The following is a 72089-nucleotide window of genomic DNA, read 5'->3' as shown; positions in this document are numbered from 1 at the left end:
TTTATTTTTGGCTGCATTGGGTCTTTGTTGCTGCGCGTGGGCTTTCTTTAGTTGCGGCAAGTGGGGGCTGCCCTTTGTTGTGGTGCGCAGGCTTCTCATTGCGGTGGCTTCTCTTGTTGTGGAGCACGGGTCTAGGCACACGGGCTCAGTAGTTGTGGTTCGTGGGCTCAGTAGTTGTGGCTCGCGGGCTCTAGAGCACAGGCTCAGTAGTTGTGGCTCATGGGCTTAGTTGCTCCGCGGCATGTGGGATCTTCCCAGACCAGTGCTCAAACCCGTGTCCCCTGCATGGGCAGGCGGATTCTTAACCACTGCGCCACCAGGGAAGTCCTGTTTTACCTGCTTTAAAACTTTGTTTAAATGGTATCCCACTGTAGGCATCCATCTGAGGCCTGCTTATTTTGTTAAATATGTTTTAAAGATTTTACTGCTTTGATAGAATTAGCTTAAATTCTTTCATTTTAACATTTAGATAGTATTTTATCATATGTTTATATTCTGACTAATTCATATTGATGGACATGTGAGCTGTTTCCAAATTGTGTTAATACAAATAATGCTGTGATGGATATTGTTATACTCCTGGGACACATATTGTGAGATTTCTCTATGGACTTGCTGGGCCAAAGAGTATATGCATCCTCAAAGTTATGAAATGTAACAAGTTGCTCTACAAAGTGGCAGGAGCAATTTATACAGTTCATATCATTATCAACATTTGGTATTGCCAGACTTAACATTTTTTCAATCTGATGGATATAAAATATCTCATACTTTAATATGCATTTCCCTAATTACTAATGGGATTGGACATTCCTTTATTTTTTATTTTTATATTAGTTTTTTCCTTCTGCTTTTTATATGCCTATTTTTCTACTGAGTTGTTATAAGAGGGAAACGACACACACTAAGTAAATAAGAAAGCAAAATACCTAGTATGTCAGATGGTCATATATGCTATGGGCAGACCAGAAGCAGAGAAGGGGTGGGAGTTCAATCTTAAATAGGGTCGTTACGGAAGACCTTACCAGGAAGGTGACATTTAGCAAAGTGCTAAAATCAGTGTGGGCACAAAATATGGGAAGCAAAATGGTAACGTTATAACATTTGATCAAGATATGTAGTGGTACACAGGGATTTGCTATAATTATATTCTATGCTAATTTGTATGCTTTGGATACAACCCTTTTTCAGTTATGTATATTGCAACTGCTTTTCCTAGTCCAAAGCTTATATTTTTATTTTGTTTATAGTGATACATAAAACTTTTTAAAATTTTAATATAATATATTAGTACTTCACTTTAAGGTAGGTGCTTTATTTTTTTGTTTTATTCAGTAAATCCTTTCCTACCTCTGGGTCATAAAGATAGTCTCCTGTAGTTCCTTTTAAAGTGATGCCTTCTGGGGGCTTCCCTGGTGGCGCAGTGGTTAGGAATCTGCCTGCCAATGCAGGGGACACGGGTTCGAGCCCTGGTCCGGGAAGATCCCCCATGCCGTGAAGCAACGAAGCCTGTGCGCCACAACTACAAAGCCTGCGCTCTAGAGCCCGCGAGCCACAACTACTGAGCCCACGCACTGCATCTACTGAAGCCCGCATGCTCTAGAGCCCGTGCTGTGCAACAAGAGAAGCCACCGCAATGAGAAGCCCACACACCACAACGAAGAGTAGCCCTCGCTCGCCACAACTAGAGAAAGCCCATGCACACCAGCAAAGACCCAACACAGCCAAAAATAATAAATAAATAAAAATAAAATAAATTAAAAAAAATAAAGTGATGCCTTTTGCATTTAATCCACTTGGAATTGATATTCTTTATATGATATCAGGTTAGAATTCAACAAATTTTCTGTATAGATATGCATTGTCCTTATACCACGTATATCTTAGTCTATGATTTCTGCGTTGACTCGTAATGATGTACCTATCATGTATTAAGTTTAAAATCAGTATAGTTTCTTTTCGGGCTCTAGATTTCATTTCATTTGTCTAGTTTTCTATTCCTGTGCAAATAAATACCCATACTCTCTTAATTACTCTAATTGTATCCTAAATTTTCAAAATTAGTAAGACATATCCTTTTGTTCACCTACCCATTCATCTGTCCATCCATACATACATATATCCATCTGTCCCTTATTATTATTCATAAATATTTGTTGAGAGCCCAACTGTGCCAAACACTAGTTTGGTCACTAGGGATTTAATAAGAAACTAAACAGATATTCCTGCCCTCATGGAGCTTACATTCCAGGGGATGGAGACAGACACTAAACAAATAAATGATAAATACTGAGCATGCCAGATGGGGATAAGTGCCATGGAGACAAATGAAGCAGGGAAAGAGGATCCAGCACATGTTAACACCTGATATAATACATACACCAAATAATCTAATGGGACAAAGATGAACTTTAAATACACACTAGACATTTAGAGTTTGCAATACAAACTTAAAATGCTCATGCTTGAAATCTAGCAGTAGTTTACAACTTTTGGTGAAGAACCTCTACCCTCAAGGGATGGTGCATGAAAATGCAACCTGTCCTTGCCAGGCTGTGACTACATAGGGAAGCTTATTCTAGTCACCTGGAAGGAGAGGTCTGGGCACATGTGCATTCTGTCTGGTGCTTTACTGCAGCCTGACTCAAAACACTGGTCTTGGACCAGAAAGACACTGCAGTTTGTCATCTGGACAGTGTGGAAGCCTGGAAAAGTTCCTGCTTCTGGAGAGCTGGGAATAAGCCCAGAGTTCTCAAACATGGCTCCCCCCGCCCCAATACCAATGTTTTACAAGCTGTCTGGAGGTGTTAAATGGTTAAAACTGAACAAGCACTATCTTCGCTACCTTACTCAATTCATAGAGTAAAAAAACCAATGGATAGTTGCATTTTAAAGTTTATGTGTTTCACCCCAGTTTTTACATCTCTGGCAGTTACCACCTTTACTCTGCATGAAATTTTGTATATTTTCTTTTTAACACAATGGGCTCTGTATAACTCTAGCCAAGTTATTTCACCTTTCTAAATTTCAGCGTACACACTTTAAAACAGGGTAATAATACCTAATTGCAGACTTGTTGTAACCATTAACTACTGTAATGAAAGACCTTAGCATAGTGAAGGTATGTGGTAGTCATGGAGTAAATGGCAGGCCTTATTATTAGCATTGTTATACAAATAGTTTGAGGTATTTGTCAAAGATCTCCAAGACATGTCCATGTCCTGGTATCTGCCTGGGTTTAGAGTCCCAGCCTGAGTCTAGAACTTCAGCCTCTCTGGGGCTGTTCCTGTCTGAGCCTATATGAATTCGGACCTCAAGTCCCAGTTCTAGCCCCAGCACTGTATTATCATCAACATGTGAGGGCTCCCTGTGTCCCAATGAGAGCTATGAGCTGTAAACAGCATCAAAGTGTTAGGGTTACATCATGTGCATATCCCCCCAAACTCTACAGCCTGTTGGATGGGCATTACAGAGCTGGCATATACACTAGTTATATCTAGGATCAACACACTAGGCTTTGCTAATTTGCATACATCCAATCACAGCAAAGGCCACACCTCTAGGGGAGCCAATCACAGTAAGGGAATTCCTACTACCGAGTGTGAGGATTCCAAGTTTGCACAGCTCCACTGCAGGGGCCCACTGGCTCTCCCTCTCCTCATTTTCCAGCCAGTCTCTGGCTAGAGGTCTGGAACTTGTTCTGACAAGAACCCTCAGGCTAGATCCAATCCACAGTGACAGTTTAGCAGCAGCCAGGACAGTGACAGCAACTAGTGGGCCTGCAGAGGCACCCTCTAAAGGTGAGAGTACTGTGACCTTTTACCTCTACCCCAAATGAATGCGTGTGTGTGTGTGTGTGTGTGTGTGTGTGTGTATGTGTTAATAAGTATTGATAAGAAGGAAAGTTTAGTCAAGAGAGGTTAAATACTTTTATGTTGGATACTTCTTTGTTACACTGTGTAATTCTATAACAGGTATCAGTCACTGAAAAAGGTTATCTCTGGTTGGGTTCTGCTTATTACATGAAAGACAGGAGACAAATATAGTATAGTTCATAGGTCTTGGACTTCCAGTAGCTTTGGCAGACTGATTCACCTATTCCTTTATCCATCTATCCATCCAGTCTTCCATTCAATAAATGTTTATTGAACCCTATTATAGCCCAGGCATAGTTCTAGGCCCTGGTGATACCATGGTGCTCACAGATGAATGGGGATAGACAAGTAAGCCATGACGACAGGCTAGGATTAATTCTAAGACAGAGATAAGCACTAGGTGTTAAGAGAGCACAGATGGGGTCCACCTTAGAGGGAAGTCCATGTACTTCACTTCAAAGCCAGTTTGAAAAAAAAAAAGAAACAAAAAAAACTTTGGCACTATTGCCCTGTTTGTTCCAATTACTCTGGGTCTTCTAGCATCTCTCCTACCCCTGCTTCTGCACCTTGCAGTGTTCCCGTGTCTGCTGTCTTTATGTCAATCTCCCTGTCCTGCTTCTTGCTTTGCTCTTGGTCTTGATGGACTATGGGCCTTCTCAGTTGTGACTTTCAACACTTGCATACACATAGCCTTCCCTCCTTCTCTGGAAATTCTCATTCTGGGTAATTTCCATTCAGGAAATTCTCATTCTGGGTATTTCAGATAATGAACCTGCCCTGTTCTGTTCTCTGGGAGCCCAATGCCCATCCTTTAAGGCAAACAAAGCAGTTTGTCCTTTGAGTGAATTCTGGGGAGGCTCCTGGGTGAAATTTCCTTTGCCCTATGACCTGACATCTCCAGATGCCCCCTGGAGGCACACATACCTAGCACAAGGCTGCCTACCATGTGTGTCTGATGGCTAAAATTAAGGGCAGCAGGGCAGAAAGTAGATCTGCTGACACCACAGTTAGACAATCTTGCACCGAGGCTGTAAAACACCCTTGGCGGAGCACACCAGTAAATTGTCCCACTAATTAGTTTATTATTTCATTTGAGAGATCAAATACACAAATAAAATTAATAAACCCTGCAAAATAAGTGCATCACTGGAAATAAAAGTATTTCTCAGGTCATTGCCTTAAACACAAACATTACATGCTAGAATAATGTTAACACAAGAAAGGCAGATCAGCAGCAGCTGGCGGTTAGGGGAGGGAGTGGGTGGCGAGCCCGGGGATGGTCTGAAAGCACGGATGGTGTTCTCTACTCTGTCTCCACTTACAGTGTGACCTTGAACAAGTCAATTTCCTCCCCCACCCCCACCGATGAGCTCATTTCCTTATGAGTAAAAAAAGGGGGTTGGACTACTCCAGCTGTGACATTTCACGATTATGGGAATCAAATGAAATCCAAACCTGGATTATTACGATCTTAGTAAACAATTCGTAATGAAAATGAAATGAAATCTGAGAATCCATTATAATATTCCAGTATGGATTTAAGAACTTGGAGAGATCGTAGACAATATCTAACCCTACATTCACCTAGCAAGGAAGGGAAAAGGGGACAGAGCTCGCATTCTTTGAGGGCCTATTATATACCAGAAACTATGCTGAGGACATTCACATATCAACCCTAAGAAACAAGCTCAGAGAACAAATAAAATGCGGCCAAATCCACACAGAGAACAACAAAATCAGGTTTCCTACTCCCTGCACAAAGGCTTTTCCAACAAACTGTGTTTGATCATCCAGTCTTTTACTGGGACCCCAGACCAGGTTGCTTATTGCCTAGCAGTTCGCCGGACTCTTGAGAGATACCATGGGTGGTGGGCCCTGTGTGGTGCTCCTTTGTAGATCAGTTATACAAGTACAGATGGCAAAAGGAATAGTGGAGTAGAGATGGACAGCCCAGCTCATGTGACTGCCCCCAGGCATCAAGGGACAAGATGTGTGTACAGATTCCCCTTTAGGACTAAAGCATTCACTCCCCAGAGAGTGGAAGTGTTGAGCTCTGAGCTCTGACTGCTTGTAGCTGAGTACCTGCTTCCCTATTTCCCTTGGCTGAAGACCATCTCCTCTCCCAGAAGCACTGCCCCATCCCAGGGACAGCCTGCATCTAATGGCCAGCAGTTGGGGGGAGGGGGGATATAAAAGCCTGGCCTCCTTGATTCAATTTGGCACCATTCTGCAGGGCCGTCCCAGCTTCAGAGCTTCCCACAGAATTGGCTGAGGCCTTTGCTGTGACGGCATCATTGTTTAAATCCCCCCACCCTTAAAACTTCAAAACGTACAATACAAACAAACAATTCAACCCAGGTAAAGAAGTAGTAAGAAATGACAGTGAATTTGTATAGAATAAGAACCTTGGAAACAAATCATTCCTCAGGATGAGACTTCTGGTCTTGGATAGTCTAGGTAAAATCAGGTATAGGAAAAAAAAAAAAAAGTCCTCTCACTCTGTCTAAAGGTGCCCCCTGTTAGGGGAGATTGAGTCCCAAGGGACCAGTGGAGGCAGGGAGGTGGGTTGCCACTAGAGCAGGTGGAGGGCAGTATGATATAATGGAAAGGACAGGAGCTCTGGAGCCAAAGGAGCTACGGCGAGATGTTGGCTCTCCATAGCCTTAGCCGTGGTACTAAAACTCAATGAGCCTCAGTTTCCTTAACTATAAAATGGAGATAATCCTTATCTTGTATGACTTTTCTGACCTTTCACAACCTGTATTGACACTGAATATATGGAAACTTTCTCTGGAATCATGCCCAGAGAGAAAATGCTGCAACTTTGCAGGATAATGATTCACCCAAGGTCTTAAAATCTCCCTTGTGCAGCCCTTGCTTTGTCTCTGACTCATTGGGACACAGTGCAGTGGGCTTCTGGTGGAGGGTAGTAACGAAAGAAAAGGTCCTGGTGAATTTTAGCCTCAGGAATGGCAGGAATGATGGGACTTAAGGATGATTGTAAACATGAAAATTCCAGAGGTTTGGATCTACTCTACCCTCTCAGCTGCCATAACCCGAGAGCTAAACTCCTGGAGGGAAATCAGAGAAATTTCTGGCATCTCATGGTTTTTGCTTTGCTTTCTTTAGTGCTCTCTGCTCCCCCACTTTTTTGAGTTAAAGCAAAAAAAGATCTATTGGCTAGAAAAAGCACTGTCTAGAAATGGTTACATCACTCATTAGTTAGGTATACAAATATGTAGGGCAATGAGACAAACACTCTTTAGAATCATGTACAAAGTATTATGGAAGCAGAATGGAAGGAACATTTAACCTCAGTGACAGACCTGGGGCAGAGAGACAGAAATGGCCTCCTAAGGCAGTGACTCTTGAGCTGAACTTTATAGGCTGTTAGATGGGAAAGAGACCAGTGCAGTCCAGATGGGAAAAGAAATAGTGCAGTCAAGATGGAGCTCAGGGTGACTGCACTCAGGGAGGATATGGTATGTGTACAAATAATCTACAGGAAATGCAAGGCTGGAGGGGAAATCATTTGATATTCATTCTTGACCATTATATTGACATTCCAAATTCAATTTTTTCTCTGCCAGTATTCAGCATCATTTTGCAATTTGACTACCATATTGAATTAAACCATTCTAAGCATTTGAAGAAAACATCATTATATCTTAAAGGCATATACATAGAAGCTCAGAGATTAAAAATAAAAGGGACTTGTTCAAAGTCACCTATTAGTAAGAGGTCAAGATGGGATACAAAAGACTTCTGACCTCAGATCATCAATTTTTTTCTACTAAACACTAATAATGTGAACATTTATGACTCTTTTTTTTTCTTGGTCTCACTATATTGTACAATACCCTTATTTGTTAATTACATATTTTAGAGTATCTATGGTAATGGGAGCTGAATATCTTTCTCTCCCAATGTTATCTACCAAATGGTTTAAAAAAAAACACAATCCATTGTTCAATATTGAATAAAAGGCATATTAAGACATATCTTAAGGTATATAAATCACAGCTTTAGGGTTAATTTATATTATTTTACAGTATGCCTATGATTAATCCTCATTAATATGGAATTATTCTTTGTTGGGGTGCTATATATAATTTTTAAGTGGCTAATTAAAATAAACAAGAGCAGAAAGAGATCAAAGGCTGTAACCAGAACTTGTGTTCAATTCTCAAAGGTCAGTTTTTAATATAAATGTAAATGCAAGTGTAAGTTGGTAGGATGGGGGGGTGGGTAGAAGTAAAATTCATGATGAAATCTTAAGAGTCCATGAGGAAACAACATGAATAGAGAGCAAATGTACTCTTTTGGAGTGAAAGAGATATCAGTTCTGCAGATTATTCTGTGTAAATTAGAACAAGCCTCTCAACCATTCTGAAGCTTGGTTTCCTCTTCTACAAAGTGAGGCTGTTCTGGGATTAAATAAAAGGATGGATGGGGAATTTCCTGGGGGTCGAGTAGTTAGGACTCCACGCTTCCACTGCAGGGGGCCCGGGTTCAATCCCTGGTTGGGAACTAGGATCCCACAAGCTGTGGGGTGTGGCCAAAAAAAAAAAAAAAATAGGATGTCGGCAAGTGCTTGGTACATGGAAGCATTTGGTAGAACTATTAATAGTCTTCTGAGCCACTGCCTCCACATCTTAAATTGATCTGGAAATATGGCTTTGTGGGAGCAAAGACAAGTTGATGTAGACAAAGCAAAGAGTTGATTTTTTTAAAGTAAATTTTCTCTAGTATACTTAGGAAAGAAGCCATACATATGAATTCAACTAAGACATAAATTGTGAGCTATTGTCTCTGGAAATGTGGGCTCCTGGCACACTGCAGATATATTTGTCTTTCGTTTTCAACACATACATAGCTAGGTAAATTGCTCCTTTTAAATTATTTCAAGTACTATGTAAACATTTACAACTTTAAACCAAAATAAATCCCATGCCATAAACTTAAGACACAGCTTTGAAGGGCAATTTGCCAATATATAACAGAAGCTTTAAAATTTGGTTAAACCTATGACCCACTTTTAGAAATTCATCCTAAATAAATAATTATGGATACCAAAGATTCAGCCATAAAACTGTCTATGCATCTTTATAACAGTGAAATATTAGAAATAAAGAGATTCAATTAAAAAACAAGAAATAAAGAGATTCAACAACAGGGGTCTAGATAAATAAATTGTGTCTTTCCATATTATGAGGCCATTAAAATGATAATAAAGAAGAATATTTAATGCCATTAAAATAAATTCTTAACATTCTAAGTGGAAAAAATATAGGGTAGCAGAATGTACATGAGACTACTTTTGTAAAAAATACTTAAGTATATAAGAAAAAGATGAAAGAAAATGCCCCAAATGTTATGAATAATTACCATAAGCATGTGGGAAAGCTTTATTTTCTTCTTGCTTATTTGTATTTCCTAAAAGTTCTACCATAAATATTTATTTTTATTTTAGAAGATACTGATCTTCTCAAACTTATATTAAAATCCATGCCATAAACAACTTGAAAACACAAACAATATTCTGGAAAAATACATCTGTATAAAAGTATTTGAAAAATACAGTATGTTATTCTATTAAATGTTAGGCAAATTCGGGACTTCCCTGCTGGCAAAGTGATTGAGAATCCACCTGCCAGTGCAGGGGACATGGGTTTGAGCCCTGGTCCGGGAAGATCCCACATGCTGCGGAGCAACTAAGCCCGTGCACCACAACTACTGAGCCTGTGCTCTAGAGCCTGCGAGCCACAACCACTGAGCCCGCGTGTCACAACACAATTACTGAAGCCCGCACGCCTAGAGCCCATGCTCCACAACAAGAGAAGCCACCGCACTGAGAAGCCCGCACACTGCAACGAAGAGTAGCCCCTGCTCGCTGCAACTAGAGAAAGCCTGCGTGCAGCAACAACGACCCAATGCAGCCAAAGGAAAAAAAAAAAGTTAAGAAAATTGATAAGAAGAATAATTGGATACCTTAATAGATAAATGAGGAAGGGACATGAATAAAATAATTAATACAATGAATAAACAGGTATGCAGAGATTTTCAACTTTAGAGGAAATCAAATGCATGCAAATTAATAAAATTTGGTGATTCTAAACCTATTAAATTAGCATAGTTTAAATAATAATCAGTGCTAGTAGGGAAATACATTTTTGCATTCATTATAGGTAGAAGTTTAAAATGATTCAATATTTTTGTAAAATACATAAGCAATGTGTATCAGTTGCCTTAAATATTGCTGATGTTTGAATGAATGATTCCACTTTTGGGAATTTGGGAATGATTCTACTTTAGGGAGTGGTTTAGAAATCACTGTAATTGTAGAATCTCTATTATGAACAAAAACGTTCAGTGTAGCATTATTTATGACAGGATAATTGGAAAGAAATGCCTATCAGTGGGAGAGAGAGTGACATTTTCATTACAGAAAAGTGTCTAGCTATTAAAGCAATAGTTAAGAATGCTACACAGTAAAATAAAATGTGTATTTTTTTAAGTGAAAAAGCATGACTCACAACAAATTTGTGTGTGCACACTCACACACACACATTCACTTACTCACTCAAGTACAGAGAGACAACCTGCAAGAAAATACACCAATAATTTTTAAAGGTGTTATCTCTGGATTGTAGAATTGAGGGTTTTTTTCCTTAACGTGTGTATGTGTGTGTGTGTGTATGTATGAGTGAGTGTCTGTCTGCGTCTCTTTGTGTGTTTCAAATTTCCTTTAATGGATATGGGTTAGTTTTATAATGTGGAAAAACCTCTCTATGAAATAAAAATTTAAAAAAAAAATTGATCTTGTGCCCTTAGGAAAGTCTAAGAGAGCTAGCCTTCAATGTAGAGAAAGCCAGCGGAATATTTGCCCATTAACTAAGGTAAGAAAGTTGCTAGAGAAAAACAAAGCAATAGAAGTTAAAGGTAGTCTGCATCAATTTAAAATCTGGTAGGTATCTTAAATCAATTTTATGGGGACCATATTCAGCTGTAGAAAACCATGCAAAGAAAAGGATAAATTATATTTCTTTACCTTTTAAATGTGTGTTTAGGGGCCAAAAAAGGAGGAGAGTGACCATAATGAACAGAAAGGGCATTAAAATCGAAAATCAAAGTGGGCAGGCATAATATCAACATTGTTATCCTTCCAAATATGTGTGTATGGGGCCAAAAAAGTTGGAACTGTCCACTGAGCATCCTAAGAAAAGGATTTTGGCTTGGATGCATGTCTGCTGGACAAAAGAAACTGGAGAGAGAGGCAAAGTGGTCAGTGATCCTTGGAAAATATTCGTGCAACCAGTACATCTGAGATCTAATCCCACTTGTCACTAATTGATCACCAACGTCCTTGTGACTCAGTCTTCTGATCTACACAGTAAGTGTTCATTTATTCGTTAAATATGCATTGAGTGCTCAGCACTGGGCGGGGCAGCAGGATGCAACTGTGAACAGATAGACCGTGGCCTCTTCTCTTAGATGCTAGTGGGGGAAACCCCACTGCAGAACAGTATGAAGCATAGGCGCTAGAATAAGATGATCCAGTTCTACCTTTAAAACTCCTACTTCGAACCCTTTCATCACTTGGCCCCTCTTGTTTTTCTGCGTCTCCTGTTCGTCCTTCTTCACGCTCCTTTGCTGGTCTTCCTTGGTGATCTGGACTTCTAAGCATCAGTGTTCCAGAGGCTCCATCCCCTGCCTCTTCTCACGTCTAATTACACCTGCCCTTTAGGTGATTGACACCAGTCTTGTGACTGTAAATACCACTTTATATACTGATAATTTCTGGGTTTATTATCTTTGGCCTCGATATAGCACTTTAACTTCAGATTCATCATTCCACTCGGTCACTGAATAGTCATTTCCAACTTTAAATGTCCAAGAAATGAGTCTTAATTTGGGCTCACCCCAAATAAAAACCCTGTTTTCCTAAACTCTCCCTGTCAGAAAATGGCTACTCTGTTCTACAGGTGACTCAGGCTAAAATATTTGGAGTTATCCTTTTTTTTTTTTTAATTTATTTATTATTATTTTTGGCTGCGTTGGTTCTTCGTTGCTGCGCGCGGGCTTTCTCTAGTTGTGGCGAACGGGGGCCACTCTCTGTTGCGGTGCGCGGGCTTCTCATTGCGGTGACTGCTCCTATTGTGGAGCACGGGCTCTAGGCAGGTGGGCTTCAGTAGTTGTGGCTCGCGGGCTCCAGAGCACAGGATCAGCAGCTGTGGCACACGGGCTTAGTTGCTCCGCGGCATGTGGAATCTTCCTGGACCAGGGCTCGAACCCGTGTCCCCTGCATTGGCAGGCGGACTCCCAACCACTGCGCCACCAGGGAAATCCTTGGAGTTATCTTTGACGCTTCTCTTTTTTAAAAAATCCTCACATCTCATCCATCAGTATATCCTATTGGCTCGACCTTCAAAATATATTCAGAAGCCAACTTTCACCATTTCTCCTGCTGTGACCCTATTCTGAACAACCATCATCTTTCACCTTGATTATTGCAATAGTATGCTCACTGGTTTCCTGCAACTCATCAGCCCCCTTCAGTGTAGTCTCAACAAAGCAGATAGGCTAATGCTTTATTTAAAAAATATGAGAGAGAAAGAGAGCGATTGATTGGTTCTTATGTTACTCAGTGTAAACGCCAAAGAACTCAGCTTGGCCAGCAAGTCCCTACTTGATCCAGCTTCTGGCTACTACCCTGACTTCACCTTCTGCTACATGTCCCCTTGCTCAATATGCTCCTCCTACACTGGCTCCCTTTGCTATTCCTCCAACATGCTAGGCACTCTTGCTGCCGCAGGGCTTTTGCACTGGCTATTCTCCCTGATTGAAAAGCACGTCTTCCAAATATTGCCTGGCTTGCTCTCTCACCACCTTTTACATCTTTGCTAAAATGATCTTCCATTATTGGAGAGCGTTCCCTGATCACTCTACATAAGTGGCATTCGCATCATAGTCCAAGTGAATTGTGACCCTTGGAGTTGTGCAGTGTACAGCTTGAAGAGCTACACACAGTAGCCCTGTCCATCACCCTGTCTCCTCCTGTTTTGCTTTTCTTCATAGTATTTGATGCTACTTGGAATCATTTTTCAGTTCATTGTTTATTGTCTCCCTTATCTCTACTGTAATGAAAGCTTCACCAGAGTAGTGATTTTGTCTGTTTTGTTTACTGCTGTGTCTCCAGAGATTAGAACAGCACCTGTCTTGTAATAAATACTTAGTAAATATTTACTAAGTAAATGTACGAATAACTTATGGCAGGTTACTTAGCATCTAGGCTTGTGCTATACAATATGGTAGCTACTAGCAAAATGAGATTATTGAGCATTTAGTTAGTTAAAACATAGCTAGTTAAAATATAGCTAGTATGATGAAGGAACTAAATTTTTTAATTCTTATTTTAATTAATTTAATTTAAAATTTAAAATGGAAGCAGTGTAAAATGTTTTTTCCATTAAACTCAACGTCATTGTTTTTAATAGGACTACATTTCACTTTAGCAATTGCATTATGTAAGATATTTAATTAAATTCTTTTTACTTTTTCAATGTGGATACTAGAAAATATTAAATTACACATGTGGCTTGCAAAATACTTCTATTGAACAGCACTGTTTTAGTTTCTTTATCTGTAAAAGGACAATACTTACCTCACAGGGGCGTTGTGAAGTTTGAATGAGGTAACACAGGTAAAACACCTGGCCTAGTGCCTGGTACATAATAACTGCTCATTAATGCTAGCCATTATTGTATCATTGTCATTATTATTAACATTATTATTATTATTGAATGTGGAGCATATACGTACATATAATAGGGACCAAATCTTATCTGTGAGGTGAGGAAAGGTTTCATTTTGAAATGTGTTTGAGCTCAGTTCTAAAGGAGACTTATGGCTAGGTTAAGCAAATCTTAAGAGTGAAAGTTGGCAGGAGATGCACTGGCCAAAGCATTCCCAAAACAAAGGACAGAGCCACAACTCAAATCTGAGTTTTTCTAACCCCAATACCTGTGCTCTGAAACATCATATGATATTGCCTCTTTATAAACTTGTATCAATTGAAATGAAATGTAAGACTTACAAGGAGAATCTCCAGATCCTAAAATGGGTCCATTTAATCTTGAGATAAGCAACTTTGAAATTTTATTTGATTTACTACTTTTCAAACTCCATGCCTGAAGATCCCTGGGGCATTCTTTGGACTTAATATTTAGTGCATGAGAACCCTACATGATAATTTTAAATTTTCTTTCCTTATTTTATTATAATCCTAAACATTGGTGTATGTATATTATAAATCATATGAACAGACACCTTATAAATAGGCTATGAGATTTCCATGCCAGCTTCTGTGATTGCGTTTATGATTACACTAGTTCCAGTGATTACCTAGTGTGATGGCAGTGCCAAACGTTTAATTCAATGCTCCTCAAACCCAGGGATCAAGGACCATAGGGACAAATCAAAGGTCCACAAGATTTTATTTTATATCTCTACATTTAAGAGTCAGTGCAGAAGACTTGACCTATCCTACCCTGTCTCAGTATAATTAGTACTAAGAGAAGGAGAAGAGGAAAGAGAAAGAAGTATTTTTGATTGGCAGTCCAGTTCAATATTAGTCAAATGCTTTGGATTACTCTAGAAAACACACACCATATTCTGTAAACTGATATATACTTAAGTATTATTATGATTTTCCCTCATTACTATTCATATATATGTGTGTGTGTATACACACACACACACATATATATATATATATATACACCAAGCTGTCATAAACATACTTTACATGATAACTTGCTGTAATATTTGGAAAATATTCATTACAGGACTTTGGGCATCATCAAATCATCTGGATCCCCCCTGATAAAAAGTGTTCTTAAGTCACTGCTGTACCTGGAGGGACCATTCTAATTGGCATCGCAATGTACCCGAGGATTAAATTAATTTATGTGAGTCTCACAGCTGGACAGCTGCCCAGCACTATATACTAGCAGCTGTTTGACACAATAAACCAAGAATAAGATTTTCTTGAAGCAAAAATAAATTTTTAACAATGTTGCCCATTTCCACAGAGGCAAAACACAAGATATGATTTCTGTATGAGATGATTGTGATAGAAGCCTCCTCGGAGGAAGGGTGTCATTTTCTAAGTCAAGGCTCTGTCCTGCCACATTATTTAAGCACAACATGACATGGAAATATATTTAATAGGATTTGGCTACGGGCAAAAAGTCTGAAAAAAAGTACAGGGATTCTAAGAATGTGCTGTTGAGTTATGCATGGAATTCAGAATTTACTAGAATCGAAATCCTTAAGACACTCTTTGGCTCATAACAAAACAAAACAAGACAAAACAAAAATTCCTCTCAAGTGTAGCTATACTGGTTTTCTCATTATAATAGCCGTCATATTCCCAGAGCCACCGAGAAGATCAAAAATGCATCTTTATATTTATTTCACAATTCAGCTCCACTGAGACTATTTTTATTCAGCACATACTAAATAACTGGCACTTCACCAGACCCTTTGCAACTTCCTATTTATTAGTAATAATAGATAGCTGTAGCACTTGCTTGGGTGCATTATGTTTCTATAATTTTGTACCAATACTGCAAGGTAGGTAATTATGTTCTTGCCATCTTTGATCCAAGTGTTTGGAACACAATGTGGTAGTGATTCACCTTGCACCATTCAGAGAAGAGCAACCTGTAGGGACAGAGGAGCAACAAGACAGGAAAAGCCTGGATCCCTGCAACACATTATGGAGCTGAGCCACCATTCCAGCTTTGACCAATCACCCAGGGCTATAATGTGAGGAGGAGAAACATCCTCTACTTTGTTTAAGCCACTGTTATTTTGGTATCTCTTTTGCATACGGGTCAACAATCTATAGTCCAGCTAATGTAGATCATGCACAAAATTGCAATCTAGGACACTTAGAAAAGAGGGAAATTCTTATTTTCAGGCAAAGAAAACAGATACCAGTAGAATTGTTGGGTAACTGCTGGGAAGGAAAAGAAAAAGTGGAAAAACACAAAATTCCCATTGTTTAATTGACAATTATCATATGATCTAAAAGAGAATAAAAAGTATATCCAAAAAGCCAAAGAATGCAGGAAAGAACAGAGCTAGGTAATGAATCCTGAATCTGTTACATAATGCAAAGTTAGGTTGGACAAAAAAGAATGTTTTCAGGGAGAAAGACAATTCTAGACACATGGTAGGCACAAAGCAAATATTTATAAATTTAATGAACATATTGGCCTTTTAAACAAAATATTATGAGTTTAACATTAATCATTTAGACCAGTGGCCAGCAAAATTTTCTTTAAGGGTCAAATAACAACAACAATGACAATAATAATAAACATTTTATGCTTCATGATCAAGGGGCAAAATCAAGCATACAATGTAGTTATTTGTATAACCACTTGAAATGTAACCATTTAAAAAATTTCTTAGCTTGAGCCTCAGACCAGATTTGGTCTGCAGGCTGTTTGTCCACCCCTAATTTAGACCAAGGGGGCAATATAGGACAGTTGTCCCTCAGTATCCATGAGGGATTGGTTCCAAGAACGTCTAGCCTCCCTTTCCCCTCAGATACCAAAATTTGAGGATGCTCAAGTCCCTTATATAAAATGGCATAGTATTTGCATATAATCTATGTACATCCTCCCTTATACTTTAAATCATCCCTAAATTACTTGTAATACTTAATACGATGTAAATGCTATGTAAGTAATTGCTGGCATGTGGAAAATTCAAGTCTTGCTTTTTGGAACTTTCCAGAATTTTTTTAAAAAAAAATTTTGATCCACCATTAGTTGAATCTGAGGATGTGAAACCCATGGATACAGAGGGCCAACTGTACTAAGCTGACTCAGTAAAAGATCTGCAGTCTAGGGCTTCCCTGGTGGTGCTGTGGTTAAGAATCCACCTGCCAATGCAGGGGACACCGGTTCGAGTCCTGGTCCGGGAAGATCCCACATGCCACGGAGCAACTAAGCCCACGTGCCACAACTACTGAGCCTGCGCTCTAGAGTCCACGAGCCACAACTACTGTGCCCATACACTGCATCTACTGAAGCCCGTGCGCCCTAGAGCCCATGCTCGGCAACAAGAGAAGCCACCACAATGAGAAGCCCACGCACCGCAATGAAGAGTAGCCCCCGCTCACCGCAACTAGAGAAAGCCTGTGTGCAGCAACGAAGACCCAACACAACCAAAAATAATAAATAAATAAAAATAAATAAATTTATTAAAAAAATACTATACTAATATCAATAAAAATAATAACATATTAAAAAAAAGATCTGAAGTCTAAAAAATTAAAAATAAATACACAGTAAATCAACCTTTGATGGGTCCCTATTTATTGGAAGCCCAAATTTTCTCATGTGACTTTTCACAAGGTGGCCCCAGGTTGCCTTCTTGGTCTCATCCATAGATCAATCAGACTGCTCATTATTTTCAAATCACATACACCATTAGGCCTATGCACCTTTGCTCATGCTCCTTCCTTTGCCCTTTCCTGCCTTGCTTGCCTAGATAATTCCCTTGTACATTAAATCCAGTTGACAATATTACCTCTTCTGTATAACTGTCTCTAGACCTTACCCCTACCTCATGCTCTAAGTCAATATCACTCCTCCTGTGCTCTGATACTACTTCATTCATGCCTCTACAATATACTTTTCATGTGTACAAAATATGATGATTTATATTTCTCTCTCTCCCAGATTATAAGTAGGAACTCGGTTTTATTTGGCACCTTGGGCAGTGTGCACCTCACAGAAGTATTCATTAAAAACAATATTGTTTATTGAGTCTCTTTTGTGTCCAGTACTGTGCTAAGCTCTTAACAATCGTTATTCTTATTTAATTCCCACAACATCCATTTGAGATAAGCTTTAACTTCCTTATTTTACAGATAAGAAGCCCAGAAAAGTTAAATACATTTCTCATGGCCTCAAAGCCAGTAAAATGACAAAGCTTGAACAAACCCAGTTCTGATGGACCCCAAAGTCCATGATCTTGACCTGTTATGTTGATGCATTGATTGCTGAACAAGCAAATGAAATATGTAACTTAAATTAGGCTAATATCATTTCCTGCTGAAGCATTTCTAGGATCTGTTTTAATTTTTTTTTTTTTTAATGAGAATGTTTCCTAGTTAATATTATAGGTATTCAGAGGTGGAGAGAACCTAAGAGATCAACTGGTCCAGCTCCCTTCTTTTTCAGGTAATTAAACAGTAGCTATGAGAAAGCACTTTTCTTTTTTTAAACATCTTTATTGGAGTATAATTGCTTTACCATGGTGTGTTAGTTTCTGCTTTATAACAAAGTGAATCAGTTACACATATACATATATCCCCATATCTCTTTCCTCGTGTGTCTCCCTCCCTTCCACCCTCCCTATCCCACCCCTCTAAGTGGTCACAAAGCACCAAGCTGATCTCCTTGTGCTATGTGGCTGCTTCCCACTAGCTATCTATTTTACATTTGGTAGGAGAAAGCACTTATTTTTAACCCAAGATCACACAACTTAAACCCTGGCCTCCTGCTGTGTAGTCTCGAACTTTCTGGGTCATCCCTTGCCATCTCCAGCATGTTCACAAGGCTGTCACCTACAGTCAACCTTGTTCCACATCACTGAATTGGTAGACTCAATGTTAATTTTTAAAATAAATGTTGAAAATGAAGTCTTTACAATAAGTTAAAATTGTTCTTCCAATTGCACACAAATAAAATAGACAAAATTGCCTTTGCCTTCAGTTTGGAATAATATCTGAGAGTGGGTTTGATGGTCCTCTCTAAGAGGACCCTTCTAACCCTCTGCCACGAGGCTTACTCTTAAAATCAGGCTTATCACAATGCATTGTCTTTGGTTGTTTATCTGTCTCTCTCACTAGATTCTGAGCTCCCCAAGAACATGGACCACATTTATATCCCTATTACCTAGCTCAGTTTTTGTCACAGAGTTGATGAAGATCTGTGAAGATGTACTGACTTAGTGACTTGAGGTTGGACCTAGGAGATATGGCCGAGGGAGACCCATAGGGTGGCTCTTCTGGGCTATGGGTGTTATTTGGAACTTACTGAAGTCATCATCATTGCATATTTCCCTGTTCCACAGAGTCTTTTCCTTAAAAAGTTGTTAGAAAATTCCTGTGAGTGAAACTTTGGCACTTTTTTCCCTAAGCCTGAAGATATTAGGAGAATCCAGGTGGTCAAATTCAGTGTAATCAGTGTTTCTCAGGGAACATTGTGAATGGATGAATGTAGACTGATTATACAGTAAACATTTAGATTCTGATTATTTCATATTGACATTTCAGAGCAGTAAATATTTTTATGCTGGATTCAGCCTACACCATGAAAATAACTCCCTCAATGGCAGAGTCTATACATATAATTGTATAATTTAATACTTTCACTTTAAACAGTTCTTTTAAAAATCTTCTAAAAAAAAATCTTCTAGATTTTAAAAGAGTAATTTCTTATCTGAGAAGACTCAACCTTAGACTTTCTGAGCCAGAGACTAATTAGTCTTTCACTAGGGAAATGGAAGGTTCATTTTTCTGAAATTGACTATTTTGATTTGGGTATTTTCCATTCTCTAGTGCCAATCAAACCCACATGGAAACAGTCAAAAAGAGTTAAAATAGAAACCTCCATGGAGGGACATCAAGTGGATAGCTTTTGCTTTTGCTGAAAAAAGGGTGGTTTCAGACATTTACTATTAATAACAGGAACAACCCTAAAGGGTTGTTGAGGAAATGCATGTTGAGTAATAAGCGGACAGGTTTTGGAAGAGAACCAGCTCAGAAGATTATTAAAGTTATGGGCATGCTGGGGGTGGGGGATGTTTTAAGCCATCTGGTCTCATAAACTCATAAGTAATTGTATCGCAAGTATTCATGAGCATTTTACAGAAGGCAATTGAAGAACTCTTTTGCATTAGGAGTCTAGCACATCTCCTAATTTCCAGCACTGGTAAAAGACCCAAGAAGAGAAACTGTGAGCTACGATGTCCATTTCATTAGTGAGCAAATTGACAGTCAGAGAGGCTGGATGACTGACCCAAATGACACAACTAATAAGAGTTCATGAAAAACGCTTTCCCTTATACTACTCTGAGAGGTGAGATGACCTAATTGGGAAGTAGGTGAAGAGTAAGTAGGCATGCTCTGTTCATCTCCACTTTTCCTCTTCCTTCTTTGGGAGCCACTAGTCTTGTAGAAGACGTGAGTTCTCCTCTGTTCCACTATGCCATCAGTCTCACCTGATCCAGGAGTCAGCCTAATTCTGGGATTCCACCAAAGGGACCACTTGGCTAATAGAATAAAGCCACATCCTATGACATGTCCTGCATCATTAAGAGAGATGATATTCTGGCCTCCATCTTTATTCTTTTACTTTATTGTTTAACATGCTCAGTACACAGCAGGGAAGAGGGATGCTATTTATTGTGCCCTCAGAGACTCCAAAAGTAACTTACAGAGAGTCAGGATTCAAATTCTTCAAAGCTCACTCTCTAAAGTCACCACTCTGGTGACAGCAACAGTAATAATCACCAAATAATCTATAGGCTCCCCTACATTTTCCTGCCTTTCCTATAATTAGTTTGGGGCCCTGTTACAAGTTCTGATTCATTAGCCTATAAGCAAAAACGATATGGGTCATTTGGGGGTAGCAACAGTCCACTGCACCATATGCTGAGATGGTGGCATCACCATCTCCCTATAAGAGGTAAAGAGCCCAGAGATCCTGGTTCCCTGAGTGACCACATGGAGCAGCCTGTGTTCTCTAGTCATATGGGGCTTCATATGAGTAAGAAAAACAAACTTTTCATATGTCAATCCCCCCATCCAGAGATTTGGGAGTTATTTTGTTTCAACAGCACGGCATAGTTATACCTTACAAGGAACTGACTAAGGAAATAAGGACCAATGTAGGTTCTGGATATGGACACACTGGTCACAAGGCTAACATAGAAATAGCACAGCAAATAAGGAAGCTCGGCAGAGTCATGATAAAACAACAGTGTCAGCCTAATCATCATTCCTTAATAAGGGTGTTCCTACTACCTTAGCTATTACCATGTATCTGTCTTACTCATGAATTAAAGTCTAACCTCTTTGAGGACAAGGATGATATCATAGCCATCTCCATGCCCTCTGTACCCAGCACAGTTCCTGGGCATGTCAAATTGTCAGTATATGGATGTGGAACAGAAGCGACATGAAGCATTGGTAATGAATACCAGAGCTGCAGTGGAGTTATTATGTCTTTGTATTATTTGTAATTATCATTAGCATAAATTATACATCTATTCAGCATAAATATATACATATATTTATGTTTAAGTTAACTATTTAGTAAACTGAATATAGTTCATTATATAATAATCAGGCTTTTATTTTAAACAGGCATTTGTGTTTCAGAGGTCACGCCCATCGATGCAATTGATTCAGATTGCCCAAGTGAAGGAGAGAAATAAAAGCTTTGTGTTTTGAAAATTATTAACAAAAGTATCTAAAGACTCAAGAGGAGATAGAAAGAAATTTGAAGCTGGAAGGGACAGACAGCCAAGCCAGTAGCAGAGCAGCACCTAGAGGTGGAGAACACGGCTTTAGAAAATAATAATTCTGTGCATCTGTAAGGACCAAGGGCTAAGGATTGGAGCCAAGGTTACCACTGAGGGTGGAACAGAGCATTTAAGGAGTGGAGTAGAGCTTTGCTGGGAGACAAGCCAGCAAACATAGCAATGTAAGCCAAGGAGACACAGCCATAGATGGAGAGGCAGTGTGCACAGATGAAGGAGAAGCAGATCTGTTCCCACGCTGACCACCACCCAGGAGAGTAAGGCTGTATTTCATGCCAACCCAGAGGAAGGAAATTCTAGCTGGCTTTAATTCAAATTGAACAAATGAAAAAGATATGATAGCTCTTATATGCCGAGGTTATGGAGCAATTCATTCCTGTTACATTCTTAAGGCAGTGTCTTAGGTTCAGGGATGGATTACAAAAGAACATTTGGCAAGATCCTTGCCCTCAAGAATTCAACTAGCTATCTGGGAAAAGAAAAGGTAAAAGGTAACTACTGGCACAGGAATCCTTTAATCCAAGGGAAAAACCCAGCAACCTCAGCTTGGTAGCCTTGCCTGTTAATGACATGCCTCCAAACTACATCTCTTGTATTTTCTACCATGAACCTTTCTCTTGCCAACTCCAAGTTCTGGTGAAAACTGGTGATGTTTTCACTAATTTCAAAACATGCTATGTCTTTTAAAAGACTTGAATTGCTGTTTCCTCTGCTTGGAATACCTTCGTTTGCCTAAGACATTCCTACTCAACCTACAAGATCTAGTTTTGATTTCTCTTCCCTGATGCTCTTTTGGTTCTCTCAAGAAAAATAAACAGATGCATAGATAAGATACATAGATAGCTCTTATATCTATACATTACCTATCTATCAACCTACCGACCTACCTAGAGAGGGGATATTAATATTATTGAGCTTATATTATGTGCTTGCTATTATGGCCTGAATTGTGTCCTTCCAAATTCATGTGTTGAAGCCCTGGCCCCCTGTGACTGTATTTGGAGACCGGTACTACAAGGAGATAGTTAAGGTTAAATGAGGTCATATGGGTGGGGCCCTGGTAGGATAGGATTAGTGATCTTATAAGAAGAAACACCAGAGAGCTTGTTCTTATTCTGTGAGGACACAGCAAAGGTGAGAACACAGCGAAGGTGGCCAACTATGTGGGCACCCTGATATTGTACCTCCCAATTCCAGAACTGTGAGAAAAAAATTTCTATAGTATTTTGTTACAACAGCCTAAGTTGACTAGGACAGTCAGTGTTTTCTTTCTTATGTTGTGCCTTCAATGACTCTAACCACCAGAGTAGTGGGTATCATTCCCCCTCTTTCACGAAATGGAGACCAGAGCTCTGAGGGTGAGATGATGTCCCTGTAGGCAAATAGTGGAGTGGAGATTTGAACCCTGGAAGGCCTGTGCTCTTTCTCCTCCATATCCCTGCATCCCAGGCCTTCCTCTGGACTGTCAGGCAGTACCTAGTACACCCCTGGGTGATAGCAGTCTTCACACCACATGACAAGAATCTATTTTCCATGTTAAAGAGTGTGATAAAATTACTCGTAAATGGTAGAATTATTTACCCCCGAGAATCTGAACAACCAAATTGATAGATCATCATAATTAATAAGAGGTATTCACATCAACTGTTACAGAAGTTCAGAGACATGGAGAAATCCTTTGGGCTGGGTAGGGTATACTTTCAGCCAAAACAAGAAATGTGTATTAAATGCTCATTCTTTGCCAGGTACTGTTATTCACTGGAAAAAGAAAAGAGATTGCACTGGACCTCCCCTCGTGCTTGAGTAGAAGTAAACATTAAATACTAATTTTCTGTTCTCATGTGTCATTTGATTGGGGTCTGGTCAGCCTGGGCTACACACTGGAATCATCTAGGAAACTCAAGAAAACATTGATGTCTGGGTCCCACTTCCAGAGGTCTTTATTTCATTGGTCTAGAATCTGGCCTAGCTATCAAGAAGCTTAAAAAGCTCCCCAAATGATTCTGATGTGCAGCCAAGGTTGAAAATCAGTGTACTAGCAACACAGAAGGAGGAGGAGGATTCCATGTTTAATAGAGAGAAGGAGACAGAGGGAGGAGGGAGAGAGAGAGAGAGGGAGGAGGGTGAGAGCAAAGCAGAGGTACATAGAAGCAACCTTCACTCCCATTCCCCATTTAGCGGCATTTAACAAGTGCCCATATTGTGAGAAGCACGGCAGAGGACCTATTAATACGATTCAGAGAGCGTGCATTAAGAACTAAAACAAACAACACAAAAATCAAACACCATTGTTTATTTAGTGAATGTCTTCCAAGGGGCTGTAAGCACTAGAAAGACATTATCTTAATAAGCTCCCATCATCTCTGCCAGGTAGGGGGCAGGTTAGGCTTTTATTACATGATGCCATATTGAAGTACATTCTTTGCTTAAATCAGAAACTAATGTATAATAATATAAACCATGGGGACCAGTTATACACTTAACATCGTAAGGATTCTAACTCAACTTAGCAGAGGAATGCCGCCAGAGATGGAGTCTCAGGGGATAGGCTGGGAAAAGAGACCTGTAGAGAGGCTGAAGGAATAAAGAAGCAGTAAAGTAGTGACGGCATTGTTATCACTATCACTATTATTCAGGCTCCCAGTGCCAGGTATCCTGCTCAGTGTCTCCCACGTATCAGCTCAAGTGTGCATTCTATTTTAAATGGTATTCCCATTTTATAGAAGAAGAACATGGTACAGAGAGACGCCAAACAACTTGCTCAAAGGCAAACAGCTCCCAAGTGGCCAAGTTAGGTTTTGAATCTAGGTCTGATGTGAATGAGACTCAACAGCCCATCCTCTTAATCTTAGGCATTCTTTTAAGGGAGGATGAGGTAGGGAGACAAGTCAGTGAGGATGAAGTAAAGAAATTAAAATTTCCCTCCAAGTCTTGAAATCAGAACAGGTTCTGTAGGTGAGGTGGTCGATGGGGACTGTTTAAAGAATGAGCAGGTAGCCGATAGCTAAAAGCATCTAGACTGTGGATCTCAGAACAAAGGCCTCAGAATGAAGACCTCAGAACGAAGGGATTGTAGGTGGAAAGGCAGAGGAGCACTTCAGCATCTTCAGCCATCCCAAGAGCACTGTTGACAGTCTTCACACCATGGGATGGGATGAGGGAGAAAGAGTGGTTACCATGCACTAACCACTGAATTAAAGTTTGTGTTTTGACTATATAAACTTCTTCATCTAATATTATGCTAAGAACACTTGTGAGCCATGTGTTGGGTTCAACACCCACACACACCTGTTTGGTATTCCAGGATACCATATATATTACCATATATACAAAACAAAGTGAGAGAGTCAGATAATTTTCAGTTGAAGCCCGTGGGAATAGCAACAGGAATCAGAGTTCCTGGTGTAAACCCAACATCAGCCCATTCCTTCACTTTTCAAGTTTAAGGTACTATTTATTGTGCACTACCCACGGACCAGGCATTGTGCTAAGTTCTTGAAATACATCATCTCATTTAGATACCACAAGAACCCCAGGAGCTGGTACTGTTACTAGCTTTGATTTCCTGATGAAGAAACTGAAGCTTCAAGAGTTAAATGGGCTCATTTGAGATCACACAGATAGTAAATAGTTGAATGGGGATTAGAACCCAGCTCTTCTTGACTCCAAGGTTGATGCCCTTAGCCAGTATGCTATAATGGAAATGGCAATATGGTAAATGTCACCTCTCCATGGGCATTATAGCCTATGGGCTTTCATTTTCTGCAAGTTTAGTATGAGAAAATAGCATCTGGTGACAGCTACAAAAGCAAACGTTAGCTTTATAGTTAGATTAAGAGAGAAGATAGGAAAGAGAAGAATTCCAAGGTACTCAGCAATGGCTAGTTCCCATCCGGGGTACTATGCTTTAGCTCTGAGCCTACATTTTTAGAGAGATGGTGTATTAGTTTCCTACAGCTGCTGTAACAAATGACCACGCATTTACTGGCCTAAAACAATACAAATTAATTATCTCAAAGTTCTGCAGTCAGAAGTCTGACACAGGTCTCAGGGGGTTAATATCACAGTATCAGGAGGGCCTCATACCTTTCTGAAGGCTCCAGGAAAGAATCAGTTCCTTGCCTTTTCAGTGTCTAGAGACCACCCACACTTCTTGGCTATGTCCTCCTTCCCACATCTTCAAAGTATTTAGCAACAATGGTTGAATCCTCACAGCACATCATTCCCTCACTCCAGGGACCTGCTTCTGACATCGTACCTCTTTCTCTGACTAGTCTTATGCCCCCTTCTTTCACTTTTAAGGGCTCTTGTGATTACATTGGGCTGAGAATTATCTCCTTATTTTAAGGTCAGCTTATTAGCAATGTTAACTCTATCTTGAACCTACATTCCCCCTTACCATATAAGGTGAATATATACAGGTTCCAGGGTTTAGGACATGGACAACTTTGGGCAGGGGGACTATTATTCTGCCTGCCACAGATGTTGACAAACTAGATCACAAGTCAGAATGATGTCTAGGGAAGCAAGAAGATGGCTGAAAACAATGCAATAGTACAGAAAGGATTATAATGAAAAGTGACAGTCCTTTGCCTACTTCCTAGCCCCAGTCTCACTTTCCAGAAGTAACTATTTTCAACCTTTTTTTCTTTTTTTTGGGGGGGGAGGTATTTCTGCAAGTTACCTCTATATTTCTAAATTGAATGCTTATCAAGCTCTTAATTGCTGTCTCTGTATTTGCATTAGTTTTCCAGGGTTGCCATAACAAAATTCTATAAACTGGATGGCTTAAGACAACAGAAACTTATTGTCTCTCATTCTGGAGTTCAGAAATCGAAAATCAAGATGTTGGCAGGACAAGGCTCCCTCTGAAACTTATAAAAGAGACTCCTTCCTTGACTTCTGCTGCTTCTTGTGGTTTTTCAGGCAATCTTTAGTATCCCTTGGCTTGCAGCTCTATAACCCCAATCTCTGACTTTGTCATCACACGACATTCTCCCTGTGTGTCTTTGTGTCTTTAGATGGCTGTCTTCTTATAAGGACACTAGTCATATTGGATTAAGGGACTACTCCACTCCAGTATGGCCTCATCTTAACTAATTACATATACATATGCAACAACCCTACTTCCAAATAGGTCACATTCTAAGGTATTGGGAGATAGGACTTCAACATGGCTTGTTCTGGGGGGGGGGACGCACTTCAATCCATAACACTACTGTCTATGTGTTTCTGCAGTGACCAATGAAGACATTAGGAAGAATATATGGAGAAACAGGGGCTCTTTATTTAAAATAATAACTAAAAGGAGAGGCAGCTGGTCCAAGATGCCAGGAGAAAAACATGGATTGGTACTACATTAAAAATATGGTAAAGAAATAAGAAGAGTATAAACCCAAAACTATGTCAAATACAGAAAGGGAATCATGAGTAGATGAGAGATTTCAAAAAGTTTCTGAAAAACAGAGGGTAGAGACTGATTACTGATGAATGAAGAGAACCCACCTGCACTACTGAATTCCCAAGAGTTTCCATACTTGGTAAAGTAAGTGTGATGGAAGATGTGGGGTGAGAGGTGAGGATGAAAACAGGGAGACTTAACTAGAAGCCTGGAGATGGAGCAATAGCTCTATACCCCCGATGCGCTAACTAGCCAGCCGACAGACATCTGACCAAGACCGGCCCCTGCTTGCTCATCTCAGCGACACCGGCCAGCCTACAAGCCCCACCTCCTCAGAGCCCTTATTCGGCTTCGTTGAGTCTCCTCCTGAAACAGGAGCAGACAACCAAAGACGCTCAGCTACCTGAGGAACACTGGCAACAGGAAGGGAAAGATCGTGATAGAAAGCCACAGAAATATGCAGGAAACAAGAAAATTGTAAAAACCTCACTAGTTTATTTTAAAACATTCATAAAGATATTGTAATCATTAAAAATGATGCATTTCTTTAAAGGTAAAAATAAGAACAAACTCTTGGAAATGAAAAATGTGATTGCCAATAAAACAATGAAAGAAAAAGAAAATCTGTAGCAGAGTAAGAAAATAAGAACAAAGAAATAAGGTTAAGAACAAATGTTCCGAGGGAAAATGAGTCCTAACTTTAAATTCTTTGCTAATTAAAAGTGAGGGTAGACTTAGAACTCAGGAAGGCAAGGACTCAGGAAGTTCACCTGCCTTTCTTAAGGAAGCTATCTTGTAAAACAAGGTAGTAAACCAAGAAAGAGAATGCCGTGAGACCCCTATGACAGAATATCCTACCCAAGAAGGTCGCAGGACAACAGCTGGAAGATTAGAAGCATCCAGCTTGGCTCAGGAGCCCAGGGCTAAGGAAGGAAGTCACCAGGTAAAATCAGGTGCAGGTAGAGGTGAAGGCAGTGATGGGATTTGAAGAATTAAATAGTATCACCTAGGGACTTCCCTGGTGGCGCAGTGGTTAAGAATCCGCCTGCCAATGCAGGGGACACGGGTTCGAGCCCCCGTCCAGGAAGATCCCACATGCTGCGGAGGAACTAATCCCGTGAGCCACAACTAATTAGCCTGCAACTCTAGAGACCACAACCCACAACTACTGAGCCCGCGTGCTACAATTGCTGAAGCCCACACACCTAGAGCTGTGCTCCGCAACATGAGAAGCCACCGCAACGAGAAGCCCACGCACCACAACGAAGAGCGGCCGCCGCTTGTTGCAACTAGAGAAAGCCCACGCATAGCAACAAAGACCCAATGTAACCAATAAATAAATAAATTTACTAAAAATGAATAAATAAATAGTATCGTCTAGAAGATGGGAAATGCTGGTACTTAAGAAAGGCAACAGGTTGAGTATGAAAAAGGAGATTCCATTTAACCTTGATGCTAAAGTCTTTCTCTTCTGAGTGATGCCAAGAATTGAGACACAGGATCTAGGAGAAGGAGACCTAATCTGGACACGATACTTGGCTCTGCTGTGAACACTATTACATAGTGATAATAATTCAAGTTCCATGATTCATTTTTTTAATAAATTTATTTATTTATTTTTGGCTATGATGGGTCTTTGTTGCTGCCCGCGGGCTTCCTCTAGTTGCGGCGAGCGGAGGCTACTCTTTGTTGCGGTGCGCGGGCTTTTCATCATGGTGGCTTCTCTTATTGCGGAGCACAGGCTCTAGGTTCATGGGCTTCAGTAGTTGTGGCACACGGGCTCAGTAGTTGTGGCACGTGGGCTCAGTAGTTGTGGCTCGCAGGCTCTAGAGTGCAGGCTTAGTAGTTGTGGTGCACAGGCATAGCTGCTCCACAGCATGTAGGAATCTTCCTGGACCAGGGCTTGAACCCGTGTCCCCTGCATTGGCAGGTGGATTCCTAACCACTGCACCACCAGGGAAGTCCCCCATGATTCATTTTTAAGTTCAGGAATAAAGCCGCCAAGAATTCACTGAAGACTTAGTCATGGTTGCAGGGTGGAAAGCAGATGCCATCAATTTGGGATGTAGCAGGGAAACATGGGTAGAAGGGTGAGGTCAGTAATGGCATCGTCTTACAAAACGGGGAGTAAAGAGAGACTGGCTGTGGGTGGTGGGACAAGAAATGGATGTGAAGTGCACTGGGAGGACAAAGGTGACCCAGAGAGGAACCGGAATACGGACTGGGAGGAGTGGGTTTGTGAAATGGACAAAATCCTCATCAGCCACTGCAGGGGTCTGCAGACAACATAGAGACAACAATTAAGAACTTGATAAGCAGTTAATTTAGACACATAGTCTGCAGAAAGATGCTCTCCCCGGCCCTGCTCCCCCCCACTCCCCCCACCAAATGTGAAAACGAGTTGGCTCTGGAGAGTGAGACTATGGGAAGGATGTAGGCAAGGACTGTTACTTTTCATTATAAGTCTTTCTGTCCTTAGGATGTGCATGCATTATTTTAGCAACATAAAAATACAATAAAATGTTTTTATTGTGGAAAATTTCAAGCATTTCTTTCTTAAGTTTCTAAGTTTTTTTAAATTGAAGTATAGTTGATGTACAATATTACATGTTACAGGTGTACAATATAGTGATGCACAATTTTAAAAGGTTATACTCCATTTATATTTATTATAAAAATCTGGCTATAGTCCTTGTGCTGTACAATATATCCTTATAGCTTATTACATACATAATAGTTTATACCTTTTAATCCCCTACCCCTATATTGCCCCTACCCACTGTTAACCACTAGTGTGTTCTCTATATCTGTGAGTCTGTTTCTTTTTTGTTATAGTCACTAGTTTGTTGTATTTTTTAGATTCTACATATAAGTGATACCACACAGTATTTGTCTTTCTCTGTCTGACTTACCTCACTTAGCATAATACCCTCCAAGTCCATCCATGTTGTTGAAAATGGCAACATTTCATTCTTTTTTATGGCTGAGTAGTATTCCATTGTGTGTGTGTGTGTGTGTGTGTGTGTGTGTGTGTGTGTGTGTGTACCAATATCTTCAAGCATTTCTATAAGTACGAGAAAAGGGTAGAACCCTTGTTATTCAGCTTCTCATTCTCATCAATGGACGACTAAACTGCCAATCTTGTTTCATCAGTATCCCCAACCATTTCCCCCCTCCAGATTATTTTGAAGAAACACCTACATAATATATATACATCCCTAATTATTTCAGTATATATGTCTAAAATATAAAAATTCTTTTTTAACTTAAGCATAAACTATTAGCATACCTTAAAAAAACTCCTTAATACTAACAAATATCTAATAAATGCTCAAATTTCCATTATCCCCTAAATTTTTTAAAAAAATTTTAATGTGTAAACCTTTTTTTTGTTTTCAAATAAATAAAAGATTTGCATTAAAAAAGGAGCCAATTCAGTCTGTATAACTACAGAGAACAGAAATAGAGAAGAAGTTTCAGTGAAATATCAGAACTTCTCAATCAGGAGAACTGTTGGAATGAGCTGCCTTGGGAGGTCACAAATTCATGTCCTTCTAAACAGGCAAATGGAGCCTGGAGGACCAGTTGTCTTAGGAGAGAGATTTTTTTCCCCTGGTCCCTAATAATACCCCATTCTTTAACTCTAAAGACATTATGAATTCGCAGAGAAACCTTACACCCAAAAGCTATTTGTCTATGAGCACAATTTTAGACAGTGTACTCAGAAGTCTTTTTTTCCTCTTCTGCTCTTTCTTCTTCCATTCATATATTTATCAGGTTTAACAGTTTTCCAAGCCTCTGCATTGCTTTCAGAAGTCTTAACTTCCCAAAAAACTGTAAATCATTCGAGGTTAGAGACCTTATCTGTTGCATTGCTGAATCGCCCAAATTGAACACATAGTAGATGCTTGTTTTAAACTTGGTTTCCGGGGAAGAGATCTGAGACCCAGAAGTCTGACGATGGGAGGTTTACGAAGGGCTGCTCTCTGAAACCACATCTGTAGCAGATGTGGTAAGTAGGACTGGGAGAGGGACAAGGTGTACTGTGACGCACTGGAACAGAAGCCTCAGCTGATCTTACGAGGAGCTGTGGGGCTGGGATGATTCTTCGTAACTGTCCCAAATGTAGGCAAGGGTAGGGTCATGGCACCCCATCCCATCAACTAATCATTGAATCCAAGCTGCTTCTTAAGGCAGAGGCTTACCCTCGGGCAAAACAACTCTTTTGTGCCAAGGGCAGTAGCTAGACAGGGACTCGGTGAGGAGCGACAGCTGCCAACACTCACAGCACCAGGGGAATATGAACACCCCAGCCCTAAAGGGGGGCTCTGGGCAGAGGACCTCTACAATGCTCAATTGGTGCGTGCCTATGTGAACTGCAGAGCCAGAGCTACTGCCTGCCACGGTCCTCCAGGCCCCCGCACTTCAGCATGATCTTGCATCCTTCTTGGAATATATGACTGATTCCTCTTCCTTTCCTTAGGTGTTTGTACATAATTCATGCCATTTGACTGGCATGCCTTGCCTTTCTTTTCAGCCTGGATTTTCCAGAATACAATTCCTGGTCTTGGTTCTTGAATTCTTTGGCTAATTTATCATTATGTCCTCTTCTCTTGAGACACTTTATAAAGTCTTGCAAATTCGGCAGGTATAGACAAATGGCAATAATAAAAATCAAAGAAGTTCCTGCTTGTGTTTTGAAGCTCCCATCACAAACCCTAACCCTAAATCTAACCCATCCCAAAGTCATCTTCTCTGTGAAATCTGATTGCACTCTCACAGGCAGAGCTAATGGCTGCCAACCGTAGGGTTTACATACTACAGGCAATTTAGCTTGTAATGAGTCTGTCTTTCTCACTATGCTGCAAATTCAACTCATAGCTTGTTCATTTGCTTCCCTTGGGCCTAGCATGGTTCTTGGCACATAACAGATGTCCAATAAAAGCTCCATCAGATGAATGAATGAATGAGTCAAAATTTGGGATTTTTCTTATGGCACAAATTCAGTTATTTCTACTGTTTTCCTGACATTTTATAATTGTTGCTAATGTGGTTCACAAGCAGAACTGGGAAATAAACACCCAGATAATAAGCCTACCTTGTGTAGTTCACAAAATCAGCATAATAAGCTCATGTTTTAAACGAAAAAGGGTGGGGGGGAGGGGAGTACAATTGCAGCTAAAGCTCTAGCACAATCAATTTTAATTAACATTGCTCATTGTGAGAAATGATAAGGTATCAGTCATTGTAATTGCCAGTGTTGACAATTAGTTAAAGTCATTAACATCTCAAGACCTAAGATAATACATACTTACTGAATTTTAAAGATGTGGAGGAAAGGTAGGGAAGAGTTGGCAGGAAATTCCTTCAGTTTTGCACAGGCTCAGTAAACAAACCCCGTGAACAATCACTTTCCAGTTTTCTTGGACAGCTGAAGAGAGATACCTAAGATACCACTAGCCTGGCCTCCTTCCTTATTATCCACAGTGCTACAGGGAGATTCTTCTAAACACGCAAGTTTCAGTGTGTTACTCGAACACCGCCAGGGTTCCCCCACTGCCCACAGGAAAGAGCCCAATCTCCTTTGCATTGGATTCAAAGCTCTTGACTTCCGCTCCATTTTTTCAGTGTTCCTCCATTCTCCTTGTGTTCTTCTCTCACACTAACTTACATCCAGGCAGTTCCTCTAGATGACTTTGCTTTTTAGTGCCTCTGACTTTGCATAGACAGGTCCCCTTGTTTTAAATACTTTATACCCCTTTTTTTGCTTGATAAACTTCTCCTCTTTTTAAGACCCAACTCAAATGACTTCTGTCCTCAGGAAAAACAACTTACTCCTTTGTGCTTCCTATGAATTTTTTTTGGGGGGGGACAGTCCATGTAGCACTTACCACGCGATATTATAATAACTTATTAATTCATCTCTGTTTCCAACAAGCCTATGTCTGCTGGGAGTTCTTAATGTCTAGCCCAGTGCCTGGCAAATAGTAGACCTGCAACAACTGTCAATTGAGTGAGCAAATCAATGGGTAGATGGAGAGATAATTGAAAAATGAACGAGGTAATGAATGAATGAATGAATGAATGAATATGTTCATCAGCACATGGCTCCCTCAGCAGAGATGTCTGCACAGGCTGAGCAGGAGCCATATTTCTTTGGCATTTAGAGTTTCTCTTTCTCCTTACTAAATTCAGAAGGGAATGAAGGGAATATGACTATCTTCAAAATTCTCATTTAGTGTCTATATTCGTTTATGATCTAAATTAGATTCACTAAATATAACATCATCAGCAAAGACTGACACTCGAGTCCTATGTTCTCCATAGTAAGTTCTTTACTTGTAATAACTCATTAAGGTTTCACAGTTTTTTGAAATAAGGGTTATTATTATGATCCTTACTTTACAATTAAGCAATTGAGACAAACAGAAGTTTAGAAACTTGCCCTCAATCACCTAACCAGAAAGTGGCTCGTTCTCCAGGATCACCTTTACAGGCCCCAGTAAAAAGAAGACACACCACACAGAGCTGGTGAACACCCATTTTGTGAGTAACCTTGATGTGCCCACACTAGGCTGCCCATACATGATCAAGAAGTCTTAGGGCGGAGCGCTGGGGTGATGAGGATACAAAACAAAATGGAGAGATGCTCTTTCATAGAAGTGATTTTAATTTTTTTAAAAAATCAAAGAGAAGGACTCATCAGTTAGAACTTAAAAGGAAACATTCTAGTGTAAAATTCAAAGATGGCATTTTAATAGTATTACTGTCCCTTCGCCACTGTTTTCCTGCTCTCCTCCCCTCCTGAATTTCTTCTACTTCCTTTTCTAACTTATTGGCAGCATCACCAGTCACTCAATTTCCTAGTTAATTTGACTTCTCCATCTCCTTGCCTCTTAGGTGTACCTAGATTCACTTAGGTGAAACAGTCTTCACTGTGTCCCATGGTCATTACCTGAGTTCAGATCTTCCTTATCTCTCAACTGGTTTCTCAACTCCAGCTTAATATCCTTAATGTACTCTTAGTTACCATGATGGTATTTCTTCAGATAAAATACTACTACTACTACTACTATGAAAAATAACAACCTTGGCTACAATCATTTTATGTGTCCCATTCTCCCAGGACAGAGAACAAACTCATTCCTTTGGAGTATAAGTCCATCCCCGATCTAACTACTACCTACCTCAATTTCCTTATCTCCAGCTACTCCACCATTCTTCTCTTCTTTGGCTGTACATGCCATGGATATTTATAACTCTATTCCTTTTATCATACAAAGGTAAGTATCCTTTAATCTTTTAAAACATAATTCAAAAGGTATAGCTTCTCCAGGAAGCCATTTCCTGGAGGAAAGTCTACCCTTCCCCCAACTTGGAAAAATAATTCAAATTCTCATGCTTTCCTCTAATACTTTACATCTATCTCTATGTTAGCACGCATAGAATGGCTTAACTTTCTCCATTACATGTCTTATTTAACAACAATCTGAGCTCCTTGAATACATGGACCATGTTTTAGTCATTTGTGTATGATCAGATTCAAGAGCAAGGTTTGGCATATGGAAGATATTTAATAAAATTTTTTAATTAAGTAAGTCAGATAATTCCTTATAAAATCTGTATTTCTGGCTTCTCCTGAAACATTGGAACATCTGTCAAGATAAGACCTGATTTCCTATGCTACAGAAGAGATTCCCTAAGGGCTAAGCACTCTCTAGTTTGCTGCAGTCCCCACCAACCTCTCTTGCTTTCTCCTAGCTAGCTTCACCCATTTAGGTTACCTCCCTGGCTCTGAGGGCCTTCTGTTTTGGGATATACATTGCAGCATCAACTGGAGATGGGAGATAAACTCAGCTTTAGTTGTGGTTTATTCCAACCTTGAGGTGCTATGATTCTGAGCACTGTTCTCAAGTAAAAACTAATTTAGATCAGCAAAGGAAACTGAACAACTCCAGTTTTGAGTTCCTTTCTAAACCAGCAGAATTCAAGACATTATTATCTATTTGGTCTTTTGAAAAATTCAGTTAAAATACAAGTTTATGAGAATTCATTATGGTGAAAGAGCCAAGAAAGTAATGCAGACTTTATTCCTGTGTTGATCAATATGTAATTTTGTATGTATCTGACGAAGCAGAATCTGAAAAGTAGGACAATTCTAATTGTCTCTAATTGCATTATGCAAATGTTTCCAATAGATCTATTAGTCTATTGAACTTACTATTTTTAAAAAAAACTTTATTTATTTATTTATTTATTTTTTTGGCTGTGTTGGGTCTTCGTTTCTGTGCGAGGGCTTTCTCTAGTTGTGGAGAGCGGTGGCCACTCTTCATCGCTGTGCTCAGGCCTCTCACTGTCACGGCCTCTCCCGTTGCGGAGCACAGGCTCCAGATGCGCAGGCTCAGTAGCTGTGGCTCACGGGCCTAGTTGCTCCGCGGCATGTGGGATCTTCCCAGACCAGGGCTTGAACCCATGTCCCCTGCATTGGCAGGCAGATTCTCAACCACTGCGCCACCAGGGAAGCCCCTGAACTTACTATTTTAGCAGTTGGTGTGACTCTGAAGTACTCTGAATCTTTGGAAAAGTCATTTTTGCTTCCTTCCTCCCTCTCTTCCTTCCTCTCTTCCCTTCCTTTCCTTTCCCTTCCTTTTTTTTTTTTTTAAATGTAAAAATTATCTAGAATTTCTAGAGCCTAGATTAAGGACCTGGGAACTAGCCCTGATTTGTTCAAAGCCCTGATTTGAACAATGGAGGCTGGACTTGGTGATCTGGCTATAACACTTGTCTTCCCACTGAATTCCAGAGAAGAACTGGCTGATCTGATTGGTTGGACCATATTTTTCGTCCCTTATTATTCCACGTATACACCTTCTGAAGAGGTATGTATGCTCAGTACAAAAAAGTGACTTTCCCTCTATAGCCAAAGGTATAGATGATTTGGGAAAGGGAAATCTGAGCTCTTTAGTGTGATGTTATGGAAATTGTACTAAATTATGGGAGGACAGTGGTCACAAGCAGCAGCCTATCATCTTTATATCACCCATAGTCCTTTGCATAGTGTTTTTCTCATAGTACTATTCAGTGAATCTATTGAATAAATGCCTGGTCTAAGAGCCAGGCAAACTAGTCTTCCATTCCAAGCAGTTAAGTGACTTGCCTTCTGGTCACATCTCAGATTATTTGATGGTAAAAATGTAAAAATAACTGCCTATATACTTCAAAATCATATTAAATAATGTTAGAGAAGGATGCTGTGATCTACAATACATAGAAAAGTTGAGGTTTCACGGTTGCCTTCCAACATCCTCACAATTGGAGTCTCCCTTTTCCTATGTTCTTGTAACTTGTGGTTTAACTTTTTCTTCTTCGCTTGGCACTGGAAATTTTTGTACACATATCTGTCTGCCCAAATAAGTTATGAACTCCTGGAAAGTAAAGGATACATTTGATTAAGTCCCTTGGCTCTATGTTTAACCTAGTGCTTTGCACATAGTGGAGGCTCAGTGGATATTTGATTAAATTATTTAAATCTATGCTCTAGAAAAGTAAAGTAAAATCATGCAGAAAGAATAATCTTGCATTCATCTCTAACCAAGATAGTGTATATGTGTGTATGTGTCTGTCTATCTATCTATCTATCTATCTACCTATCTATCTATCTATCTATTTCAGGATGAGTTCTTGAGTTCTGGGATGATGAAGAGGCAATCACATAATAGAGAGATCATCTGGGAGAAAAAAGGGTTGTTAATTTATAAAATCAGATAATAGAAAACCAGAAAGCTATCATATGCTCTCTCTACTTCACTGCCACAGTAAACACATTCCCATAAAGCTTCCCTCTCTCACAAAAGTATGAAACAACTTTACAATTGGTCATTTCTTAGAATTTCACCTGGAGATCACTTCTCTTGTTCATTTTGAATGTGTCTACTAGATCAAGCCTGCTGAGAGGGTACTAAAGTTTTCTGTATTCTTAGTATTTTTGTCTTACTGATTATATTATTCAGATTCCAGTCAAAAAAACAGCTATCATTCTAGGTATTTTGCTCAGGGAATTGGTTACCTAAGTTATGGAAGAGTACAACTATTTCTGAAGGAACAAGGAGAGGAGGTAACATTAGCAGAGCCCAGAAGCTTGAGGCCGTCTAGTGGGAGCTAGAACCGCAGAAGAAAATTCCAGTGGGAATGGGGACCAGAAAGAGAAGATTGTCTGGCTGGAGCTTTAGCCGAGGAGGAGACATCACACTAGAGTCATGTGGAGATATACTGGTGTTCTTTCCTCCTCCTAGTCTTTATTCTTTTTGTCAGCACTACTCTGGAAGACAACAGGCAAGAAAGCTTGGAAATAGAGTTTCCTCCAGTACAGAGCAGAGGAATACAAAATAGAGCAAGAAAAGGGCAAAGAATAAATCTGAAAATAAATAGGCAAATGATGAGCAAGTTGATTTATTAATTACTGAGAGATGTATGAGAATCTCTTGTCACAAACTTGAATTTTTTGTTTTTTCTGTTTGATGCTAATGGTATAAATAATAGGTACTGACAGCTTTAATATACATGTATGTATGTATACGTTCTTATAACAACCCTATGAGGTTGGTTCTAACACCATTATCTCACTCTACAGATGAGAAAACTATGAAATAAAAAGAAGTTACATAAGTCACATACCTGGTAAGTAGTGGAATTGTGATTTGAGCTCATGGTAATTTGTTTCCAGAGTCTGTGTGCTTAACTACCATACCATATTACGTCTCTACCAATTGCTGCTTTACTGATTTTAAGCAGATGTTATTAAGTGCATATATGTTTATAATCGGTATATCTTCTTGGGGAATTGTTTCTTATGCCATTATGTAGCAACTATCTTATTTCTTAATGTTTTTTCAGTAAAAATATGTATTTTTTCTGATATTTTTATAGGTCCAGAAGGTATATTTTAAATAGTATTCAGCAGTTTGTGTATTTTCTCCATTTTCAAAAAACTGTCAATCTTTCAGAATCCTCATGGTTTAGGTAAATTTCTTTAGGTAATATATAGTTGGATTTTTTAATCCAATGTGATCTGCATATTTTAACTGAGTTTAGTTTTATATATATATAGTGACTACTGATACCTAAAGATTTTTTACAATGGTTTGTGTTTTCTATCTGCTATGCATTAAAAAATAAGTCTCCTTCTTTTTTCTATTGGATTAAGTTTTCTTTACTCCCTATTTTTCTCTCCATCAGCTTAGAAGATATTCATTCATTTATAGACTTTAAATAAGTATATTTAACTTCAAATCTAAAGTTAATTAAGAAAAGCTCTCTCTACTCCAAAACAAAGGGAAAAGGATTTTAGACCAATTTTAATTCTAGTCACCTTTCATTTCTTACCTTTTATTTTTTGCCTAGTATTGTAGGTATATCTTATATTTAAATCCACAAATTAGTGATTATTTATCATATCTGTCTCGTACTAAAAATATAACAGTGATGCATACCCTTTTACAATAGTGCTTCTTAACACATAGTACTTAATACATATTTTTGGACTGAATAAATAAGTGAGCTTTATTCCCACATTTATCAATATCTTTTTTCCTCATTCCTTCTTGTATCTTCTTTCATGGTCTATGTTATTTTTTTCAGAAATATATCTTAAAATATAGCACTTAAATTTGTTAGTAAACATTCTTAGCTTTGTATGCAAATGTCTTTTTTTAACCATACCTTGAATGATAACTTAGCTGGGTATAGAATTCTAAATTGATAATTATTCCTTCTCAACATGCTGAAGATGTTATTTTACTGCTTTCTGATTTCTAATATTACTTTCAGTAAGTTTGCTGTTTGTCATTTTTTCATAGATAATTTGTCTTTTCTCTCAGGTCACTTTTTAAATCTTTTCTTAGTCGTCAATGTTTTTTCCTCCTATAATTTATTTTTAAATAATTATAGAGTCACAAAAAGTTGCAAAATATACAGAGGGGTCTTGTGTGCCCTTTATTGTTTCCCATAATAGTTACATCTTACATAAGTATGGTACATTACCAAAATCAGAAAAGTTCGGAATTCATGTGATAACCACCCCAACCAAGATACAGAACTACTCTATCACTACAAAATCTTCCTTATGCCTCCTCTACTTCCTCTGCACCACCGTCTTTAATCCCTGGCAACTACTAATCTGCTCTCATCTCTACTATTTTGTCATTTTGAGAATTTTATATAAATGAAATCATACAGTATGTGACCTTTGAAATTGGATTTTTTTCATTCAGAATAAAGCTGTTGAGATCCATTCAAATCCATTCAAATTACTGTATCTATCCGTAGTTCATACCTTTTTTATTGCTGAGTAGAATTCCATGGTATGAATGTACCACAGTTTAACTATTCAACTACTGAAGAACATTTTAGTTATTTCCAGGTTTTGGCTATCAAAGTGAAACTGTTATAAATATTCATGTACAGTTTGTGTGTAGATCAAAGTTTTCATTTCTCTTGGGATGAATGTCCAGGAGTATGTTTTATGAGTAAGTGTATGTTTAGTCTTATATGAAACTGCCCAACTACTTTACAGAATTGCTGTACCATTTTAAATTAACAAGACAACGTATCTAAGCATAGATTTATATGTTTTATATATTTACATGTGTTCTGATTCAATGGATTCATGTAGTTTCATTGATTCTGAAAAATTTTGAGCCATTAACTCTTGGAATATCTTTTATTCCTCATTTTTTTCTATTTAACCTCCTAGAAATCCAATTAAATATGTTGGAACTTTTTCTCCTATTCTCCATAACTATTTTTTACTCTTCCCTATGTTTTTTACCTCTTTATTTCTCTTTGTGCATTTCAAGTACTTCTGTACTCCAGTTAACTAGTTACGTTTTCAACTATGTCCACACTACTGTTTAACTGATTTATTGAGTTTGCTTATTTTAATGACCATATCTTTCATTTGTAGAAATTCTCTTAGATAATTCCAAAGATTTTATTTTCTTTTTTCTTGTGTCCTTACTAGATTTTTATTTTTCCAAGTCCCTTATATGATTTTATTAATTTAAACATCCCTCTTTTATAATCTCTATTCAACCTTTACATCACCTGAAGTTCTTGAGTGTTTAATCTTGTTGTTTGGTGCCTGCTGACTCTCATTCATAGTAATGTGTTTCCCTGTACATTTTGCATTTCTGGATTTTGATTTCTCTATGGGAATCTTAGGAAGCCTGTGTTGAAGGTGTATCCCTCCAGAAGTTTTCTATTTACTTCTGCCAGGTATCCCAGGGTCAGTTTTGCTCTTGGTTTAGAGTTTCATACTATGAGATAATATACATGTAAGGTCTCCAATCTAATTCCATGCAAATTAAAGCAAATTTTTTTCCACCATCCATAACCCAAAATGACGTACAAACCTCACTATTGTATTTCTAATCTGATGGGTTAATCAATTTTACTTAATTCATTCTTTTATATAAAGTCAGGCAGGCTTTACGAGGGTTTTCGCAGTTTAAACAGAGAAAATCTAAGGACTAGTATCTTTTCCCAATGTGGACTTAAAACTTACATCCCATGTTATTAGTATTGCCACTTTTTCTCTCCACTCCACAGCTGTCACTATTTCAACTTACTGGTTTTAATTTTGGGTTCATTCTTTGGCTCAGGATTCTTATAGTTTCCCTTTATTTCTTTTTTTTTTAACTTAAGTATAGTTGATTTATAATTTTGTGTTAATTTCTGCTGTACAGCAAAGTGATTCAGTTATACAAATGAATACTTTTTTTAATATTCTTTTCCATTATGGTTTATCATAGGATACTGAATATAGTTCTCTATGCTATACAGTAGGACTTTTTGTTTATCCATTCCATATATAATAGTTTCCATCTGCTAACCCCAACCTCCCACTCCATCCTTCCCACAACCCCCTCCCCCTTATTTCTTGTAATCTCAGTCTTGCATTTACAAAGTTTACTTTATCCAAGTATTTGATAGTGTAAAGCTCTTCAGGTTATCCAGACCACCATATTGTTAGAGATGAAAAATTGAATACATCATTTTTACACGTAAGTTTTATATTAAACTTCAATGGTCCTTTGGCAACTTTTATCTCAATCTCTTTCCTATATTACTCAAAATTTTAATAACCACCATACTACAAATTTTTGTGGGTTTTTTTCCCCTGCAGATAAATATTTCACAATGAGACACTCCAAAACACGACACACTGTTTTAGTCAAGTACTATATATTTTCAATTCTTAAAAAGGACTCCATCTTATTTTCATGTGATGATGGTATTACGTCATTTTAGAAACATAGCTTTGCTTAACATGCCAACATAACAATCAGGAAGTTACTATTGTCACAAGCAGTTCTCCAAGGGACAAGGAGAATACCCACCAAAGTGAGGACTACCTACAAAAATATATTATTCTTCGTTATTTTTATTGCAAATAGTTAAAGACTCAACTCCGTGGATTTTTCTCTACTGTCACCTTGATTATTAACTCACAGAAGTGTAGAATGATAGCGCCACAAGGGACTGTTAAAATCGAGTTTTGTGATATACCTTTTGGGAATTGTGTAGCAAATCACCTTTTAAAAATTAATAATGATGTACCCAAGCTTCCAAATTATTTGATTTTTAATTTTTAAAATAAATTAGACAGAACAGGATTCAAGGTCATCTTGAAATGCCAATCTTACTCAGGCACTTTCCGATATGCTTACTTGAGCAGGAGGAAAGGGAAGAGCTATAACCAGTACGTGGGTAATTGTGCACAACCATGGGGCTGCCCTTGGGAATGTGTGAATATCACTTGTCATTTGTTTTATGAAGAAAAAAACTATTGAAAACCATTAGTCTAGCTCAGCCCATTCATTTTACAGATGCAGAAACTAAGGCCCAGTGAGATTTCACAGCATAAGTTAATGGCTGAGATGAGATTTGAATTCAGATCCTCTAAGTTATAGTTAGGATACTTTCTACTATACCACAAATGAAAAGTGAGTATTTTAATAGCATCTAAATGGAAAACAGAGTGCCGCTGGGTTATTTTAGGAGTTCACATTTTTCTCACTGCATTGAAGCATGCTCTCTTTCGATCAGATTAAAGCTGACAGAGATGAAACAGTTTTGGGCAGATATCCTTGGGTTGGCTCCAGGGCCTCTAATCTGCATTTCATCATGATACAAGCACATGTTCCCATCATTGGTACACCCGTCTGCAACAGCCGGGATGTGAATAGCATGCTAACCCAATTTCCTCTATGAATTTATTACTTACTCTTCATTTAAGTTCATGAAACCTAACAGAGCCCCAAATAAACATAACAACCTTAACGAGAAGATCTTGGCTGAAGAACCATGCCCACTAGGCAACGTAAGCCTAAGATGAAGCCTCGGAGGCAATGGGGAAAAAAAATCAGTCTTGCAACAATACCTTGGGGAATCTCTTCCAAAGATGATCATAATGAAAAATTTTGTTAGATTACATGGTAGAAGTTGAAATATACGAGCAAGTCATGATTTGGCAATAAAATATAATTCTTGTTCTAACTTGGTACAGCTCAGTGGTACCAAATCGATCCACGATTTTCAAAATTAGAGGTGTGGCCTTTAGAACAGAGTGGAAGATGGCAGAGTGTGCGGAGAGCGAATGGAAGCTATAATGGGAAGGCATTTTGGAAGCTGAGTCCAAATGCAAATTGGTTGTTAGAGAAACTATTCAGATCCATCTGGTGGCTGCATGTGATGAATACTAGAAATCCCATCAATGGATATTCACTTTGGCAATGGCAAAGGAAAGTAAAAGAGAACAAGGGAGGACACCAGAGTGTGGATGTTGGACTCAAACCCTCTTGCAAACGTGCAGCAAACACTCATCCCGTGTTTGAGCAGGGAAACATGAAAGGAGAGGAGTTTTTTAGCTAAAAACAAAAAAAGTAAGAAGAAGTGTCAGGGACATCATAACTACATTATATAACCGAGGGAGGGAAATGGCTCTTTGCTTGCTGAATTTCCAGATTGTCTGTCTACATTGATTTATTCATTCATTCCACCTACATCTGTTCCTGAGCACCTGTTATATTCCAGGCACAGTACCAGGCACTCAAGACAAAAATATGAGAGAACTGCATTCCAGCCCTCAAGGAACTCTCACTCTAGTGGAGGAAGAAGACTCTAAAGAGATACAGTAAAGTTAAACAGATAAGAACCAAGCTATACGTATCAATAGTTATGCACATACTACCAGCCAGCTACTGTTTTAAGTCCTTTACATATATTGTCTCATTTCATTCTCGCTGTACCCTATCGGGTAAGCGTAACTATTTCTCACACTTTACAATGGGCAAATTGAGCACAGAGAGGTTACATAACTTACCCAATGTCACACAGCTAGTAAATGGCAGATCTGGGATGTGAATCCAGGGAATCTGGCTCTAGAACCCAAGCTTTTAACTACTATGATCTACTCCCTTCTGAACTAAAAAAGACAGTGTGAAACATCAGAGGAGAAAGTCACTCTGTCTACAGTGTGGGTGGAAGGATGTCAGGGTGATAATAGTGCCGGTGATAAAACAGGGAAGACTTTGCCAGGGAGAAGCCCCCTAAACTGGGTTTTGAAGAAGATGGTCTGGACAAGTATAGCATGGGGCAGCCAGGAAGAGGAGGTGGCTTGAATAAAGTCACTGAAGCTCGCAATGGAAAAACATATTTGTTCCTGGAACCCCAGGAAGCTCCATATGGCTGCAACATAGGAAAACTGATGATGACCGAGGATGACACAGGAAAATGAGCGGCAAAGGAGACCGGATGGTAAACGAAGGATTTTGTGTGTACATCTCAAGAATTCCAAGTTTATCTCCAGGGCGAGTGAGCGCCACTGTAGGGCATTAAGTAAGACAGTTCAGATTAAATGTACCTTTACGTAAAAGAACTCAACCACAACGGTGGACCTGAGATTGAGGAGGTGGTGGGGAGAAAGAGGTCAGTTAAAGGACCTTTAGAAATAGTCTAGGATGGAGGAGTGGGGGAGGAGGAGGTAAAGAGGGATGATGTAATACTAACTGGGAGGGAGTACACAGGGAAGAGGACGAAATTTTAGGATAACTATCAAATTTCCATTCCACTTTGCTTTGTTACTCTGTTGGAGTCCAGCAGAATTTTTTTGGTAGACCAGAAAAAAAAAAGCAATTTTGGAGAAACTGACAAAGTCTCCTGGGAATCTTTCTTTCTCTACTGGCCATCTTGAATGGATGCAGTAATCAGCTGTATTTGACTTGATTAATTTTACCTAAAAGATACTTTGTAATCAGTAGTTAAAATAAACAGTATCCAGGCTTAATGCAGTCGGGTTATTAAATTTATGGTTATTTCTTAGCAAAAAAAACTTCAAAATGTTCCATGCAGTTTTGAACAGGAAATGACTCAAATTTCCCAAGTTTTTTGTGATTGAAATATTCAATCAGATAACACCAGGGTGAAAATAATGAAGCCTTGAGAGGATGTGTTTCATCAAGTAGAAAATAATTTTAAAGGCGTTCTTAAGGATGCAAAAATGACTGTGAAAAAATACTGACTTCCTGCCAAAGAAAGGATTATTCCAGCTCACCAGAAAGAGAAGGGAAAAAAAAAAAGACACCTGTTGGCAGTTTAATGCTAATATCAATTGTGTTTTCAGGCTGGAAATTATGCATCAACAAAAATATAAATATAATTTTTTTCACAGCTGTGTAAGTGAAAAAACATATGTTGAGAAATCAGAGACGACTATTATCCATTATTCAAAATTTCCACGGCCACTGAGTGAATCCAGTGTCGGAATTAGAAATGTACAATGTTTTTTAACTAATTTAATTTACATTGTTGGCTGATGAAATTCCCCAAAGAACCACAATGTGGAAAACTCTTCCCTGTTCTCCATCAAAACTGCTCTGCTATTCACAGGGGCCAACACGGCTGCTAATTTCTTTTCTTACCCTGGAGAAAAGTGAAGCAGGGTTTGTGGAACTGGAAGAGAAGCCACAAGCCAGAAGCAGGTGGGCCAGGACCACCACAAACACTTCCCCTCCATTCAGATGAAGCCTCCTAACGAGATTCACAACCAGTTCATGAATGAGAAATACCATACAGGCTACTCTGAGCTTAAAGAAGACTAAGAAAGCAGAATTAGCTGAATAAGTATGTCTTAGAGACTATTTTCTACATGCCTAGAAGCCTGATAGGTGTTATGATGCCAGAGGTGTTACTTGTCATTCTCCACGACCTTGGACAAATGACTTCCCTTTTCTGAGATTAGTTTTTTCCCATCTGTAGAATGCGGGGTTAGAACTGAATGGCTTTTCTGTGGTTCTCTCTGGATCTCCAACCTCGATGAGTTTCCAGTTTGGGCTCCCAGTCCTCAATGAGCTCAGAGTTACACAAAATCCATATGCCTGGCACACCTGAGATGATGAACTAAATTAATGATCAAAAGAATAAACTGAAAATGCCAAGAGGAAGGATTTCTGTCTATGGAGCATTGTCAGAACACTGTCTGTTGTAATCCATTACTTTATTGCCTCTCACACTCTCAATCCATGATTCCATTCAATCCTCAAAGCAATCCTAGGGTGCAGATTCCCTCCCAAAGACAAAGGACTCTGCTCAGAGAATGTGGGACAGTGAAGATTAAGAGGTGGTGAACAGTCAAGGTAGGAACTAAAACTAGGTCTTGCTGATTTTGGCACTGTGGCTTTTAACCACTGCCCCATCCTGCCAATAACAACAACAGGGAAATGACCCTGAGGCTGGTTTTTAACCCATGAAGGCAGTGAGGTGTAAGAGGAAGATCACTAGGCTTGCAGTCAGATGGCCCTGGGGCTTTATCGTAACACTGCCCCATGGTACCTGTGTCGTGCTGGGCTCTCCAGGCTTGATTCCTCATCTGTGAATGGGGATATCAACGTTCACCTTGTAGGGTTATGTTGAGGCATAAAGAAGCTAATATTAAATGTTTGGCCAATAGTACATAAATATGAGCTATTTTCCTTGCTCTCACCTTCCTCTTTTCCTGTGTTCCCATTTTTTTTCAGGCCCTGACCAATTTCTTTCCAGTTTTCTGCTTGTCCTATTTGTGCACATGGTTTGTCTATAGAGACTGCAAACACTTAAAGGTCACCATTTGTTCAGTCGGGAGGGAGGTAACCATCCCATACTCCAGGTTCCCTCTCATATACAACACCGCTCGGCTCCTGGGCCAGGCTCACATGATCCTGATTAGCATATGCCATCTCCCTTGAAGGGAGAGAAAGCACCAGATACGCGTCTGCAAATTGCAGTCCTTCCTTAGCCTGTCTACTGATACTGACGTTACAATTTTCTAGTCAACTTTTCACCCACCCAGCCTTCCCTCAGCTCTTCACTCCTGACCTGCAGCCACGCTCTCCTCCCAGGCAACTTCCTTGAGGAACTCCACCTTGTCAAACGTGGCCAGTGGTGTTCTGTGATGCCACCAGCAAAGGATATGTCCACTGGAGGCAAGAAAATGGGTGCGCGATTAACCAGAATCCTGCTGGTCGGAGACCACATCCTATCATTCATGCAGTTGCCCGGAATTGAGAAATGGAACATCTCTGGATGTATACCTTTCTTCAAACCGAGAAGCAAATTATGAAAAACACTGTACTTAGACTCAGAAGGAAAGGCGGATCTAATATATAAGAATCCACTATGTGCCAGCCTCTTCACTGTCATAAAAAACGTAGTAGTTAACTCAGTAGTTAACACTTAATATGCACCAAGGACTGTTTGAAGTGCTTTTAAAATATTGGCTCATTTAATCCTTACACCCACACTCTGAGATAGATATGATTAACTTCTTCGTTTTACAAAGGAGGAAACTGAACACAGAGAGGTTAGACAATCTGCTCAAGGCCACACAACTGCTAAGTGACAGAGGCAGGATCTGAGCCCAGGCAGTCTGGGTTCTGAATCCAGGCTCTTAGCCATCACACTGTGGGGCCTCTTGGCATAGAGAAAGCAGGAACTTCTTAGGAAATGTGACAGGGACCGGTAGCTGGTCACTTGCCACAGAAATGAGTGGGTATACTAGGGAGCAGCCCTTAGTCATGAGCAGTCAGCATGCTGTGGGTGCCCATGCTGTGGGCGTCCGTGTGACGCATGGAAGGAAAGGAGAGTGTTGGTTAATCTGGCCAGTTGGTTAAGGAAGTAGACTGTTAAGATACGATCTTTTTTTTTTTTTAATAGCTACTTTATTTATTTATTTATTATTTATTTTTGGCTGTGTTGGGTCTTCAGTTCGTGCGAGGGCTTTCTCTAGTTGCGGCAAGTGGGGGCCACTCTTCATCGCGGTGCGGGGACCGCTCTTCATCGCGGTGCGCGGGCCTTTCACTATCGTGGCCCCTCCCGTTGCGGGGCAGAGGCTCCAGACGCGCAGGCTCAGTAGTTGTGGCCCACGGGCCCAGCTGCTCCGTGGCATGTGGGATCTTCCCAGCCCAGGGCTCGAACCCGTATTCCCTGCATTAGCAGGCAGATTCTCAACCACTGCGCCACCAGGGAAGCCACGATCTTTTTTTAAAAATTTATGTTATCAAAGTATAGTTGATTTACAGTGTTGTGTTAGTTTCTGGTGTACAGCAAAGTGATTCAGATATATATATGTGTATTATATATATATATGTGTATATATGATATATGTATTCTTTTTTCTATTTTTTTCATTATGGTTTATTACAAGATATTGAATATAGTTCCCCGTGCTACACAGTAGGATCCTGTTGTTTATCCATTCTATATATAATAGTTTGCAACTGCCAATCCCAAACTCCCGATTCTTTTTTTAATTTTTAAAATTTATTTTTATTTTTTATTGAATAAAAGATTCTTTAAATTCTATAGTGCTTTACAGTTTCCAAAAGTTTCACACACGTAATTTCGTATAATCCCATAATAACCCTTTTATCCCCACTCCTATATTGCCCTGCCCCACTTCCCTCTACCCACTGGTAACCATTCATTTGTTCTCTATATAAGATATGATCTGTATTATTATATTATTATAATTATTTTTCCCATTCCATAGAATACTTAACCAAACACAGAGTGGATATATAACTTGTCCAAGGAAGGATTTTAGGCCAGGGCTGTATGAATTCTCAGCTCACCCTCCGCTGAAGGTTCTCAGTGTCATGCAGTCTCCCTAAACTATAGATCAGTCTTTATACGCAGAATTTCTAGAACCAACTTTGCCTTCCTAAGACACAAGCACTGTCCCCATTTCTCATTAGTACTGTCTCAAAAGAATCAGTGTAACATCCAGAAGCAGGGAGTCATTCACAATTTTCCAGAAGCAGGGAGTAATTCACAATTTATGTGGAGCCCAGAGCCACAAGGATGCCGTACACAGAACAAGTGCTTCGAGCAGACATGCCGAGTTCTGGTGAACTGAGTTGATTGTACACTCCAGCTCCAAGATGAAGCCTGAAATGCTGCAGCCTTAGGGATGGGTAAGAACTCCAGAGAGGCAGAAGGCACACTTGGCTTATTCCAGTAGCCTAGTAGTGGCAAATACATGGCATAGGTGCTGTCAGTTCCCTCCCCTGTACCCTCTGAAGGCTTGCCCAGCCCACAGAGTGCTGCCAGCATGCCTTGAGCACAGCGCCCGCTCAGACTTCTCAGCGTGGTATTCCCCGCAGTGATACCCACTGATGAGACCAGGCATGTGGACATGGAACCTATTTTCCACCCCTGAAAAACCTGAGAAGTGGACCCAGTACGTTTATACCATCTCATGTCCAATGTGATACTGTCCATAATATATTGCATTCTTCCGCACTGACATTTCATATATGCCTTTCCAACGGAGGGAACTTGAGAGCTCATGTGTGACATGTGGGCAAGAAAGAGTCCTCTGGAAGGGAAAAGCCACAAGCCTGAAAGCTGGCCCATCACACATGACATTGATATATGGATGCAAAATGATGGGTTTGATGCTACTTTGAGTAGGAGTAGACTTAGGCCCATGGGACTCAGCCCACCTGAGTTATCCTTCCCAAACCACAAACCTCTCCACCTGAGAAGAGCACTGGTAACCTCTCCCACTCCAAAGCATGGAAGGCAGCCTTGTCAGAGGGATCGTTTAATGCACTCTTGTGACTGTCATGCCCATCCTCTGAAGCCTTCAGGGGCTCCCTATGGCCTGCTAGAGGAACACCAAGCTCCTTGATCTGCTAGGGCTATTACAATCTTGGTTCTCCTATTCTCAACTCACAGCCTTTACAGATTTAATCCAACCCATTTAAATTCCACAGCTAAAGTGGACACTTTGCAGATCCCCAAACGAGCTGGCTGACCACGGTCAAGTTCCTTAAACTCTCTGTGCTTCGCTCACTTCACTTAGAACAGTGCCTGGCACTGAGACAGCGCTCAGTAAATGCAAGTGATGATTAGTGTTCTGGGTTGTGTGTGTGTTTTCTTCCAGGTCCGCTGTATGTCTCTGAATGTATGCCTGTTTCACAGCATTCTGCTGTTTACCCCTCCTTGTCTGTGTCTGCCACTGGGTCTCCCTCTGAAGTTCTCAGACCCCATCCGCAAGCCCAGAAAGATTTTTTGCCCTTCTGACAGAAGTCTCTGGGTGTGCAGAGCAGAACCCTTTCCCAGGCTGGCTTGGTTAGCGCAAAGCCTTTCCTACACACACAGGGTATTTTCTGCATCCACAGAAGAATGACAGGAGTGGAACTGCTGTGCTCAGAAAAGCAGGGTTTTTATTTCCCGAGCCCTTGTTTCTGGTTTCTCTTATCGTAACCCATATTCCTACAAGCAGGTATAGGGTGGCCCCAGTTAGCTGACTGTGGCTGCATTTATCACGGGGGCAAATCCACTGGACCTTTCTGTTCCTACTGGTCTCACAGTTCCCTTAGGAAGGTTGCTGACTGGCCCTTTCTGATTTCTAGCCTGGGAGAGTTTATTAAATTGGCAGAGGACTGAAGCAAACACCAGTGTGGGCCGTATTCTCTTTCAGCCAGTAGCATTTCGTATTCAAGAAAAAAATTTGGAAGGAAAGAGTTCTGAAGACAGATGGTGTTGATGATTGTACAACAACGTGAATGTACTTAATATCCCAGAACTGTACACTTAAAACTGGTGAAAATGATAAATTTCATGTTACATATATTTCACCTTAATAAAAAAAAAGAATCAATGACTAGATGGATGAATATCGTAAGTGCACTTCTTACAGGTTTTTCTTCTATTCCTGTCCCTCTTGTTTACTGAGACGGGGATGTGTATATGTTTAAGAATTATCTTCGCTTCTTCATAATAATATGAGCCTGGGCAAGGAGCTGACTGCATTCCAGCACCTCACATCACGTGATATTAGGATAAGGGCATTAGTGGGGAAGTGCATTCTGGAATAAGAATCCTGTGGTCTCGTCCTTTCAGGGGAAGTAGGCAGAGTGTGCAGAAGAGATGCACAGGTAATAAACCAACCTTGGGAAGAACAGGGGTGTTGGTGTCAGAAGACCCGGTTGGAAATCCCAGTACCATAACTGTGGGGTATTGTGTGTACAAGTCATGTCACCTCTGGGACTTCAGTATCATGATCTGTGAGATGCGGGGTGGGCAAGGGTGGTGGAGGAAAAGGATAAACTGTAAAGTGCTGTGCTCCTATAAGGCCACTCCATCAGCGCCGGCAGCTCCATCTAGTGTGGGGCTCGGCACAGAAGGAGAAGATGGCTCAGTGTCAGGACGAGGCAGCAGTCAGAGCAGGTCGGAGGCTCATCAGCATTGAGACTAAGGCTACGATTTACCAGGTCATTGGCACCACTCACTGCAGAGGGTACTCTTGATCATCAGAAGGAAATAAATCCTTAAATCTTCTACCTACTTCTGTTCCCTCGCCATTAAATCTGGAGAATATAAACTCCCTGTGCAGGAAGGTTTACTGATTCCTAAGGACAGTGGCTGACCTTAAAAATCCATCAGTACCTGTGTGTCAGGTTAGCCTGTTTCAGGGTAGTAGAGGCCAGGGTCAGACTTTGGACAATGACGTGGAATGAGGCCGACTCCTGGTCCAGGACAGGGCGCAGGTCGAAAGGAGGTGGGAGGCTGGCATGGCCCATCGACCAGAGAAAGGAGAGACTGGGTGTAAGTCACTGCAATTTCAGTCATGAGCAGACAGACCTCTGGTGGCTGTAGTCACGGCTGTAGTCCATGACAGCCACTTCACGTATGTATGACTCGCACGGAGGGGTCCTGCGTTTTGCTTAATGCTCTGCTGATGCTATCTTGAAATCTGCAATTTTTTTTAACAAGGAGCCCTGATTTTCATTTTGCATTGGGCCCTGCAAATTATGTTGCCAGTTCTGCAGACAGGATGATACGACTAATTGCCTAGGTTCTCCAGTATGTTCTAATCTTGTCAGGGAGTCAAGAACTACATAGGAAGATCTTGGGTTGAGGAAGAAGAAGAGAGGGAGAGAGAGAGAGAGAGAGAGAGAAAAGATGAAGATAAGGAAATTAACTATTAAACTCAAATATTACTTCTTCCATGAGGCTGCCCAAGTCCATCCTATTTAAAATTACAGGGCTTCCCTGGTGGCACAGTGGTTGAGAATCTGCCTGCCAATGCAGGGGACACGGGTTTGAGCCCTGGTCTGGGAAGATCCCACATGCCGCGGAGCAACTGGGTCCGTGAGCCACAACTACTGAGCCTGCGCGTCTGCAGCCTGTGCTCCGCCAACAAGAGAGGCCGCGATAGTGAGAGGCCCACGCACCGCGATGAAGAGTGGCCCCCGCTCGCCGCACCTGGAGAAAGCCCTCGCACAGAAACGAAGACCCAACACAGCCAAAAATTAATTAATTAATTAATTAAAATTAAAAATAAATAAATAAATAAAATTGCAACCTCCTCCCCGTAACCCCTCTCCTGGTCCCCATTTCTCAGCTCTACTTCAAAAAAAATTTCAATAACATTTACTACCTGCTTTATTTATCTAGTGTGTTTATTTTGTTTGTCTCATCCTCCTAGAACGTATGTTCCAAGAGGCAGGAATCTGTAGCTGTTTAGTTCGTTTGTTGACTCCAATGTGCCTAAACCTCCCTGGCATTCTGTGAGCCCTAGATGGTTTTCCGTAGATGAAAGAATCTATCAAGCACCTCACAGGTGCTAAGACCCATGCTAGGTCAGTTCCATGGTTTATCTCATCTAATCCTTATCAGGACCTTACAAGACTTGGTCATTTATTTACTATGTATAGGAGCCAAGTTGGGTCCTAGGGGCACAAATATAAACAAGTCAGATGATCCACCCTCGATTTAGGTATTAGCAATTTAGAGATACCCATTTACAAAGAAGAACCTGAGGGTCAGAGACGTCGAGTCGACTGCCAGATGTTAATATAGAGAAAATCCATGCTTTTCCGGAAGTGGATGAACATCCTAAGGAGAAGAAAAGCAGAGAGAGTGAGGAAGAGGAAGTGGGGGGAGACGGCTGATGGTGGGGTTGGTGTGGGAGAGAAACCATACTCTGAGTTCCAAGTGGCTTGTTTGGGAAGATGAAGCTAGGGAAGGGAAGGGGAGGGGAGGGGAGGGGAGGGAAGGGGAAGGAAGGGAGGGGAGGGGAGGGGAGGGAGGGGAGGGGAGGAGAGGGGAGGAAGGGAAGGAAAGGGAAGGGGAGGGGAGGGGAGGAAGGGAAGGAAAGGGAAGGGGAGGGGAGGAAGGGAAGGAAAGGGAAGGGGAGGGGAGGGGAGGAAGGGAAGGAAAGGGAAGGGGAGGGGAGGGGAGGAAGGGAAGGAAAGGGAAGGGGAGGGGAGGGGAGGAAGGGAAGGGAAGGGGAGGGGAGGGGAGGAAGGGAAGGGAAGGGAAGGGGAGGGGAGGGGAGGGGAGGGAAGGGAAGGAAAGGGAAGGGGAGGGGAGGGGAGGGAGGGGAGGGGAGGGGAGGGAGGGGAGGGAGGGGAGGGGGAGGGGGAGGGGGAGGGGGAGGGGGAGGGGAGGGGGAAGGGAGGGGAGGGGAGGGGGGAAGGGAGGGGAGGGGAGGGGGGAAGGGAGGGGAGGGGAGGGGGGAAGGGAGGGGAGGGGAGGGGGGAAGGGAGGGGAGGGGGAGGGGGAGGAGAGGGGGGAAGGGAGGGGAGGGGGGAGGGGGAGGGGAGGGGGAGGGGAGGGGAGGGGAGGGGGCAGGGGAGGGCGGGGAGGGTAGGGAAGGGAAGAGGAGGGGAGGGGAGGGACAGGAGGGGAGGAGAGGGAAGGGAAGGGAAGGGAATGGCCCCAGAAATTATCTTAGGAATTCATTAAACAGAAGCATTTTCTTGAGACTTAGCGCCACATCTGAAGGGAATGACTTCCTGCTCACCCAGCCGTGACCTTCCCCCAGCCCCTTGATGACCCAGGACACATCACCTACGTGACCTCTAAACCAAAAAGCTGTGATTTAATGAAAAGAATCCTGAACTTGGATCCAGGAAACTGGATCGAAGTCCCATCCTTGCCTCTCTTGGTGTGGCCTTGGGTGAATCAGTCACCTCACTGCTCTGAACCGGAGCCATTCAAATGTGGGTGCACTTTTACAACATGTATCACACTGTGGTGTTGCTTGAGAAACACTGAACATCATAAGAGCAGCCCTTGGGGCAGGCTGGAGAAAGCATTGAACCCAGAGCCAGAAGTATCTCCTCCTTTTTCCCAACTCATTAAGAGCTGTATGGCCTTAGGCAATCCTCTCAACCTCTCGGAGCCTCAGTTTCTTTGCCTATAAGCCACAAAGCCTTAAGCAAAGATAAGAGAGAGCTAATAGGGTGAGGAAAATGGCTGGTAGGTGGATTGAGTTTATAACCTCAACCCCATTAGCACAAGGTCTTAGCCATCTCTGCAAATTTCACTCGTAATCAGCCTGGACCTGCACAGGATCAAATCTCACAACCAAAGCGTGTAATCAGTTCTGCACATTTTCATAAAAAGTTTTGCCTTTGAAAGTTGCAGAATGTGCCTGATCTGAAGTCCCAACTTTGCTTACCTCCTGCTGCCTCCTTTTGCCCGGTTGTATATAATATACAATATAATACTGAGGTAGGGTAGAAAGTGAGGGGTCCACAGGGAACCTGATACACTTTCCCAATTCAGTTGCAAGAGGCAGTTCAGTTCTCTGTATATGAAAAGTAGTCAAATTATTGCAAATGTCTGGTCAATTCCAAATGTCACCAGCTACCAGTAAACAACAAAAAGCTGGCGACATTCAGGACGGGATCATTTAAAACATAATTATAATAAGTGATTTAAAGGAGCTCTTTTAATTACCACTATGTATCAAAGCCTCAGGAAGGCATTCCAGAAGAATTGCTTTCTATTGTAACTGCATAAATTTAAATGCCATTAATTTCATATCTGTCATTCACTTCTCTTCTACTACATTGATCTCTGTATCGGGGAATTCAATGCCTTCCCTTTCATTTGGAGATTTCATGGTTTCAATTGGAAGAGCTTTGTTTTCAGTCTTTCAGCTCCCAAATGCCATTTCCATTCCACTCCATCTCCAGTTCCCAAATGCCATTTTCACTGTGTAATTTGGTGTACGAAATGAAGGCTAAAACAAACAAACAAAAAGTGAGACCAGGTCAAGGAATTGGAAGGACCACTAGCCTTGTCATTAAAAGACCAAGATTTTACTTCTGGCTCTGCCACTAATTTGCTGTGTGACCTTGGGCAAGGTCCATTACCTATCTGGGCCTCAGTTTCTGCATCTGTCAAATGGGAGTAAGAATAATCCCTCCCCCTGTTTATCTCACAAGAAAGGTCTATGTGAACCATTCATTCATTTAGCCAGTCAGTCAATCACTCAATTATTATTTAATAAGCACTTACTATAGGCTAGGCAGAATGCTAGCACCCAGGACAGAAAACAAGTGAAGATGCCTCTCTAGCAAGAAGCTGCTGTGGAGGGGAGAAGACAAGAGAGTGAGTGCACCTCTTTGGGTTACATGTGCTCTCTCTCCTGTTCTGTTGTTTCCCTTTTAGTTTGAAAATTCCTGATTTTAGAGTCTCAATAGATAATGAAACAACAGCTTGGTTTCGTCCATTCAATCTTGAACCTTTGTCCACACAAACAGATGCTTATATGGTTCATTTTTTGGGCCACTTTGTTTAGAATGTTAAATATTCACAGAAATAATAAAAAATTTTCCTCATATCAGAAAAAAAAAATGAGGTTTCTTGACAATGGGTATTTCCAGTCTACTTTCAAGGCACTGTCTGGGCCCAGGATTAATGTACTTCTAGGAGAATGAAATCAACGGGATGTGGAGAAGTGATGGCCTTTTTGATTCTCAAATAAACATTTCTCAGAGGGATCTTCCAGGTCCTCAGGGGATTTCACAGTGATACATTCAAATGTCACCCATCTGTACAAATATCAATATCTAACTTTTAAAAAAAGACCTACATTTTTCAAAGTGGGCTATCAGAAAAGTACATTAATGTCTCCCTACATCGATTGCTATATTCTGCTTATAAAAATGGTTCCTGGGCTAACCTTGGAAGTCTGAGAAGAAAGGAACCACATAGAACCAATATATTTTTCAGCATTTGAGATGTGTTTGTCCCCCTTTCAAAGATCAAGTTAAGACTGGCATTCAGGGGAACCAGAGAACAAGGTGCAAACACAAGGGGGCAGAACTCAGCGGTTGAAGCAAAGGAACCAAAATCAAATCCCCATCATGACCGAAGTCGTCGTGAAGAAAGAGACCTTCCTCCAAGGAGGTTTGGACTTCCTGAATATCTGATCATTGTCGGGAAGGAGACACCGAATGCTCAGAAATTGCAGCTTGGGAGAGGAAACTAGGTTGAATTTGAAATTAGAATTGCTTGAGTCAAAGCTTAGATCCTGCATCGATATGCAGACTTAGACAAATTATTTCACCTCTTTGAGGATCAGTTTTGTGGACTGTAAAGTGGGTGTGATACTATATATGCTAAAAATGAAATAACGTGATAAAGCTTTATGACCCAAGTGAAGAAAAGAAAGCGTCCCAGGTGAAGTGAGGTGGACCAGTATTCTAAATTGCTCTAAAGAGGACCTTTAATTCTCCTCTCCCTGTCTGCCCATCCTTCTTTCCCTCTTTCCCTTCCTCCCTCCCTTTCCCAGGGGAAAGAGCATTTTCTGAGGCCAGGAGAGAGCCGTAGGTGTAGCTGTAGCTATAGGAGAGGGCTCTCAACAGGAGCTGTGGCCTCAGGCAGAGGAACCCATGGCCTTGGCAGGGAAGGAGACTAACTGCCCTGACCCATCTTCTTCCACCTGATTTCTGCTGGTGCTTTCCATTGGCCAAACCCAACCAGAAGCCAGAAAACCAGGAGGCCAGCTGATACAGTCCACTGAGAGCCCTGTGGACATTGGTGAAGCTCGGATCTGAAGAGGCAAGCACAGACTCTTCGGCACCAGAATATATATAGCAGTTTAGAACATTCGAGAGCCACTGGGCTTGCGTTTGATTAAATCCTTGTTCCCCCCGCCCCCACTGTGGTACCTTGGATGGGGCACTTACTCTGTCCATGTCTCAATTTTCTTATCTGTTACCTGGTTATAATAAAAGTATCTACCTACAGGTTACTGGGAGGACTAAATGAATTCGTATTCATAGCCACTTAGAGCAGCGCCTGGCATATCCCAAGTGCTCTAATGAGCATCAGCTTGTGCTATTTCACATAGCGTACAATGGTGAACAAGAAGGAGGCGTGAGTGAAGGTCTCTCTGAGCATCCTGAACTGCAACTCACACTGGACCACCTCCTTGATGTCTTTTTTTCTTGCTCTCAGACATGGCTTGTGGTGTGACCATTTTGAGAAGATGAGGTAATAGAGAAAGACCAGCAAGGCAGTGGAGTATTGTCTTTCCATTGTATTTTCCCCTCACATAGTCCCGCCACAATTTTGGTCTTCATGAAATCAGGACCCATGAGCCAGATTCCTGTCAATTACAAACCTCTGTCCCCACCTGCCTCCATCCCTGATGATCTGGCACCGGGGAAGAGAAGCAGGTCATCCCAAGGAAGCAGCTGAAAGTCCCCCTCAGTCCCAAGTCCTGCCTTCTGCTTTGGAACATCAAGAGTCCTCAGCCAGGGATTCTGTTCACCCTGATCACCTCACCTCCTTGCCTCTGGAAGAGACGCGCAAACGGCTGAGAAGTATAAGAAAGGAGCCCTGGACCAGGAGTCCAGAGAACTGTGATCAAATCCTAGCTCTATCCTGCCTGAGCTCTGTGACCTTGACCACATGACAGTTCCCTTCTTTTTTTTTTTTTTTTTTTTGATGCTGAAGCTGAGACTCAGAGCGTTTTTTTTTTTGTTTTCTGTTTTTTTTTCATTTCTTTTATTTTATTTTTTGGCTGCGTTGGGTCTTTGTTGCTGCGCACAGGCTTTCTCTAGTTGCAGTGAGCGGGGGCTACTCTTCGTTGCGGTGCGTGGGCTTCTCATTGCGGTGGCTTCTCTTGTTGCGGAGCACGGGCTCTAGGCGTGCGGGCTTCAGTAGGTGTGGCTCACGGGCTCTAGAGCGCAGGCTCAGTAGTTATTGGCGCACGGGCTTAGTTGCTCCGGGCATGTGGGATCGCTCCGGGCATGTGGGATCTTCCCGGACCAGGGCTCGAACCGGTGTCCCCTGCATTGGCAGGTGGATTCTTAACCACTGCGCCACCAGGGAAGCCCCCTTCTTAACTATAGGTTTCTTAGACAGAAATCATACTTGAGTACTGAAGGTGAAGGTTCTTTTGAATGTAGAAGGGAATCCGATGCCAAAGCTAGCAGTCATCGTAAACTGACCAACGGACAAGGAGTTAAAAAACCTGTGCTAGAGTTTCCATTCTTATGTTGATTAGCACTGTGACTGTGGACAAGTCAGGTCACGTGCTAGCCCTTAGTTTTCCCATTTGCAAAATATCTACCTGGCTTATAGCTAGATGTGAAAGTGCTTTGCAAATTACTATGTATATTTGAGGAAGGTATAAGGAACATATTATTACAGCTCTGTTCTGACCTCAAATGCTAACCACACTAATTGGGAGCCAGCGTTGCTATACACACCCCACCCCAAACAGCCAAGTGCCTATTTACTGACTGCTCACAGCCAGGAGTAGTGGGATGAATGCCAGGAATTGGCATCTTTGCTGTCTGTAACTTTAGCCCACACCCTGGCAGCACTTGAGTGCATTGCTTTCATTATTTATACTTAAGAAACTCCACATAATCGTTCAAGTTCAAAATTTGAATAGATTGCCAGGCAGCTTGTTGAATTATTTATTTTAACTGGCTTATTTCTGTATTGGGTAATTTTTTCCATGTGCTTCCACTCTATCAGTAACAGGATGTGATTATTGATTTTTCTAAAGCCATTAGGTTCAATGAATTGTTCAATTAGTTTTATGATTTCAAATGGATAAAGAGGCAAGATTACCACTCTTGGCAGTTAGAAACAACTTTTGAAAAGGAGGATAATGCCCTAATATGTAAAATGCACACGTGGATGGCAGAGGCAGGCTCTGCATGGCACATGCACATCGAAGCGTGCATCATTGCATCCTAGGTCTTATAGCAACCACCTCCTAAGCACCAAGCTTAGGGGCTGTCAGGTAACGCGTATTTGTGATAATGTTTACCCATCGATATTGTCAAGCTATTATAAATCTAGGTGGATAGTAAACCCACAATGACTGTAAAAGATAAATATTAACAGACAACGTCATGTCTAGTTCTGGTTCTAAATCTTTGAAGGCTACTCATTTTCTGTAGAAGAAAGTTCAAAGTTCCAGACAGACAAATCCAGACAATACCCTGTGTGAAACGGACAAACATTTTCTTGACTTCATCCTTGTGCTTGCACTATTTTCACAACCTGAAGGCTCTCACATCTCTTTCTATTACTGTCCTTTTCACAGGTTGGGGAGGCAGGGGAGTACAATACGGAGCTTCCCAAACTTCAGTCATCAATGCATCAAGTCTCATACCCCTAACATTATTGGTATTATACTGCACTTAAACAGTTTTTCAAATGACACACTCTAACTCTTAAACACGTACACCAGCCTCATTCTACGCATTTACACCTATATAATCATGGGTTTAAGACTGTAGCCCTATTATTCGTGGTACACATTAAACCACATACATAACTATTAAACCATGAATGACATAAAAATCACCTCACATACTGCTGGGGATTCCCATATCACATTATAGGAAATTTGGGGATAGTAGATTAGATTTCAGACTCTGGAAACAGGCTTGGATTTAAACTCCAGCCACTTACTAGCCTTACTCCCTTGGGCAAGGTACCTACACATGCTAGGCCTCAGTTTACACTATCATAACATGAATATCAGAACAGGACTCACATCAGACCACTGTTGTGAAAATTGTATAAGGTAATATGTGTAAATTGCCTAGAACTTGATGACCATCATTATGTGCAGTTCTGCAAATACCTATGGAGAGTTATTACATCAGGGTTAGGAGCAAGGGTCCTGGGGCCAGACCGCCTGGGTCCAAATCCTGGTATTGCACAGTCCTGGGCAAATCTCTAAACTGCTCAGAGCCTCAGCACCCTCACAAAGTTGCCAGGAGATTAAGTAAATTGATGTAAATATAGTACTTAGAGGACCGTCTATAAACAGTAAGCCCATCATAGATGTCAGCAATTGTGATTATCTTTGCTGTGTTCCAGACACCAGGCTGTGTGCTAGTGATACAGAAAACTGACAGAGAAGTTAAAAATCTCCACTTTTTTGTGCATTTTATATGCAAGTGTGTCAGTATAGACAAAGTACAGACATGGAAAAGAGGAGAAAGTGGTTCCATATTGGGCGGGGGGGGGAGAATAAAGGAGGGCTTCACAGTGGAGGTGACATTAAGCTTGGTTTGAAAGATTGAGGTGGGGTGTTGAAGGATGAAATTGATTCCTCTAGACCAGTTTAGTGGGCATTTCCTCTGGGAAGCCTTCCCTGGTCCCCCAGGCACAGTTAAAGGCTACTTATTGTTTGAGGGGCAGAGAATGGTGTTGGACATTGATTTTTTTTTAATATTGAGGGACTGACCCATGGTAAGTACTTGATAAAGGTTTATGGAGGGTGTGAAGTCACCTCTCCTCACCTAGCTTCATTTCCTTATTCATAAAATAAACATTCTTTCTATTGCCTCTCTGTTATTCTGTTATCCCACAGAAAGAGACTAATTAATATTAACAATAATGAAAACTAACATATATTGAATGCTTCCAATATGCTATACAATTTATATATTTCACTTTATCCTCATAACAATCCTATCAGATGGGCATTGTTATTATTCCCATTTTATAGACAAGTAAGCTGAGGCTTAGAAAGTTCAGGTAGCTCTTCCAAAATCAACCACTAGCCTAAAACATAGCCCACTTGTCCCAAGAATATGTCCACAACCACTATGCCACTGTGCCTCAAAATGTCTGAATTAAATTCTACTTCATGAGGAAGTGATGTCAACTTCCCGGATGGGACCATTTACTGAATGATGCACAGCCATTTCTCAGATGAATGAGGAAAGGGGGTGAAAGCAAACTGCTTCTGGGCCCTGGCATAGGCTAGGTCTGAGCAAATCCGCATGGTATGCAAATAGTTTATAGCATCAGAAACAAGCTTCCCAGAATGAATCATTTTGCTTCCATTGCTGACTGAGAAATACTCTACTGATGGTTCAGTCGAGCACAAGCTCAGCTGGACAAGGCTAATTAGGACTGAAGAGACCCAGGACCTCAGTTGAACTCCTTGGTAATCAGAGAATTACGAAGTTAATATACAAGTATAATCTGTAATAAGATGAAGTGAAGGCAAATAGATTCTAATCACTGTTAACTTTCCCCATGTACGGCTTTCATCAAGTAATGTGTATCGGATCTCTACAGGAGAAGTAATCTTCTAGCAGGCCCACAGGGGTGGAGGTTCAAGCACCTGGAGAAGGTTGGAAGGGGAAAGAATAAGCAGGGCAATGGAATCTTTGGTGTACAGTAAAGTGTTCATTTAAGCGGCTTATACAGCCCTTATATGATAACCACTTAACACAGGGGGAAATTTCTTTGGGCTCTTCAACCCACTAAGGGGACATTTCACAGATTCAGAACACTAGCCTTGGAAGGACCTTAGAGATTTATTTTCTCCAACTTTCTTATTGTACAGATGGGGAAACCACGGCCTGGGGAGAAGTAGGTGGTGGGATGTAAAATAAAAATAGAAAAATAGACAGCATGGTATTTCAGAAACAAGATTAACAGTGAATCCAGGGAAAATAGTTTTCTGTCAGCATGTGGCATCGACAGGATAGGGCATAGTGAAAAAGCAGACAAGTCACCCTAACCTCGGCTGGCGACAGCGAGATATAGTGGGAGAGGACCACACAGCTGGAATCCTCCGTGTGGTAATGACATGATAAGGACAGTCCATGTCTGATGTGGTCCTGGGGCTGGTGGCCTGCGGGACTGCCCTGAGCACAGGACCTGATTCTGTGAAAAATATCAATATAGGCCTATGTACTTGAGAAACTCTTGTGCTCTCCCCAGGTCCGTTGCTCCTCCTCCAGCACAGACAATGACAGTATTGACCCACGCGATCCGTCACACATCCCAAAAGGAGAAGGATGGGCTCTCTGGGAGTATGTGGGGAACAACCGAATCTAGAGGTGGGAGGGCCCGGAAGGCCTCCCTGAGGAAAGCTCTGGATACTGACATCTGAGAAGTGGTAGGGTTTAGGCTAGGAGGGCGGGATAGGAAGCCGAGGCGACCCAGGATGGTACTTGTGCAAAGACAGCCACAGTAAGAAGGTGTGGGAGAGAGGGGAGCCTGAGGGTCAGGCAGATATGCCGAGCGGAGAGGGGCTCCCCAAAGCATGCCACAGCTATGCCCTGGAGTGTGCGCCCCTGGGTTCATGAGGATGTGAGGGCCCTTGTGGGTGTACACGATCAGTTATGGGTGACTCATACAAAATTCACTCCATGCTGTGGCCACATTTGTTCACAACTACTCCTTTAGTTGTTCCTGTGCTGTCCTGAATTAAGAGAGCCTCTTCGGGTATTATTAAGAACGGGTACCTTGACGGACGTCCTGTGGTGGCCACCACTGCATACTGCCCAGGTGTCATCCCTGGAGAGAGTGGTTTGAGAAGGATCCGCAGGTGTCAGGCTGAGCCATGCCTGACTCAGAGAACAGGCAAAACCACCGGGCGGCTTTGGAAGACTGTTGTCCGATCACTAGTGTGATAATTGGCGGATAGTCTGTCAAGGCTCATGTGTACCCTTCAGTCTAAAAATACCTCTGATGAGAGCCACTTACTAGAGTGTTCTGCAACCTCTCCGAGTCTCCTCTGTAAGATGGAAGTTTTAGGAATTTTCCTTTGTACATTACAGGACTGCCTTGAGGATCAGGAGAGACCATTTGAAAATCTTCAACAGTGAGTTTGGTATCCAGCATATCCTGTTCATTTAGCCCCCTAAACAAACTGGTGATCTCAGAACTGGCACCATTTTTAATACATGAGACTTAAGGATCAGAAAGGTCATTCTGGCTAAAGCCACAAAGGAAGCTGAAGGAAACTGTGACATCGGGAGTCTGGATTCTCTGTCCTAGGTCCCTCAGCATCTCGCTCCTTGGACTCCCTGCATGGGGTAGGGGGTGTCCTCTGAAGGAAGAAGAGCCAATCAGGTGCGCACAGACCTCCCCCCATGACAGTTCATCACTGGTAGGTGCAAGGTGTGCCCTGAGGGCACCCTCCATCTGGGCATTCTCGCCCTCAGCACAGAGCAAACCACGGCAATGACACGGTTCCTGCCCAGGGGGAACGAAAACTAAATGGTAGGCAGGCCTGCCATCCAAAGACTATTAGTTCCACTGACAATTTTATTTCTCAGTTTCAAGGACAAAAGCAAAGGTTGGAAAGTTTTGCTTTGAACAGAACACTGTACCATCTCTAAAGAGCATTAATCTCTCTTCTTTTCAAATATCCAATGTCTGCTCTAGCAACGTGGAATCTCACGTCAGAAATCCGAGTCTGAGAATAAATGTTGCCGTTTACTAATTGGCAATGACCTTGGGCTGGCTTACTCTCAATATAGTAATTTGCAGGTTGGGGATAGTAACATCCAATTCTCAGAATTGTTGTAGGGAATGCTTACAAAAGTGGACCTAGGGGGAAAATTTGGAGGTAAGAGTACGTACTCAGTAAAACGCAGCTTTGGTGCTTTACTCCCAAGGAAGCGGCTTATCTATATGGCCTTTCCACCTAACACAGTGCCTACCACAGGGGACGGTACTCACCAATGTCTGCTGAAAGTGTAATTAAATGAATATGAATACTCAAACGTGTATGTAATTGAAGTATAGTTGTTTTACAATGTTGTGTTAGACTTTTGGTGTACAGCAAAATGATTCATTTATACATATATATATATATATATTCTTATATTCTTTTTGATATTATTTCCATTATAGGTTTTTACAAGATATTGAATATAGTTCCCTGTGCCATATGGTAGGCCCATTTTGGTTATCTATTTTATATATAGTAGTGTGTATCTGTAACCAAACCAAATTTTATATATAGTAGTGTAATCTGTAACCAAATTCCCAACTTATCCACCCCCTTTCCGCTTTGGTAACCGTTAAGTGTGTTTTCTACGTCTGTGAGTCTATTTCTGTTTTGTAAATAAGTTCATTTGTATCATTTTTTAGATTCCATATATAAGTGATATCATATAATATTTGTCTTTCTCTGTCTGACTTACTTCAATTAGTATGATAATCTCTAGGTCCATCTATGTTGCTGCAATTGGCATCATTTCATTCTTTTTTATGACTGAGTAATATTCCAGATAAATGCCATTTATTCAACAAAAACCCACTGCATGTCTACTACTTGTCAGGTACTGCTGTATGATTTACAGAGATTTGACTCCCAAGACACCTGAGACGTGGCATACCCCTTATTTAAAGGTCAGGAAAATGAAGTAGGTTGGCCAAGTTTGCTCTAAGAGGAAGTGGCAGAGTCAGGACGTAATCTGACTCTGGATGACATCAAAGCACTTGGTTCTGTGCACTAAACCTTGGTGCAGGTCCTCCACCAGGGAGAGGCAGGAGGATGTTGTCCCTAGGCACATGGACTCTGAGGGCAGACAGCCTGGGCTGCCTTCCTGCCTCTCCCACTTATGAGCCATGAGACCACCGGGCCTCAAGTTTCCTCATCCTTAAAATGAGAGTGCTTTATTATTACGTGCTTTATAGAGTTTTTATGAATGTTAAGGAAGTAAACATATGTGAAACACTGAGAACAGTCCTGATGTGTGACTCGCATTCTCACTGTTATGGCTATTTAATGGGATACCAGGTTGTACTGTGATTAAACTTCCTCTCAGTATTGCTGGAGGTTAGATCTGAACCAATGGGCACAAGTTAACCGAAATTCAGATTAAAATTGGAGACAAGGAAGATATTTCAAATAACTAGAATGGCCAGGGCAGCTTCCCAGAAAAATGAGCCCTCACCACCTTAGGAGATGTTTCAGCTGCATTTAAAGGACCATTGTGTAGAAGGCTGGACTAGATGACTTCCTCTGAGAATTCTTGGAGTGCCAGGATGCTATGAGTCTATGGCCGTATTCACCCGTGAAGTTCCAGGCCAGTGACATCATTTGGCATGCTAATGAATGGAAATATTTTCATGCAGGCTGGCTGATTCAAGCCATGCGTACGATGAAAAGGGCAAATCTTTTCATGTGAAATTGTGCATGAATAGAGACTCATTGCCCACGTAAAAGGCATTTTGGGGAAATGGCTTTCAACAAAGCAGGGTAAGAATACACTGTGAGCTCTTGTGATATGATCATTTGCAGGAGGAACTCAGGCTGATGTTGCAGAAGCCACTGGTCTTGTAATAGACTGAATATTCCTCTTTGGAATCCGAAGCATACCTGATTAAAACACCATCATCGTGGGATGGAGTGGAAGGGAGGGGAGGGAGTTATTATCTATGGTGTATCTACTCTGAGTGAGACAGTGAGCTTGGTACTATATATGCCATCTTCTAATACTATTTGATAGTCATGAAAGGAAGGCACAGAGAGGTTAAGAGACATGCTCAGAGTCACACAGCTAGAAGCAGTGAAGTTAGGATTTCAACTATATTTCTAACTGTAGACCAGTGATCAGAAGCTGGTGGCCCATGGGTGAGTACCAGCCTGAAAGAATTTGGAAGACAACTGAATTAATTGATCACACTAAAAAATCAGAGTATTTTGTAAAAGGTACATCTACATTTCCAGGTTCTTTTCAAAAGTTGGAAGAGTTGGCAGCAGTTGGTCCATAGTTGGGCACGGCAACAATTAGGTGGAGTTGAGCGGCCACTGCCTCTTACGACTTAGGCATGCCCTTTCCAGTTGCGTAGTCTTCTCCATTCCATATCATATTACATCCTAACTGTAGTGGCCCGTTGACTCGCAACAGTTTGTGTCGTGATCCTTACTTTATATACCATGTTATCAAAATCAAGGGCAAGAAAGGATGGATGGGAGAAAATAGGACAGGGAAAGGGGGTGCACAGGGGATGGGATGGGGAGGCGGGAGATGAAGAAATCCTAGACCAACACGAGAACTTGAAGCACCACAACCAGAGACGTCACCCTGCCTCTGTGCTCTGCTCAACTGACCAGTAGAGCCTTCCTATTTTGCAGAAGCTAGTAGCTCAGTCCTCATTTTGGTCTAAATGCTCTTATTTCAGAAAAGATTGCAAACCCAGCCTGGGGAAAAAAATCAATATGCATGACATTTCAAATAGCTCTTTGGTCAGCAGAGGTCTTTCAGGTTAAGGAAAATCAGGACAGATGTGTCATTAGTGCACCGAGCAGGCCTCGTCTCACTGCCCTACCTGATTCTCTTCCTCTCCTCTCTGTTGCTAAGTCATCCTATCCATCCGTAAAATGGATCTTTTCCCGGGATTTTCAGAAGTCCTCAATGAAAACGTCATCCGTATTGATCATCTTGAGACGTCTACCCCATCTCCCTTTTTGAGTTTCTATTGTATTCCTTTCTTAGCCAGTCTCTCAAAAATGTCCCTCCTGCTGCTCTTTTTCTATTTACTCAACACCTGCTCTCCCAAGGAGCAGGAAAGAATCACACTGGTGAGCACTGGATGATTTTTTTGAAGATATTTCAACGCCACACTTAGAATTTCTAGAACTGCCTTTGTTTGCAACACTGACACCACAGGAGACCTTCTTTCGTGTCTCTCCTATCTACCTATGTGTCCTACCTTTGAGTGAGTTAATGCACCTTTCTGAAATTCAAGTCTCTCCTCTGGATAAAGCCTACCTCACACCACTGCGATAAGCGTTAAATGAAATAATAACATGAAAGGGTCTCCCAATCGCCAACAGATTATCTATATTTAACACATGGTAACTGAAATAAAATCTCTACCTGAAACTGGCTGTGTGACCCTAGGCAAGTCTGTTAACCATTCTGGGCTTCCATTTCTTGACCTGGGAAACAGAGGGAGTTGGACTAGATCTCCAAGATATCTTGTAACCTAATGTTCTATGTTTGCTGAGCTGCAGGGATCCTCAATTTGCCTCCCCTACTCCCTGTGAGTCTTGGATGCGAAGGTCATGTCCTTTCACCTTTGCATCCACAGTGCCTAGCAAGACCCTGCAACTCAAAAAAATATCTGATGAACTTGCCAGCTCTAGCCACACAAACGCCTCTCATTTACTGTTGTTTGGACTGTAGGGTTGCTCTTAACAATTTGTCATGGCAATAGTCCCACCCCAGGTCCTCCTAAAGGAAACTGCCCCCCTCAAGCTGCTGCTTAAGGGACAACCATAGGTGGCTGACTGATGTGTCCCCTGAGCTTACTGCTCAGCCTCAGGTGACTGGATAGAGGTGAACATACGGTCTTACGGTAGCCAATCCAAAGGCAGACCAGACCAATGCCTGGGAGGAGCCAAGTGGGAGGGGTGAGAGGGAGGAAGCAGAGAGAGCCCCAGGGCCCTGAGGCAATGTGATGGTTAATTTATGTATCAACTTGAGTAAAGCAGATTGCTCTCCTAATGCCGGTGGGCCTCATCCAATCAGTTGAAGGCCTGAATAGAACAAAGAGACTGACAAAGAGGGAATTCCTTCTGTCTGACTGCCTAGATCTGGGACATTGATTTTTTTTTCCTGTTTTTAGACTCAAACTAAAACATCAGCTGCTCTCAGATCTCCAGCTTACCAACTGCAGATCTTGAGGCTTAGCATCTGTAATCATGGGAGTCAGTTCCTTATTGTAAATTTCCATATGTGTGTGTGTGTGTGTGTCTGTCTGTCTGTCTATCCCATCTATCCTATCTCTCTATATACCTACGCATCCTATTGGTTCTGTTTCTCTAGAGAATCCTAATATAGGCAATCAGATTCCTTTTTGGGATTCTGAACTAGGAACTATGTAGGGCATGATTTTGGGCTCCTGTTAGAAGCAGGAGCCAAAAGTGAGAAGAAGTCGAGAGAAAAGTGAGGAAGAGCCAGGGCCGTGAAGAAGAATCACACACTTGAGGGGCTGCAGTTAAGTCCAAGTTCAAGGAAGCAGCAGGTACTGAGACATCAATGTGTCTGGAAGGGGAGAACAGAGGGGTCCTGAGTGGCAGATGGAGGAGATGCCTGTTCTCAGGCACACACCCACAGCCCTGATTGCTCCCTGGTCCTAGTCCTTATGACACAGTGCTTTTCCTTGCAGCACTTTGAGTGAGAATTGTTGACTTTTAACCAGAAGAGGCTGACCACAGTAGAAGCTTAAAGTCTGCTGCAAAAGATTAGGGTGAGGAAGAAAGAAAAGAGAAAAAGGAGGAAGAGGGAGAAGAAAAGCATGGATGGAGAAAAAGATGAAGAGGAACAAGAAGGGTGGGGTTAGGGGCAGTTGGATCCGGGCTGAGGGCCAGTCACTTGCGGGTTTTCTAGCTGTCCTCAAACACTACAATCAAGATAAGAGGACTTTCCTCTCCATTTTGTGTTCTTTACTTAATAAATAAATAAATAAGACAAACCTGCCTATTTCCTCCCTGGAGAATTGAATGCGATCAGTTCTGGCCATAATGCCCCCTGGAGAAATTCACGGTGTTCAGGAAACATTAAGAGGCTGAAAGAGAGATGGTTTCTAAATCTCAGAGGAAGAAGCTTCGCAGTGAAGCCTTGGACCTAATCATTTTATCCCTTCCCTCGGCCTGGTCACACTGCCAATTCCCCCAGCAACAGCAATCTCTCACAAAGGAAGAATCTCAGCGCCCAGGCGCCAATTGAAACCCACAATCAAATAGAAGCCTGAGTTCTCCGCTCATATAATTTCTGGTAAACACTGTCAATTTCAGGCTTCCAAATGGTGAGTATATTTTTATTCATTTTAAGTTATCCTCTCTTTCATTTTCTTGGAAAATGGGACAACTGGGTAACCCGAGGGGTTTGATTTTCTGTACTTATTTATATTTTTCAACATACATATATGTTGACAGGTATATACACCTGTCAAGACATAAACTGTGCTTCGATGTTGAGAGGAATGGAGGAACCATTCCTGCATGTCCCAAGTAGGATACTCAAAGGCATGGGGTGTGGGGACATCCTTGCTTTTAAGCTTTGTAACAGATTAAAGGCAGAACTGGCACAAGTTTTAGCAGGGAGAGAACATTAGCAAATGAATGGATTATTCTCTGTTTACAAAACAAATGAGTTTTCTGTCGGCTGGGCAGGCAGTCTTCTTCCCTTGCAGACCATTAATAAATGAAACTCTATTTGGTTTTCACAGGCATATTTGTCATCTGTGTCACACCGATGGGCAGGCTGGTGCTGTGGAAGACTCTGGGGTCAGAAAGCCAGCGATTCTGATGCTCGGCTCCAGCACTCACTAAATCTGTGGACTCTGGTGCGTTTCTTTATCCTAGCTGAGCCTCTCCTTTAACATCTTCTAAACTGAAGTGACAGAATCTAATGTGTACTGTTCCCACAAGGGTTAAATAAAATCATCCATGCAAAGTGAGCGGCACCATGCCTGACACCTGGTAGGCATTCAATAAATCTTCCCACCTTCCAAAAAGGAAACTTTGTAATTTAAACAACTAAAAGCCAGGAATAGCCCTGCCCTAGGCAACATAATATTTCACCACTGCAACTGGATTACAAGCAAAAGGGTAATTCATGAAGTTGCTGACCTGTGTTCCCCCGGGGCCATAGCAGCGTGTTGGTTTCATAAAGAGAATGAGAGGTGATCCCTTTCAGCAGCTGTGCCCTGCCTGAGTCAGGAGAGAGTTCACCTGGGGTCCCTGGCCTTCTCCTGCCTGTGTCCAAGAACTGTAGGTCTCAGGCTGCCCACCTGAAACCTGACATTTAAAACAGAGGGCATAGAGAGAGCCCTCAATCTTGTTCTGTACAAACATGGCTGATTACCTCATTTAGGAATCTAAGACCTGCCTGACTGCTGGTTGGAAATGTGATTGCTGCTCTTATCTTCCTCTGATCCCACTGCCCATGGCCTCCGACCTGGTGACAACAGCTAGGCTCCCAGCACTGGACATGGCTGGTCCATCTGAGGAAGCGGCAGGCAGAGAAATAAGTACATGCGCCTTGGAACCAGGAGGAGAAGATTTCAATACCTGGGTTCACTATTTGAAATCTCAGTTTTCTCCTCTGTAAAATGACACTAGCAGGGCCTCCCTCCCAGGAAAGTTGGATTTTCAAATAACGTTAAGTATTGGCTAGCTGGGACGTGGTAGACCAGTTCTCCACCTCCCTTCCTATCATTGCTCTGTTTACAAAACACTTTCAGAGCCAGAGTTGTCACCCCAACTCTGTTTGGAGGATATAATTACTCTTCCTTCATATATTTGGTAATAGAAACTGAAGTGCAATGAGCTTCTGGGACCTTCTCAAGTGGCATTTAGTAAATGGCAGAGCTGGGCTGTGAACCTTGGTCTTCCAATCCTAGAAGTGAGATTCTTTCACTTCCAATTCAAGAAGTGAGGCTGGCAAGTGCCTCAACACATTAGCGTCATGGACAAGCATTTTAGAATCTAAGAGCTACAATCACCCTTAGAGAGTCCAATCTTCCCATTTTAAACATGGGAAAATGAGTCCCAGAGAGTGAATTAACGTGCCTGGGTCACACCATTGTCTGAGGCAGAACTTGATCTCATCTCTGCCCCTCTTTTCATCCCCAAAGCCAGGTTCTTCACTCTAGAACTGAAGTTGCAGACTGGGGGTGTGTGGGCTGGCTTGGTTGCAGCCCTGTTTTATGCTCACTCACAGTTTACCATAATCTTCCCTCCCCGTCGTCTTCTCTACAGCTGCTATACACGTGGGCATTATCTGCCTGGCCCCTGCAGACATTTGAGACTGCAACCCCTACTTTACAGAAAGCAATTTTTAACTTGAATAAACAGATTCTAAAAGCAGCTGAATACAGCCCAACAGTGATGTTTTTTTTCAAGTTTGGCTTTTATTAATTTAATTTGACAAATTAAGAAATTGAGACTCAGAGAAGTTCAGCAACTGACCCAAGGTCTCACAGCTCATGAAGGCAGAGCAGGGGTTCAGCCTGGTGCATCTGACCCCTGCTCTTTCCCCTGCCCTGAGCTTCAGTTTACAGCCCTCAGAGCTGAGCTCCAAGACAACAAATTTACACTGCATGCCTTCACTTTCATTCAAATTAATCCCTCAGTATACAGTGACTCTAGGCAAGTTTGCCAAAAACCAGTTCCCTGAATGACCAGCTTGCAAAACAAACACACACTAAAACAAAACCATTCTCAAAATGGCATAAGGCTTCAGAGTGAATCTTGATATCTATTAAAGCAAATCAGTTCTCTTTCTTTTCCATCTCCTCCTTTTTCAGAAACACTTGGCTCCTCTTGGCCCTTTACTCTTCCACATGAATTTTAGGTTCAGCTTGTCATTTTCCCTGAAAAACCCTGTTAGGGTTTTGATTGGAATAGCTTTGAATCTATAGATGAACTGGGGAGAAGAGGCATCTTTATGACATTGAGTTTTCCTGTTCATGAATAGGGTATTACAGTCTCCATTTATTCAGGTTTTTCTTTTATGCTTTTTAATAAAGGTTATGTAAATATCTATTTTTTTCTTCTGTAAATTTCTCGCACGAGAAATTCCTTCAACAAGAATCTACTGAGCACATAGCATATGCGAGGCCAAAACTGGCCCATCCCATGTGAATAAAATTTCCTATTTTTTCAAACTTTAACCACCTTGGTTATTCTAGTGCCAGTTTCACAAGTGGCTCATAAGCCTTCATTTTGGGTTGCTAACAATTACATTTTCAACTTTGAGCATTTCTGACTGCTGACAATACACAGAAGGAACAGGTTCCTGGGACCCATGGACTCATCCTTTGTAGAATGTCTCCTCCCTGGTAGTTTTGGGTGTGTTGTTTCAACTTCTCTCAAAGTGAAAAAGCTATTTAAGCCCCAAAGACTTTCCAAACTTCACCGTGTGTCTTCCATCACCATGTTGCCACATACAGGGCTCTGATCCCTAATATTGGCAGTACTGGATTCTGTTAATTAGCCATTTTTCTTTCTTAAATGCAAGCATCTGATTAGCAATTAGATCACACAGGCCTTACTTAAAGCAATTCGTAGTAAATACTTGAGCTTTGTTCAGTGAGGTGGGATCTAGGAGCCTTCATCATGTGGGAAAGAAAAAGAAACTTCAGAAAGGATAGGCTGGTTGTTCCTGTACTTACTCTACTCCCAGCACCTAATCTGTAAAACAGCAGTGGGGTTTCCGAAATAAATGTTTCTTAAAGAGAAGGCACAATGCTGGCCTGAAAACTGGGTCATCTCCCAACTTCTTTTATCTATTCAGCAAATAGGTGTTGAGAGCTTACTATGTACCAACACTGGGCTAAAGTGCTGGGATACAAAGATCACAAAAGATAGTCATGGTCTTTGCCCCCATGCTCATGTAGTCTAGTGCGGAATATACACAAATCAACTTTTATCAAGAAACAAATAAAAAGCTTGGTTAATATTATGATAAAGAAAAACAGAGAGGAGGCAAACTTAAGACACAGGAGTTTAGGGGAAGGAGGGGTGATGCAGAAAAGGATCCTGAAAGAGGTGATTGCTAACTTGAGAAAGTAAAGGAAGGTTAGCATAC

Source organism: Balaenoptera borealis (genome assembly GCF_965194805.1).
Source record: "Balaenoptera borealis genome assembly, chromosome: 1".
NCBI lineage: Eukaryota > Metazoa > Chordata > Mammalia > Artiodactyla > Balaenopteridae > Balaenoptera > Balaenoptera borealis.
Note: the sequence above shows the minus strand (reverse complement) of the source record.